This window comes from Oncorhynchus gorbuscha, linkage group LG06, assembly GCF_021184085.1.
Source record: "Oncorhynchus gorbuscha isolate QuinsamMale2020 ecotype Even-year linkage group LG06, OgorEven_v1.0, whole genome shotgun sequence".
NCBI classification, from domain to species: Eukaryota; Metazoa; Chordata; class Actinopteri; order Salmoniformes; family Salmonidae; genus Oncorhynchus; species Oncorhynchus gorbuscha.
In genome coordinates, this window is record NC_060178.1 from 92,275,355 (window position 1) to 92,347,369 (window position 72,015).

The following is a 72,015-nucleotide window of genomic DNA, read 5'->3' on the forward strand; positions in this document are numbered from 1 at the left end:
AGATATAAGAAAGATCAGGAAACATTTTTTACATGTATTTAACCCCTTATTTGTTGGCACTAAACAGTTTAAGCCATGTCTAAGCCAGGGGAGGGGTTCTACAAAGCTATATGGAATTGTGTTAAGAATGTCATACAAAGGATCAATTTGCTATTTGATTTAGAATTTTAAGACCCCTTGAAGTATCTAAAAAATATATTAAAAAAGGATTTGATTCAACATTTTCTTTGGCCTTACTGCTATGAGCCCATACAAACGCATTGAATAACAGATTCACTACATGGGACAACAGATAACCTCCCCCCCAAAAAATCTAAAGAAACATCAGGAAATATTTATGTTTTTATTTTTACGTTTTTTAAAGAAACCATTCTTTTTTTTGGTCACGAAACAGTCTCCATATATACTTCCATTAATTTGTTTGACTGGTACCGGGGGACCTTCAGACGAGTCTTGTGAGCCTGTGTGTATCCTAGAGCAAAGAAACATGTACGTGTTCGTACACGAGTCTCACCTTTACACAGAGGGGTCATATTAGTGTTAAACCCAAACTGTTTGGACGGTACAGACAGAAATCGGCAGATCGGCTGTACCGACATCAGACGAGTCCCAATACTCTTGTAGGGGTCGTAAGAGCTTACCTAACCATTACGCTTACCTACCCATGTTCAACTTCAAGGAGTATGAACGTCCCAAGGATTCCGGATAGCACCGATCCAAAAGTTACATGCAGCCAGGCACAAATAATAGATAGCTGATGTAGTTGATTTAAGATGAGCGAGGAGTCTACGGGCTTAATCCAAAATGTGAATGCCATGCTTGTTTAATGATTTAATATGAATTGCATCATTCAAGTCACGAGTGTGTCCCGAAGATGATGGGTTTATTGATCCCCTTGCCACTGTCTGGAAGTCACCCTCGTCAGCAACAAGGGGATGTTGTAGACATTTTAGAACTAGGCGGAGCTTCCGGCTTTACGTTTGGTATTCACTGTACGTAACTAGCTACACTGACTAATCTCAAGAGTCAGTTAATTATTGACAAAATAGGATCAACATCAAGCCATAAGAATACGAACGTTAACCTTTGAGGGACAGGTGAAGCCATGGCTGAAGCCGAGGATATTTTTCTTAGAGCTAAACAGCGGACCTTCACTGGACTGACCGAAGGTAGCTAATGTTAGTTAGTTGGCTAGCTATAGTTAGTTAACTGTACAGGCTGGCTAACATCCATCCGTTTTACAATTTTGTATTCCTGACTGGTTAATATAAAGGATACATAGTTACGAATATGCACGCTAAATGAACCCATCGAGTAACCTAACGAGCTAGCTATCTGTGCTACACGTGAACGACTTTCCCGAGACGTGTCATGTTGTTTACAAAAGTTGCTGTTTAGCCTTTTGCCATTTACTCTGCGTTTCCGAGATGAGTTCCAGAACAATACTTCTCATTTGTTTGAATCTGCTCAGCTATAAACTAGCCTTTTCACCAATTCACAGTCAGTAATACTTTCAACTCATGAAATATAGCTAGCTCTTGATTCTCAAGATTGATTTACAAATGCCTAACAGTAACGTTAGCTGTAAATGTGAGTTGCATTATTGCCGTTTACCTTATCATAACCCCAAAACAGGTCTCTGCCCAAATGCAATGGCCTATGACACGTGTTATGTTGTATGGAAGACTATGTAAACACGTGATGAATACCTCCCGTCTTTTTTATGTATTTTATAGGCCTATTTTCGGATTGGCTGGTGATAGCAAGTCAGTCACTGTCTACTGTAGACCTTTGACCAGTGAACCGACTAGGCTGAATGGCTCAATTTCTGCCCAAGCTTACAGACTGAGGAATTTAATTGTTTAACAACTAATCAGATTCACAGACAGTCTCTTCCTCTCACAGCCTAGCCCATTCATAGACACTAATAGCCCTTGATCATGACACTCAGTTCCATACATTACACATAAGTCATTGTGTAATGACTCCAACACCATCGTTAAGTTTGCTGATGACACAACAGTGGTAGGCCTGATCACAGACAATGAAGAGACAGACTATAGGGAGGAGGTCAGAGACCTGACCATCTGGTGCAAGGACAACAACCTCTCCCTCAACGTGATCAAGACAAAGGAGATGATTGTAGACTGCAGGAAAAGGAGAACTGAGCACGCGCCTATTCTCAGCGACGGGGTTGTAGTGGAGCAGGTTGAGAGCTTGAAGTTCCTTGGCGTCCACATTCCCAACAAACTAATATGGTCCAAGCACACCAAGACTGTCGTGATGAGGGCACGACAAAACCTATTCCCCCTCAGGAGGCTGAAATGATTTGGCATGGGTCCTCAGATCCTCAGAAGGTTCTACAGCTGCACCATCGAGAGCTTCCTGACGGGTTTCATCACTGCCTGGTATGGCAACTGGTTGGCCTCTGACCGCAAGGCACTACAGAGGGTAGTGAGTACGGCTCAGTATATCACCGGGGCCTAGCTACCTGCCATCCAGGACCTATATACCAGGCGGTGTCAGAGGAACGCACAGCAAGCAGTACCGGAGCACCAAGTCTAGGTCCAAGAGGCTTCTAAACAGCTTCTACCACCAAGCCATAAGACTCGTGAACATCGAATCAAATGGCTCCCCAGATTATTTGCATTTGCTCCCCCCCTTTTATGCTGCTGCTACTCTCTGCTGTTATCTATGCATAGTCACTTTAATAACTACCTACATGTATACAATTTGGTTTTGATGTGGATGAAGGCGTCTTCTGTACAGGGGTGTTTTGTTAAGAGCCCAGATACGCAGTCTGAACATTAACGTGTCTCTTGCTGTATGGTTTTGGAAGCAAAAGGACCTTATCTTTCAAATCAGAGAGAAATAATAATTAAGAAAAGGTTAAATTGACACACACCATGATAAAGTTAGGGTTAGTGTTCCCACACTGCCATGTCTCCATGTTACAGCACTTGTTTACGGAAGACAGACAGATGGAAGACCTGCACTAATTCGCTATCTAGCGTGCTCGCACACGTGTGTAAGCGTAACTGGGCGGAAAGTGTAGTTCTTGGCTCGAGGCACACAGCCATATGGATCTGTGCAAACCTGCTACAGTAAGTGTAACTTTTTAACTTGAAAGATTCTTTCTCGCTGATATGAGTTACGTTCTTTAAACTGTATTTCAAGTGATGATTGACGTTTTCTAAATGTTAAAACATAGCTTCGGGATTGTAGTTCACATGGTCTCCCCCGGTAAGCAGCGTTTATAGCTGAGCATCCTTGGGATGAGGCAGAGAGCAACTCGCAATTCTCATCTCTCAACAAACTTTTTTTGATTTTCAGCACCACAAACGGATGGTGAAATGCCTTTTTCTCTTCAAATGAGAATTCAACAAAAGTTCCATATTTCATTTTAAACTAATTTTTTAAAGGCCCTCCACTCTAATCGTGAATTATGATTAGTATTGTTTGAATGCACCGTCTGTCAGATGAGAAATCCCTTAGATTTATGTTTGAAGTGAAGCTCGCTCAGCGCAGCCACACAAAGCTGGGTGTACTTATCGGCTTTCATGGGAGCTTTGGCTACTCTTTTTCAATTCTTTTTTTATTTTTATAGTTCACACAGCAGCGACTCCTGAGACAATCACACTACTGTAAAGCTTGTGTTAACAAAGATACCAGGCTTTTTCTCAGAGAGAGTCAAAGCTAGGCTGGTGTAAAAGCCTTACAAATAATATGTGTCTCATGAGTCGGTAAAAAAGGGGGGGGGGGGGGCTTAACCTTTTTAAAATGTCTAGTTATGGGAGGAAACAGTTTGCGTGCAACCTAGTTAGAATATACATGTTTCTAATTGGTGGTGGAGAGATCAGTGAACTAAGACTAATATTCTCACGGTATGGTATGGATTATTATTTGACCCTGTTGGTCATCTATGAATGTTTGTTCTTCAAGATGTTCAATCTGGCCTTAATGGCCATGTACTCTAATAATCTCCACTCGGCACAGGACAGAAGAGGCCTGGCCACCCCTCAGGGCCTGGTTCCTCTCTAGGTTTCTTCCTAAATTCCTGCCTTTCTAGGGAGTTGTTCCTAGCCACCGTGCTTCTACGTCTGCATTGCTTGCAGTTTGGGGTTTTAGGATGGGTTTCTGTATAAGCAATTTGGGACATCTCCTGATGTAAAACAGGCTTTATAAATATATTTGACTGATTGATTGGTATAGAAGACTGATGCAAGTTATATTGCAGAATAAGCCTTAGCAGCATAAGTATTTTTCTGAATTGTAGAAGTTCAAGCCCCAGTCAGGAAAGTTTTCAACCTATGTAATGTACCAAAGCAGCATCCTGTCTTCAGTGATGATGATATGAACATAACCTTAGACTGAAAATTGAGGTTAAAATGTGTTTGTATTTTCTTTACCTTTGATCCTTCCAAATAGCCTGCTACTTCCCATGTCATGATTGTGCATTTATAGCCATAAAGTAAGGCGTCTAATTTGCGTTGTGTTTAATACATCTGATGTTAATGTTAACCATAGGAGCAGGGAATGTTCCCCATTTATTTTCTAAATTAAGATGCAAAGTAAAGGCTCTTGCACTGTTGTTCCCAGTACTGGGATTCTGAGGCTTTCATTTGCCGCACAAGCTTCTCTGGAGGAGAGAATTAACATAAACTCAAAAAATGCATGAAGAGCATGTTAAACATTGAAGATCCTGATGAACAAGGAAGTCCTGCTGTGTGTGTGTGTGTGTGTGTGTGTGTGTGTGTGTGTGTGTGTGTGTGTGTGTGTGTGTGTGTGTGTGAGAGAGAGAGTATATTGTAATGTGTGTATAAAGCATATAGCTACTTTTTGAGCTGCTGGAACAAAGTGAGTGAAGCAGAACAGAGGAGAGAGAGCATTTGTTTGTCTTTCCTCTTAACACATCGTATGGATAGTGGATGGCTGTTTCTGCTGGCCATTTGCATGCAACAAGGGCAATCTGTTAAACATGATGTCAGATCTCTCCCTTCATGCTACTCACTGGCACATCAAGTAGTGCCTTGTATTTTTTAATGAATATGAGAGTGATTATTGTAGGTTTACGACACCGGTTACGCAATGTCCGGATTATGTTCAGCACTTTGCAATGCACGCATCAACATCCATAATTCTGTTAATATATTGAAACTTTTTCTTTGCTGAAGGGAAACAGGACTGACAACAACCATTACATCAGTGCATGCTTTTTCTCCAGACCCAATACCAACACCAGATTCAACTAGTCAAGGGCTTGATGATTAGAACAAAATCGTGCATCCAATTTACATTTACATTTAAGTCATTTATCCGCTCTTATCCACAGCGACTTACAAATTCCCAGGGTCAATTTGTAAGAATACTGCTTTTAGGACTAACTTCAGCATGACTTTCATAAATAGAGACACCCGTTGCAATAAAGTATAGTGCATTCGGAAAGTATTCAGATCCCTTCACTTTTTTTCACATTTGTGTGTAGATTGATGAGGAAAAAAACGATTGAATCCATTTTAGAATAAGGCTGTAACATAATATTTGGAAAAAGTGAAGGGTTCTGAATACTTTCCACTGTATATTGATTCTATATTCTCTCTCATGTCCCTGGCATGACTCTCTCCCCTGAACTCCTCCTACCTTCTCAGATGAACAGAAGGAATGGAGAGGCCCGTTCTGCTTCATCCAGGCTGCAGACCCCCAGCTGGGTCTGATGAAGGCCTGGAGGGAGGGGGACTGTGACGGGGGAGGGGACGAGTGGACCGATGAGGTCCAGCTGACCCAGCAGGCTGTGGAGGCCGTCAACAAGCTGAGCCCCAGGCCCAAGTTCATGGTGCTGTGTGGGGACCTGGTTCATGCCATGCCAAGTAAGACAATGTTCAAAAGAAACACACCTGAGCCTTAACAGGTGTAAACATAAGGATATTACCTGTATTCGTATGGTAGACATACCATAGTGTAGGTTTTTTCAGAAGGGGTGCAACTCTCGCTCTCTTGAAGACGGAAGGGACGTAGCCAGCGGTCAGGGATGAGTTGATGAGCGAGGTGAGGTAAGGGAGAAGGTCTCCGGAAATGGTCTGGAGAAGAGAGGAGGGGATAGGGTCAAGCGGGCAGGTTGTTGGGCGGCCGGCCGTCACAAGACGCGAGATTTCATCTGGAGAGAGAATCCATCTCGTTCCATCTTCTCCAACTGCCAGCCACTGGGCTTCCTCTCACTACCATATTTTGTATAAATGCTTCACATTTATACATCCGGTGAAATATGTCTCTTTGTTCTATCTGTGCTATAGTTTTGCTACGGCACATTTCATTGCAGCCGTTTGACCAGAAGAGTTCAATGTCAAGCAGCGATGTAAATGCACTGTAATTGACATTCTGATAGATCAGTGTGAAGGTCTCTGATATTCCATGAGTCTATAAAGGGAGTGGAATATGACTGTTATATAATGATACATTGATTCTCCTGATTTAATTTATGCACTCTTGAGAACATTAGAGGGTTTGGAATCGTTACAGAATGTTCTATGAGATGCAGAAGAATGAGCCGTCTCTTGATACCGGCGGACTTTGTAAACTCCCGCTACTGTCTCTGTGCAATGTTTTATCAAAAATCTATGAATGAAGTGTTTGCCTCTAAGCCATTTTTCACACAATGGTAGATCTAGGGAAATTAATGAGTTTTATCTACTCAAATAGATCTGAGGCTGGCTTAGCACAGCAGAGGTTTGTCAGGCCTTAAGGAAAACTTACCTCCCATTTGTCAGTGTAAGAAAAAAGTCCTAAAACCCCATCCTTTCCTGTGTGGTTTTAAAGAGGAGGATAAGTGGGAGAGGTATGCCTGAAAGATGTTAGTTGGAAACAGATGCTGGTGTTGAATGCAATTTCAGTGAGGAGCTATAGCTTGGTGAGTGTTTGACAGCCAGCTGACTAATTTGATAACGGTAAGAGGAATCGGCAGGCTAGACCCACTGCAGAGATAATATTGTTGCGCGCTAAAGTGCTGCTTAACAACAGAACTACCTTTTCATTACAATTAAGGGCCGTGGGGGGCCTTGCCTTCCAGGGGTATATCTGTGGAGTCCATGGCTCTGACGTGCATCTACAGGAGACAGCAGGCGTGCCTGTCTGTCCAGCTATGCTGAATACAGTGCATTTGGAAAGTATTCAGACCCCTTGACTTTTTCCACATTTTGTTACGTTACAGCCTTATTCTAAAATTAATTAAATATTTTTTCCCCCTCAATCTACACACATTACCCAAATAGGGTTGCACATTTTGGGGAATTTTCAGAGGTGGAAACTTTCCGTGGCAATTAACAGAAATATATGCAAATGAATATTAATACAATTTAAATGTATACAGTGTATACAGACCAAGTATTAGATAACCTGCAAAATTGGCAGTGTTTCTTACTTACAAAGCATGTAGAGGTCTTATTTTTATCATAGGTAGACTTCAACTGTGAGAGACGAATCTAAAACAAAAATCCAGAAAATCACATTCTATGATTTTAAGTAATTCATTTGCATTTTATTGCATGACATAAGTATTTGATACATAAGAAAAGCAGAACTTAATATTTGGTACAGAAACCTTTTGCAATTTCAGAGATCATATGTTTCCTGTAGTTCTTGACCAGGTTTGCACACACTGCAGCAGGGATTTTGGCCCACTCCTCCATACAGACCTTCTCCAGATCCTTCAGGTTTCGAGGCTGTCGCTGGGCAATACAGACTTTCAGCTCCCTCCAAAGATTTTCTATTGGGTTTAGGTCTGGAGACTGGTTAGGCCACTCCAGGCCCTTGAGATGCTTCTTACGGAGCCACTCCTTAGTTGCCCTGGCTGTGTGTTTTGGGTTGTTGTCATGCTGGAAGACCCAGCCACGACCCATCATCAATGCTCTTACTGAGGGAAGGAGGTTGTTGGCCAAGATCTTGCAATACATGGCCCCATCTATCCTCCCCTCAATACGGTGCAGTCGTCCTGTCCCCTTTGCAGAAAAGCATCCCCAAAGAATGATGTTTCCACCTCCATGCTTCACGGTTGGGATGGTGTACTTGGGGTTGCACTCATCCTTCTTCCTCCAAACACAGCGAGTGGAGTTCAGACCAAAAAGCTCTATTTTTTTGTCTCATCAGACCACATGACCTTCTCCCATTCCTCCTCTGGATCATCCAGATGGTCATTGGCAAACTTCAGACGGACCTGGACATGCGCTGGCTTGAGCAGGGGGACCTTGCGTGCGCTGCAGGATTTTAATCAATGACGGCGTAGTGTGTTACTAATGGTTCTTTGAGACTGTGGTCCCAGCTCTCTTCAGGTCATTGACCAGGTCCTGCCGTGTAGTTCTGGGCTGATCCCTCACCTTCCTCATGATCATTGATGCCCCACGAGGTGAGATCTTGTATGGAGCCCCAGACCGAGGGTGATTGACAGTCATCTTGAACTTCTTCCATTTTCTAATAATTGAGCCAACAGTTGTTGCCTTCTCACCAAGCTGCTTGCCTATTGTCCTGTAGCCCATCCCAGCCTTGTGCAGGTCTACAATTTGATCCCTGATGTCCTTACACAGCTCTCTGGTCTTGTCCATTGTGGAGAGGTTGGAGTCTGTTTGATTGAGTGTGTGGACAGGTGTCTTTTATACAGGTAATGAGTTCAAGCAGGTGCAGTTAATACAGGTAATGAGTGAAGAACAGGAGGGCTTCTTAAAGAAAAACTAACAGGTCTGTGAGTGCCGGAATTTTTACTGGTTGGTAGGTGATCAAATACTTATGTCAATGCAATAAAATGCAAATTAATTACTTAAAATCATACAATATTATTTTCTGGATTTTTGTTTTAGATTCCGTCTCTCACAGTTGAAGTGTACCTATGATAAAAAATTACAGACCTCAACACTGCCGATTTTACAGGTTATCAAATACTTGTTCTCCCCACTCTGTTTTTTTCATTGGATATATTTACCATATATGGAGACAGAAATATAAACCTTTTACCTTATCATAAGTAGACATAATTGCAAGTGATTAAATCCTTCCAATAGAAAAAAACACAAAAACAATTTAGTTACGAATTGAACTTTATTTAAATGAGTTGTCTCTTCACATGGGATCATTTCACTGAACAAAAAAAAGAAATATTGAATGATCCCCAATGATCCATCGCATCTCCCATTAACGTTTTCAACATACGTATGTTATGTTTTTGATAAAAGTTCTTCATTTTCCTTGAGTACTGCGTGACCCTAGTGTGGCAACACATGTATTCTACATTATTTCAATGGGTCGTTCTCCATTCTAATTGTTTTATACTGTCAATTCAACTTAAACCTAAAATAACTTCCTGCATTTCCTGCACTCATTTGAGATCATTTCCACACTGCCACGATATGGGGGGAAAAAACTAGACCTTATTTTTAACCAAATGTTGCAATTGCAATTTAGATCAAAACACTTGGGTGAACTTTTGGAATCACGGAAATAGAATGTTTATTATAATTCTACAGTTAGAATAGAAATAATAGTGGGCACTTTAAATACGGTGTTGTTTTACATGACAAAGAATGAAAATGCCATGAACGAGTTATTGTGACAGGGTAGGAATCAAAGTGATGTTCAGTGTTTCCTAGGGGACCCTATAATCTTTGGCTACATTACAATCTTTAGTCATGTAGCCAACATATTCATGCTTTGCTTATTCCTCTTTGATTTAGAAGATACTGTTGCACAAACAACATGCTGATTTAGGCCTCCACCAGCACTGGTATCAGGCTGTATTAGCTAGCTACGTTTGCTCTGACTCAGTACTTTGATTTAGTTAGCCAGTTAACTAGCGATTAGCATTAGTGGCTAACCCGATTTATCTTAACTTGCTAAGAAAATACAAACTAGCTGTTTGCAGATGTAAGAAACACAAACTGATATTGTAATTATAGAGTGCTTGTGGATATATATTAAGATCAAATTGGAAACAACATTGTTGCATGTGCTGCATTGACCATGCAGACTGAACGAAAGTGTCTTGTGGTCAAGCAAGAACATATGCGCTCCTTGAGTGACGGGGTGGGACTAGGTCTGTGCGTGAAGTGGCACGGAGAGGGATGAATCAAGTAGCGGAGTAAACTATACAAATGGACGTTACACACGGAGTATCACATTTAACAAAACAAACATTCAAATACCTTTTAAAGAAGGTAAAGTAAAAAACCCAAACCGGTCCGTGCATCAATACCGGTATATAGTAAAATATAGGTATACCAACCAGCCCTACATTCTCTCCCTCAATCCGTGCAATGGCTACTGCTATAGGTTTCAGGCTGCTTACCACTCTCTCCCAAAATACATCATCCAGGAGGATCCTCTTGATGGGGCTGTCCATATCGGCAGACTGTGATATGGCCATTTCTTGGAGAAACTCCTTCCCCTCCAGGAGACCGTCAAACATGATGACAACACCATCCCAACGGGTGTTGCTGGGCAGCTTCAATGTGGTGCTTTTATTCTTCTCACTTTGCTTGGTGAGGTAGATTGCTGGTATAACTTGATGACCTTTCACATACCTAACCATTTCCTTGGCTCTCTCGTAGAGTGTATCCATTGTTTTCAGTGTCATGATGTCCTTGAGGAGCAGATTCAATGCATGAGCAGCACAGCCAATGGGTGTGGTGTGAGGGTAGGACTCCTCCACTTTAGATCAAGCAGCCTTCATGTTTGCAGCATTCTCTGTCACCAGTGCAAATACCTTCTGTGGTCCAAGGTCATTAATGACTACCGTCATCTCATCTGTAATGTAGAGACCGTTGTGTCTCTTGTCCCTTGTGCCAGTGCTCTTGTAGAATACTGGTTGAGGGGTGGAGATGATGTAGTTCATTTTTCTTTGCCCACGAACATTCGACCACCCATCAGAGATGATTGCAATACAGTCTGCTTTCGCTATGATTTGCTTGACCTTCACTTGAACTCTGTTGGACTCTGCATCCAGCAAATGAGTAGATAAAGCATGTCTGGTTGGAGGGGTGTATGCTGGGTGAAGAACATTCAGAAATCTCTTCCAGTATACATTGCCTGTGAGCATCAGAGGTGAACTAGTTGCATCCACAGCTTGAGCAAGACACTCATCAGCATTTCTCTGACTACGTTCCTCCATTGAGTAAAAAAAAAACTTCTGATTCCAGGAGGACCATGAGCTGTCGCTATCGAAAGGGTGTTTGATTAATCATTTTAACCTCAAATATAAGTATAGGGACTTTTGTCAGAGGTTGCTTGTTTTGAGCCCTGAGAGAACTTTATGCACTTGGCCAGATGATTCTGCATCTTTGTTGCATTTTTCCCATATGATTTGGCACAGTATTTGCAAATGTACACAGCTTTTCCTTCTACATTAGCTGTAATGAAATGTATCCACACATCAGATAGTGCCCGTGTCATTTTCCTGTAATAATTAGAAGAAAAAATAATACCATTCCATGTACAGATAAATTGTTAAGCAGTTAGATTAAACAACTCCTTTGTAAGAAAAAGGTTTTAAAATATAACATGTATGGAAACAGGTGAATTAACACTGCAGTTAGCAACCTCAAGCAAGCTAAAACCCATATGGTAGCAAAAACAAACTAGCAGAGATTGTTAACAAGTTAGAAATAATTTAAACACACTTTTCTGAAGGCTACTATTTACTAGTTAACAAAAAAATAATGTATGTCATGTAAAAATATATTCACCCCACCCAGTATTGTAATCAAAACTTACCAGAAAGCATGTAGTCCTTGGCTCAGACAGTGTAGTAGTGTGGGCTCAATAGCATCTCATTAGTGTGCAATATCTTGAGAATCAGTTGTACATGTGATGGAAAAATGCACTGTGCATGCAGAGGGTTGCAATTCCATTGAATTGGGGGTAGTTTTTTTATTTTATTTTTATTTCACCTTTATTTAACCAGGTAGGCTAGTTGAGAACAGGTTCTCATTTGCAACTGCGACCTGGCCAAGATAAAGCATAGCAGTGTGAACAGACAACACAGAGTTACACATGGAGTAAACAATTAACAAGTCAATAACACAGAGAAAAAAAGGAGAGTCTATATACAATGTGTGCAAAAGGCATGAGGAGGTAGGCAAATAATTACAATATTGCAGATTAACACTGGAGTGATAAATGATCAGATGATCATGTACACGAATGAAAGTACATGAATGAAAGGCGGCCAAATGTCATGTACATGAATGAAAGGAAGGCCAAATTCATGTACATGAATGAAAGGCTGCCAAATGAGGCGTTGGCTTTAGGGATGATCAGTGAGATACACCTGCTGGAGCGCGTGCTACGGATGGGTGTTGCCATCGTGACCAGTGAGCTGAGATAAGGCGGAGCTTTGCCTAGCATGGCCTTGTAGATGACCTGAAGCCAGTGGGTCTGGCGACGAATATGTAGCGAGGGCCAGCCGACTAGAGCATACAAGTCGCAGTGGTGGGTAGTATAAGGTGCTTTAGTGACAAAACGGATGGCACTGTGATAAACTGCATCCAGTTTGCTGAGTAGAGTGTTGGAAGAAATTTTGTAGATGACGTCGCCGAAGTCGAGGATCGGTAGGATAGTCAGTTTTACTAGGGTAAGCTTGGCAGCGTGAGTGAAGGAGGCTTTGTTGCGGAATAGAAAGCCGATTCTTGATTTGATTTTCGATTGGAGATGTTTGATATGGGTCTGGAAGGAGAGTTTGCAGTCTAGCCAGACACCTAGGTACTTATAGGTGTCCACATATTCAAGGTCGGAGCCATCCAGTGTGGTGATGCTAGTCGGGCATGCGGGTGCAGGCAGCGATCGGTTGAAAAGCATGCATTTGGTTTTACTAGCGTTTAAGAGCAGTTGGAGGCCACGGAAGGAGTGTTGTATGGCATTGAAGCTCGATTGGAGGTTAGATAGCACAGTGTCCAATGACGGGCCGAAAGTGTATACAATGGTGTCGTCTGCGTAGAGGTGGATCAGGGAATCGCCCGCAGCAAGAGCAACATCATTGATATATACAGAGAAAAGAGTCGGCCCGAGAATTGAACCCTGTGGCACCCCCATAGAGACTGCCAGAGGACCGGACAACATGCCCTCCGATTTGACACACTGAACTCTGTCTGCAAAGTAATTGGTGAACCAGGCAAGGCAGTCATCCGAAAAACCTAGGCTACTGAGTCTGCCGATAAGAATATGGTGATTGACAGAGTCGAAAGCCTTGGCAAGGTCGATGAAGACGGCTGCACAGTACTGTCTTTTATCGATGGCGGTTATGATGTCGTTTAGTACCTTGAGTGTGGCTGAGGTGCACCCGTGACCGGCTCTGAAACCAGATTGCATAGCGGAGAAGGTACGGTGGGATTCGAGATGGTCAGTCATCTGTTTGTTGACTTGGCTTTCGAAGACCTTAGATAGGCATGGCAGGATGGATATAGGTCTGTAACAGTTTGGGTCCAGGGTGTAACCCCCTTTGAAGAGGGGGATGACTGCGGCAGATTTCCAGTCCTTGGGGATCTCAGACGATATGAAAGAGAGGTTGAACAGGCTGGTAAATAGGGGTTGCTACAATGGCGGCGGATAGTTTCAGAAATAGAGGGTCCAGATTGTCAAGCCCAGCTGATTTATACGGGTCCAGGTTTTGCAGCTCTTTCAGAACATCTGCTATCTGGATTTGGGTAAAGGAGAACCTGGAGAGGCTTGGGTGAGGAGCTGCGGGGGGGCCGGGGCTGTTGGCCGAGGTAGGAGTAGCCAGGCGGAAGGCATGGCCAGCCGTTGAGAAATGCTTGTTGAAGTTTTCGATAATCATGGATTTGTCGGTGGTGACCGTGTTCCCTAGCCTCAGTGCAGTGGGCAGCTGGGAGGAGGTGCTCTTGTTCTCCATGGACTTCACAGTGTCCCAGAACTTTTTGGAGTTGGAGCTACAGGATGCAAACTTCTGCCTGAAGAAGCTGGCCTTAGCTTTCCTGACTTCCCTGAACAGTTGCATATCGCGGGGACTGTTCGATGCTATTGCAGTCCGCCACAGGATGTTTTTGTGCTGGTCGAGGGCAGTCAGGTCTGGAGTGAACCAAGGGCTGTATCTGTTCTTAGTTCTACATTTTTTGAACGGAGCATGCTTATCTAAAATGGTGAGGAAGTTACTCTTAAAGAATGACCAGGCATCCTCAACTGACGGGATGAGGTCAATGTCCTTCCAGGATACCCGGGCCAGGTCGATTAGAAAGGCCTGCTCACAGAAGTGTTTTAGAGAGCGTTTGACAGTGATGAGGGGTGGTCGTTTGACTGCGGCACCGTAGCGGATACAGGCAATGAGGCAGTGGTCGCTGAGATCCTGGTTGAAGACAGCGGAGGTGTATTTGGAGGGCCAGTTGGTCAGGATGACGTCTATGAAGGTGCCCTTGCTTACAGAGTTAGGGTTGTACCTGGTGGGTTCTTTGATGATTTGTGTGAGATTGAGGGCATCTAGCTTAGATTGTAGGACTGCCGGGGTGTTAAGCATATCCCAGTTTAGGTCACCTAGCAGAACAAACTCTGAAGCTAGATGGGGGGCAATCAATTCACAAATGGTGTCCAGGGCACAGCTGGGAGCTGAGGGGGGTCGGTAGCAGGCGGCAACAGTGAGAGACTTATTTCTGGAGAGAGTAATTTTCAGAATTAGTAGTTCGAACTGTTTGGGTATGGACCTGGAAAGTATGACATTACTTTGCAGGCTATCTGTCATGTTTTGTCTTATATTGTCTTGTCATTTTGCTTTTCCTTCTGTTCGTTTTCCCCCTGCTGGTCTTTTTAAGTTCGTTCCCTTTTTTCTCTCTCCCTCCCTCTCTCTCTTCTCTCTATCGTTCCGTTCCTGCTCCCAGCTGTTCCTATTCCCCTAATCAATCATTTAGTCTTCCACACCTGTTCCCTATCTTTTCCCCTGATTAGAGTCCCTATTTCTCCCCTTGTTTTCCGTTTCTGTCCTGTCGGATCCTTGTATATTGTTCACCGTGCTGTGTCTTTGTATCGCCCTGTCGTGTCGTGTTTCCCTCAGATGCTGCGTGGTGAGCAGGTGTCTGAGTCTGCTACGGTCAAGTGCCTTCCTGAGGCAACCTACAGTTTATGATCGAGTCTCCAGTCTGTTCTCGTCATTACGAGTGGAATTGTTTTTTTATGCTTTATTTACCGCTCCGATTTGTCTAGGAGTATTGCATATTTCTTAAAGACTCTGTTTTCGCCAAGTCGCTTTTGGGTCCTCATTCACCTGCATAACAGAAGGATCCGACCAAAGAATGGACCCAGCGACTACAGACGCTCGTAACACTGCCGTCGAGATCCAAGGAGCCATGCTCGGCAGACACGAGCAGGAATTGTCTGCTGCTCGTCATGCCGTGGAGAACCTGGCCGCTCAGGTTTCCGACCTCTCTGGACAGTTCCAGAGTCTTCGTCTCGTGCCACCTGTTACTTCCTGGTCTGCCGAGCCTCCGGAACCTAGGGTTAATAACCCACCTTGTTACTCCGGGCAGTCCACGGAGTGCCGCTCCTTTCTCACCCAGTGTGATATTGTGTTCTCTCTCCAACCCAACACATACTCTAGAGAGAGAGCTCGGGTTGCTTACGTCTTATCACTCCTTACTGGCCGGGCTCGAGAGTGGGGCACAGCTATCTGGGAGGCAAGGGCTGATTGTTCTAACAATTACCAGAACTTTAAAGAGGAGATGATTCGGGTTTTTGACCGTTCAGTTTTTGGTAGGGAGGCTTCTAGGGCCCTGGCTTCCCTATGCCAAGGTGATCGATCCATAACGGATTACTCTATAGAGTTTCGCACTCTTGCTGCCTCTAGTGACTGGAACGAGCCGGCGCTGCTCGCTCGTTTTCTGGAGGGACTCCACGCTGTGGTTAAAGATGAGATTCTCTCCCGGGAGGTTCCTTCCAGTGTGGACTCTTTGATTGCTCTCGCCATCCGCATAGAACGACGGGTAGATCTTCGTCACCAAGCTCGTGGAAGAGAGCTCGCGTCAACGGTGTTTCCCTGCTCCGCATCGCAACCATCTCCCTCCTCTGGCTCAGAGACTGAGCCCATGCAGCTGGGAGGTATTCGCATCTCGACTAAGGAGAGGGAACGGAGGATCACCAACCGCCTGTGCCTCTATTGCGGACTTGCTGGACATTTTGTCAATTCATGTCCAGTAAAGCCAGAGCTCATCAGTAAGCGGAGGGCTACTGGTGAGCGCTACTACTCAGGTCTCTCCATCTAGATCCTGTACTACTATGTCGGTCCATCTACGCTGGACCGGTTCGGGTGCTACATGCAGTGCCTTGATAGACTCTGGGGCTGAGGGTTGTTTCATGGACGAAGCATGGGCTCGGAAACATGACATTCCTTTCAGACAGTTAGACAAGCCTACGCCCATGTTCGCCTTAGATGGTAGTCATCTTCCCAGTATCAGATTTGAGACACTACCTTTAACCCTCACAGTATCTGGTAACCACAGTGAGACTATTTCTTTTTTGATTTTTCGTTCACCTTTTACACCTGTTGTTTTGGGTCATCCCTGGCTAGTATGTCATAATCCTTCTATTAATTGGTCTAGTAATTCTATCCTATCCTGGAACGTTTCTTGTCATGTGAAGTGTTTAATGTCTGCCATCCCTCCCGTTTCTTCTGTCCCCACTTCTCAGGAGGAACCTGGCGATTTGACAGGAGTGCCGGAGGAATATCATGATCTGCGCACGGTCTTCAGTCGGTCCCGAGCCAACTCCCTTCCTCCTCACCGGTCGTATGATTGTAGTATTGATCTCCTTCCGGGGACCACTCCTCCTCGGGGTAGACTATACTCTCTGTCGGCTCCCGAACGTAAGGCTCTCGAGGATTATTTGTCTGTGTCTCTTGACGCCGGTACCATAGTGCCTTCTTCCTCTCCGGCCGGGGCGGGGGTTTTTTTTTGTTAAGAAAAAGGACGGTACTCTGCGCCCCTGCGTGGATTATCGAGGGCTGAATGACATAACGGTTAAGAATCGTTATCCGCTTCCCCTTATGTCATCAGCCTTCGAGATTCTGCAGGGAGCCAGGTGCTTTACTAAGTTGGACCTTCGTAACGCTTACCATCTCGTGCGCATCAGAGAGGGGGACGAGTGGAAAACGGCTTTTAACACTCCGTTAGGGCATTTTGAGTACCGGGTTCTGCCGTTTGGTCTCGCCAATGCGCCAGCTGTTTTTCAGGCATTAGTTAATGATGTTCTGAGAGACATGCTGAACATCTTTGTTTTTGTCTACCTTGACGATATCCTGATTTTTTTCACCGTCACTCGAGATTCATGTTCAGCACGTTCAACGTGTTCTCCAGCGCCTTTTAGAGAATTGTCTCTACGTGAAGGCTGAGAAGTGCTCTTTTCATGTCTCCTCCGTTACTTTTCTCGGTTCCGTTATTTCCGCTGAAGGCATTCAGATGGATTCCGCTAAGGTCCAAGCTGTCAGTGAGTGGCCCGTTCCAAGGTCACGTGTCGAGTTGCAGCGCTTTCTAGGTTTCGCTAATTTCTATCGGCGTTTCATTCGTAATTTCGGTCAAGTTGCTGCCCCTCTCACAGCTCTTACTTCTGTCAAGACGTGTTTTAAGTGGTCCGGTTCCGCCCAGGGAGCTTTTGATCTTCTAAAAGAACGTTTTACGTCCGCTCCTATCCTCGTTACTCCTGACGTCACTAGACAATTCATTGTCGAGGTTGACGCTTCAGAGGTAGGCGTGGGAGCCATTCTATCCCAGCGCTTCCAGACTGACAAAAATGTTCATCCTTGCGCTTATTTTTCTCATCGTCTGTCGCCATCTGAACGCAACTATGATGTGGGTAACCGCGAACTGCTCGCCATCCGCTTAGCCCTAGGCGAATGGCGACAGTGGTTGGAGGGGGCGACCGTTCCTTTTGTCGTTTGGACAGACCATAAGAACCTTGAGTACATCCGTTCTGCCAAACGACTTAATGCTCGTCAAGCTCGTTGGGCGTTGTTTTTCGCTCGTTTCGAGTTTGTGATTTCTTACCGTCCGGGTAGCAAGAACACCAAGCCTGATGCCTTATCCCGTCTTTTTAGTTCTTCTGTGGCTTCTACTGATCCCGAGGGGATTCTTCCTTATGGGCGTGTTGTCGGGTTGACAGTCTGGGTAATTGAAAGACAGGTTAAGCAAGCACTCACGCACACTGCGTCACCGCGCGCTTGTCCTAGTAACCTTCTTTTCGTTCCTGTTTCTACTCGTCTGGCTGGTCTTCAGTGGGCTCACTCTGCCAAGTTAGCTGGTCATCCCGGCGTTCGAGGCACTCTTGCTTCTATTCGCCAGCGCTTTTGGTGGCCGACTCAGGAGCGTGACACGCGCCGTTTCGTGGCTGCTTGTTCGGACTGCGCGCAGACTAAGTCAGGTAACTCTCCTCCTGCCGGTCGTCTCAGACCGCTTCCCATTCCTTCTCGACCATGGTCTCACATCGCCCTAAACTTCATTACCGGTCTGCCTTTGTCTGCGGGGAAGACTGTGATTCTTACGGTTGTCGATAGGTTCTCTAAGGCGGCACATTTCATTCCCCTCGCTAAACTTCCTTCCGCTAAGGAGACGGCACAAATCATCATCGAGAATGTGTTCAGAATTCATGGCCTCCCGTTAGACGCCGTTTCAGACAGAGGCCCGCAATTCACGTCACAGTTTTGGAGGGAGTTCTGTCGTTTGATTGGTGCGTCCGTCAGTCTCTCTTCCGGGTTTCATCCCCAGTCTAACGGTCAAGCAGAGAGGGCCAATCAGACGATTGGTCGCATACTACGCAGCCTTTCAGAAACCCTGCGTCTTGGGCAGAACAGCTCCCCTGGGCAGAGTACGCTCACAACTCGCTTCCTTCGTCTGCTACCGGGTTATCTCCGTTTCAGAGTAGTCTGGGTTACCAGCCTCCTCTGTTCTCATCCCAGCTTGCCGAGTCCAGCGTTCCCTCCGCTCAAGCGTTTGTCCAACGTTGTGAGCACACCTGGAGGAGGGTGAGGTCTGCACTTTGCCGTTACAGGGCACAGACTGTGAGAGCCGCCAATAAACGTAGGATTAAGAGTCCAAGGTATTGTTGCGGCCAGAGAGTGTGGCTTTCCACTCGCAACCTTCCTCTTACGACAGCTTCTCGTAAGTTGACTCCGCGGTTCATTGGTCCGTTCCGTGTCTCCCAGGTCGTCAATCCTGTCGCCGTGCGACTGCTTCTTCCGCGACATCTTCGTCGCGTCCATCCTGTCTCCATGTCTCCTGTGTCAAGCCCTTTCTTCGCACCCCCGTTCGTCTTCCCTCCCCCCCTCCCGTCCTTGTCGAGAGCGCACCTATTTACAAGGTACGTAGGATCATGGACATGCGTTCTCGGGGACGGGGTCACCAATACTTAGTGGATTGGGAGGGTTACGGTCCTGAGGAGAGGAGTTGGGTTCCGTCTCGGGACGTGCTGGACCGTTCACTGATTGATGATTTCCTCCGTTGCCGCCAGGATTCCTCCTCGAGTGCGCCAGGAGGCGCTCGGTGAGTGGGGGGGTACTGTCATGTTTTGTCTTATATTGTCTTGTCATTTTGCTTTTCCTTCTGTTCGTTTTCCCCCTGCTGGTCTTTTTAGGTTCGTTCCCTTTTTTCTCTCTCCCTCTCTCTCTTCTCTCTATCGTTCCGTTCCTGCTCCCAGCTGTTCCTATTCCCCTAATCAATCATTTAGTCTTCCACACCTGTTCCCTATCTTTTCCCCTGATTAGAGTCCCTATTTCTCCCCTTGTTTTCCGTTTCTGTCCTGTCGGATCCTTGTATATTGTTCACCGTGCTGTGTCTTTGTATCGCCCTGTCGTGTCGTGTTTCCCTCAGATGCTGCGTGGTGAGCAGGTGTCTGAGTCTGCTACGGTCAAGTGCCTTCCCGAGGCAACCTACAGTTTATGATCGAGTCTCCAGTCTGTTCTCGTCATTACGAGTGGAATTGTTTTTTATGCTTTATTTACCGCTCCGATTTGTCTAGGAGTATTGCATATTTCCTTTACTGGATTAAAGACTCTGTTTTCGCCAAGTCGCTTTTGGGTCCTCATTCACCTGCATAACACTATCTATGCAGTAGACTGCAACTCCTCCCTCTTTAGCAGTTCTATCTTGACGGAAGATGTTATAGTTGGGTATGGAAATCTCTGAATTTTTGGTGGCCTTCCTGAGCCAGGATTCAGACACGGCAAGGACATCAGGGTTAGCAGAGTGTGCTAAAGCAGTGAGTAAAACAAACTTAGGGCGGAGGCTTCTGATGTTGACATGCATGAAACCAAGGCTTTTTCGATCACAGAAGTCAACAAATGAGGGTGCCTGGGGACATGCAGGGCCAGGGTTTACCTCCACATCACCCGCGGAACAGAGAAGGAGTAGTATGAGGGTGCGGCTAAGGGCTATCAAAACTGGTCGCCTAGAGCGTTGGGGACAGAGAATTAGAGGAGCAGGTTTCTGGGCATGGTAGAATATATTCAGGGCATAATGCGCAGACAGGGGTATGGTGGGGTGCGGGTATGGCGGAGGTAAGCCTAGGCACTGGGTGATGATGAGAGAGGTTTTATCTCTGGACATGCTGGTTGTAATGGGCGAGGTCACCGCATATGTTGGAGGTGGGACAAAGGAGGTATCAGGGGTATGAGGAGTGGGACTAGGGGCTCCATAGTGAACTAAAACAATGATAACTAACCTGAGCAACAGTATACAAGGCATATTGACATTTGAGAGAGACATACAGCGAGGCATACAGTAATCACAGGTGTTGAATTGGGAAAGCTAGCTAAAACAGTGGGTGAGACAACAGCTAATCAGCTAGCATAACAACAGCAGGTAAAATGGCATTGACTAGGCAACGGGGCCGACAGATAAAACAAACAAGCAGAATGGAGTACCGTGATTAATGGGTAGTCCAGCGTGCATCAGCTATGTAGCCAAGTGATCAGAGTCCAGGGGCAGCGGTGGATGGGGCAGGGGGGCTGGGCTGGCCTGGCCTGGCGAGTGTTATCCAGGTTAAGAAAACTAACAATGACTAAGTAGCTTGTAGCTAGCTAGCTGGTAGCTAAATAGCTTGTAGCTAGCTAGCTGGTAGCTAAATAGCTTGTAGCTAGCTGGTTAGCTTCTGGAGGTTCTTGGGTGTGTTCTGGGCTAAACAAGCTAAACAAGCTAGCAGTTAGCATGCCGAGTTAGCAAGCAAGGAGATAGCGAGGGCTAGTGAGTTAGCCTTTGGAGGACGTTGCGATGGGGTGAGTATGTTTATTCCTCTTCATGCGGTGACATCGATAGACCGGTCGTGGATCCGGGTATAGAAGCCCAGGAGTATGCTAGGAGCTCTGGCCGGGCTAGCTTCAAGCTACGTGGGTGGAAACGCTAGTCAGGAGTAATCAACCAGGGTTGCTGTTTAGCTCGATAGCTAGTTGTGAAGATCCAGCTGAATGTTCCGTTTGTGGTGGGAATCCGGGGGTAAAAAATAAATAGGTCTGTTATGCTCTGGTTAGTGTCGCGTTGTTCGAACTGACGAGAGCTTTCCAAGCTAAAGGTTAGCTGATTACCGCTAGCATAGCTGGCTAGCTTCAGTTGAAGGGTTCCGGTTTCGGTTTCGAAGTAAATATAACTACTTTAGGAAAAGTAGCTACATTGGCGGGTTGCAGAAGAGTATTCGGAAGCTTAGGTTTAGCAAAATGTTTTTAAAGATATACGAAGAAAAAAATATCTAAAATATCTAAAACGAAAAAGAGACGATATTTACAGAGAGACGCTACGACAGGATGAGTTACTGCTACGCCATCTTGGATGTCAGATTAACCAAAATGTGCCACAATACCTAGAATTGCCTTGTGTATCCCACAAAAAAAACTAATGACAAAGCAATTTTTTATATATACAGTGCCTTGCGAAAGTATTCGGCCCCCTTGAACTTTGCGACCTTTTGCCACATTTCAGGCTTCAAACATAAAGATATAAAACTGTATTTTTTTGTGAAGAATCAACAACAAGTGGGACACAATCATGAAGTGGAACAACATTTATTGGATATTTCAAACTTTTTTAACAAATCAAAAACTGAAAAATTGGGATCTCTGAATGATCCAATGTTGACCTAAATGACTAATGATGCTAAATACAATCCACCTGTGTGTAATCAAGTCTCCGTATAAATGCACCTGCACTGTGATAGTCTCAGAGGTCCGTTAAAAGCGCAGAGAGCATCATGAAGAACAAGGAACACACCAGGCAGGTCCGAGATACTGTTGTGAAGAAGTTTAAAGCCGGATTTGGATACAAAAAGATTTCCCAAGCTTTAAACATCCCAAGGAGCACTGTGCAAGTGATAATATTGAAATGGAAGGAGTAGCAGACCACTGCAAATCTACCAAGACCTGGCCGTCCCTCTAAACTATCAGCTCATACAAGGAGAATGCTGATCAGAGATGCCGCCAAGAGGCCCATGATCACTCTGGATGAACTGCAGAGATCTACAGCTGAGGTGGGAGACTCTGTCCATAGGACAACAATCAGTCGTATATTGCACAAATCTGCCCTTTATGGAAGAGTGGCAAGAAGAAAGCCATTTCTTCAAGATATCCATAAGTGTTGTTTAAAGTTTGCCACAAGCCACCTGGGAGACACACCAAACATGTGGAAGAAGGTGCTCTGGTCAGATGAAACCAAAATTGAACTTTTTGGCAACAATGTAAAACGTTATGTTTGGCGTAAAAGCAACACAGCTCATCACCCTGAACACACCATCCCCACTGTCAAACATCGTGGTGGCAGCATCGTGGTTGGGCCTGCTTTTCTTCAGCAGGGACAGGGAAGATGGTTAAAATTGATGGGAAGATGGATGGAGCCAAATACAGGACCATTCTGGAAGAGAACCTGATGGAGTCTGCAAAAGACCTGAGACTGGGACGGAGATTTGTCTTCCAACAACACAATGATCCAAAACATAAAGCTAAATCTACAATGGAATGGTTCAAAAATAAACATATCCAGGTGTTAGAATGGCCAAGTCAAAGTCCAGACCTGAATCCAATCGAGAATCTGTGGAAAGAACTGAAAACTGCTGTTCACAAATGCTCCCCATCCAACCTCACTGAGCTCGAGCTGTTTTGCAAGGAGGAATGGGAAAAAAATGTCAGTCTCTCGATGTGCAAAACTGATAGAGACATACCCCAAGCGACTTACAGCTGTAATCGCAGCAAATGTGGCGCTACAAAGTATTAACTTAAGGGGGCTGAATAATTTTGCACGCCCAATTTTTCAGTTTTTGATTTGTTAAAAAAGTTTGATATATCCAATAAATGTCGTTCCACTTCATGATTGTGTCCCACTTGTTGTTGATTCTTCACAAAAAAGAGTTTTATATCTTTGTTTGAAGCCTGAAATGTGGCAAAAGGTCGCAAAGTTCAAGGGGGCCGAATACTTTCGCAAGGCACTGTATATAAAACAGATCACAATTTATATATTTTTTATTTCACCTTTATTTAACCAGGTAGGCCAGTTGAGAACACGTTCTCATTTACAACTGCAAACTGTTCAGACCCTTATTGAGTACTTTGTTGAAGCACCTTTGGCACACCTGTATTTGGGGAGATTTTGTAGATCCTCACAAGCTCTGTCAGGTTGGACGGGGAGCGTTGCTGCACAGCTATTCAGGTCTCTCCAGAGACGTTAGATCGGGTTCAACTCTGGGCTCTGGCTGGGCCACTCAAGGACATTCAGAGACTTTCCCCGAAGCCACTCCTGCGTTGTCTTGGCTGTGTGCTTAGGCTCGTTGTCCTGTTGGAAGGTGAACCTTCGCCCCAGTCTGGAGTTCTGTACTTGGCTCTCAGTCCCTGCTGCTGAAAAACATCCCCACAGCATGATGCTGTCACCACCTCCCTGACCAAGGAAAAGTCTTTGTGGTTCAAAACTTCTTCCATTTTAAGAATTATGGAGGCCACTGTGGGGGACCTTCAATGCTGCAGATTCTTTTTTGGTACCCTTCCCCAGATCTGTGCCTCAACACAATCCTGTCTCAGAGTCCTACAGACAATTCCTTCGACCTCATGACTTGGTTTTTGCTCTGACGTGCACTGTCAACTGTGGGACCTTATATAGACAGGTGTGTGCCTTTCCAAATCATGTCCAATCAATTGAATTTACCATAGGATGACTCCAAGTTGTAGAAACATCTCAAGGATGTTCAATGGAAACAGGTTGCACCTGAGCTCAATTTCTAATCTCATAGCAAAGGGTATGAATACTTATGTAAATAAGGTTTTTCTGTGTATTTTTAATACATTTGAAAAAAATTCTACCAACCTGTTTTCGCTTTGTCATTATTGTGTGTGTGTGTGTGTGTGTGTGTGTAGATTGAGGGAATTTAATACATTTTTGAATAATGCTTTAACGTAACAAAATGTGAAGGGGTCTGAAGGGTTAACTGCCTGTTCAGGGGCAGAAAGACATATGTACCTTGTCAGCTGTGGGATTTGAACTTGCAACCTTTCGGTTACTAGTCCAATGCTCTAACCACTAGGCTATGCCTAGTTATAATGAACATGATTTTACTATGGCTATATAAAAGGTATAATTTGTATTGTATTTTGCACAATGCACATTTAGCTTAATGACGAGGACCAAATCCTACCTCTGCTTACATAACACATGTTGTGCCAAACTGAAACAGCAGGGGTGTCCTCAGCCCACTCCCTATCTCATTTCGTCCATGCTTAGTAATAATGACTACGAATTTGGCTTGTGCGTTCTGCTCATGAACACCATAATGGACACATTTCTACATTAAAATGCATTCCACACCTGCACAATCCTTAGTGCCCAGTGTCTCTTCTCAGTTTAATCCGGGCACGATTCCCTCTCATTCCGCCTAGTCCCTCCCTCCCTTATCAGTTGCATTTATAGGTCACTGCGAGATCAGCGGTCCTTACCAAACACACAGTGATAGTCTAACCGCAGGGTTTGGGAACATTTTAAATGGCCTGCCGTCTCTCCTCGTTACCGTCAAGCAGCCTGAGCAGGTTGTGTGTGCCAGACGCATTACACACCACGTCTGTCAGATGCACAGTCGTTTCCACAGTGCCCACTGCCAGGGGGGTATCACCAGGCAACGCTGCCTAACTGACATTTGATTTACACCTAAACTGTTTGTTTATTTACAAAGAGTATAAAACTGTTGCTGGCCAGAGGATTGTCAACAAACAGGGCTGTCAGGGACAGACAAGATATTGGCCCCAACTGTGTTTTGGCTGGTGTCTCTTTGTTTTTCTTGTGGTAAACATCTCCTATCTCAACTTGTTTGGATCCTTCTCTCTATTGTGTGAAAACACATATCTTATTTCTCTCCAAATGAATTTGTCCAAGATAATGACTTAAAATTGTGCTGTGTAAAAAGGGTGGGCCGGTATTCGATGGGTAGGCATCGCAGTGTGCAGACTATTTGTTGACACCTCCATCATCATGGAAGGAGAGAGGTTACATTATACATTGAACATTCTCTACTTGTATCATTCAACGCTGTACATTATCACTGTAGTGATCAGGATAACACAGGGCCTTGAAGGACTCGGCAACTGACGGTTTGATCGACCATCACCTTCGTTAACCACCTGTTGTGAACCACAAGGCTCCATGCTGGGCCCAATTAAAATGCCCATCCCTGACCACAATCCACAAAAAGCAGCTGTCAGAGGGAACATATTCCCACGGAACACTGTCACCATCCCAGCCGTGCTGCTGTTATTGACAGATCTCTCTGTGATCCCATCCCACTGACGAGGACTTACCCTTCACAGAGACTCATAGAGACCAAGGAGCCATGAAACGTTCAGAGGAGAGATGATTAGAGCAACGTGATGGACCTAACACACTCCTAATGAGCACTACAAAGGATTCCAGGGACGTCCTCAGGGGTTTGTTTGTGGGCGAGGAGAGCCAACAAACAGGGGAAGGTGAGAGTGAGATTATGCTGAGTTTCCATTGAGGATTTACCACAGTGTTTTACCCAAAAGGCTCAGACTTTTTTGTTTCCATCTACGCAGGCCGGTACCCATGCCGCACTGGGCCATGGCTCTGGCGGACCTGCTCTAACTTGGAGCCAAGGCCCTGGGTAGTTTTCGGCTGGCATCTACACATAACAATGGCTAATTGCACACATTAACACCTTGCCACAAAGCCTTGAATGATGCAGAGGTTGTTGATTCTGCCCAATGGAAGCACAATAACACTAGAGCCTACATTAACATAAAACACTGGTGACACACTGGGATGGGGGTATGTCTTAGTGGAAAAACACCAACTCCCCCTCCACCCATCTGAACGCCCCCTAATTTCTGTTGAAGGCAGTTAGTGGGACTCTGGGTGGAATTGAGCAGCAGCAGAACACAATTTGGAGAGGAGAGAGATTGGAGAAATCAGGCTCTGTGAGAAGGCATAGTGCGTGTGTGAGTGTAGTATACTCTGTGTGAGTGTGTTTTGCTGATGGGGACTTCCAATAGGAAAGCTTCTAATGGGTTAAGTGAGGGGTTGGGGACAGGAGAGAGGAGACCCTGTAGGGGAGATGTTTCAGAACCACCACCAGAAAGGAGAGTTAGCCTATATACAGTCTGATATGGATGCATAGCCTATATACAGTCTGATATGGATGCATAGCCTATATACAGTCTGATATGGATGCATAGCCTATATACAGTCTGATATGGATGCATAGCCTATATACAGTCTGATATGGATGCATAGCCTATATACAGTCTGATATGGATGCATAGCCTATATACAGTCTGATATGGATGCATAGCCTATATACAGTCTGGATGCATAGCCTATATACAGTCTGAATATGGATGCATAGCCTATATACAGTCTGATTTGATATGGATGCATAGCTAGACTGAAGCTAGAGAACCATTCCGTCTCCTAAATGCTTGAGTCAAGGATGCGGTATACAGCTGACACCCCCCCCCTCACATGGGAATGTGTTTATCCAAACCTGTCAAAATCCTCTTTCTCAGCTATGTTCTGAACCCTGCTCAGTCTAGCTCAGCCCATTCGCTGTCTAACTAAAGTGACCTTACCAATATAATAAATCATAACTTTAAGGTCAGAGATTGTAGCAGGCTAGGTGAATGAAAGTCAGCATTGCAGTGAGACGTGGTTATAGGTTACAGTTTAACTGCAGTCAGTGTTTTAATGGGAATGTGTCTACAGAAATCACAGATAGCCATGTTTCATTCATCTCAGTTTATGTGTCCCAAATCCATATTGATGAGGTATAACGGTAGCAGGGCAGGGGCTGGAGCGTGGCTATGGCTGGAGATGGGGCTGGAGCGTGGCTATGGCTGGAGATGGGGCTGGAGCGTGGCTATGGCTGGAGATGGGGCTGGCGCAGGGCTGTGCTGGAGCATGGTTGAGACTGGTGATTCATGGAAGTGTCATAGCAGCTAATTGCTGTATGGTGTAGTGTGGTTGATCTAACAATAGTAGCCTGTGTGGCAGCTCTAACAACAGTAGCCTATGGTTGATCTAACAATAGTAGCCTGTGTGGCAGCTCTAACAACAGTAGCCTATCTGTGTCTGTAGGCGAGGCCTCCTTTTTTTACAATTGTAATATTGTTTTAAAGATTGATTTAAGAGGACTTACGAAAAATGTATTTGCCAGTAGCTAATATTCTAAAAAGTGAAACCCATATGAAAGCCTGAGACCAGACTCTATTTATTGTCCATTTGTTCACAGCAGTAGTCAGTTGACCTCTCTCTTCTATTCCTTTTTACCTGATTGATTTTGTTGCGGTTTACGATTTAATGTTCCTCTGATTTTAAATGATGTTATTGTATTGTAACTATTAGTCCAGATGGCTCTCTGATCGGGTGTATTCTCCCACACTAGTCATCAGAGGATTGCTTGCTCGTCCAGTCCCTTATACAGGACATATGGGCTGATTGGGCTCCCCACCCCACTAGGTTTTTATCTTGTGTTATTTTCTCTCGTTCTTCGTTTTGTCAGAAAAACTTCTATCTCCAAAAGTAGGGCAGTAAAATAATTACTTTAATGAAAAAATAAAAACCTGAAGAAAGGAAGGCATGAAATACTTTGCTATGCATTAATGGGTTTGTTTGATACACATTGTAAATTATAAATGGACCCATTGTACTCTTTCTCATTACTTTATTAAGAGTGGTTACATTTCTCCGTTTTTATTCTGTATCCTCTTTGTGTGGACGGTAATTAATAATGTGAATAGGCAGGGGGTAATAATGTCCATCCAAACTTTAAATGCAAAAAAAACCCTGGGAAGTTCAAACTAAATGTTACCACTGTTCCAGTGATTGTGTCCTCTCCCCCATACAGGCACCCAGTACCGGGAGGGGCAGGAGCGGGACTTGAAGGTGGCTCTGAGGGGCACAGACCCCTCCATCCCTCTGGTGTTTGTCAGTGGTAACCATGACCTGGGTAACACACCCACCCCAGAGACTGTAGCCCAGTTCTGCAACGCCTGGGGAGACGACTACTTCAGCTTCTGGGTGGGTGGCTAGAGTGAGATGAAAACTTACTGTAGATGTGGGTTGTACAAAACTCTTTAAGTTCCTTACATAAACACTGGTCCTTGGAGCTGGATAGGAACAATTGACCTGTAACATGAGGTATGAACAGTAGGAACAGAGTGACACCCCTTTTTATCCAACATGAATTACTACTGTTATTGTATACTCTGTGGGGCCCAAGCTGAAAGCAAAGTGATGACATAATGCTGAGACAACTGTCTCTAGTCAGGTCAGTTGTAATGTGGCTGCTTTAAATGCATTAATGAGAACCATGGCAATGCCTTAATGACATTATCTTAATAACCTTAACCTATACTGTAATCCCAAACGTGCCACTCTGATTTTTAGGTTGGAGGGGTGCTGTGTCTGGTGCTGAACTCCCAGCTGTTCTTTGATGCGTCGGCCTGCCCCGACCTGAGAGACGCCCAGGAAGCCTGGTTAGAGGGCCAGCTGCAGAGGGCCTCTCAGGGGTCCGGGGTCACCCCCAAACATGTCCTGGTGTTCCAGCACATCCCACTGTATTTAAAGACCCCCGACGAGGAGGATGACTACTTTAACCTGCAGACCGCCACGAGGCAGAGCCTCCTAGGCAGGTTCAAACGGGCAGGTAGGTCATTTAACTTGATTTAACCTTTATTCAGGGGCGAATCTAACTTCCACTAGACTTATTTTCACTTCATGCATTGATGTCAATGTTAGACTTAGTGAAAATTACATTTCAGCGAAAGTTAGGATTCACCCCACAACCTTTATTTAGGAAGTGGTCTCCTCTTGTTTTGTGCTTAGTGAACACAGCCCAGATTTAGCTGTGCAACACAGCCCTCACACCAGGGAAAGATGGGATTAGTTTGTCAACAGGTTTACTACAGGATAAGTCACAGTGAGGAGGACCAAGGAGGAACAGCCCCTGAATTTTTTTCCCTCATTTACAGCCTGAATTTAAAATGGATTAAGTTGAGGTTCTGTAACTGGCCTACACACAACACCCCATAATGTCAGTGGAATTATGTTTTTCAATATTTTTTGCAAATAAATTAAAAACAAAAAGCTGAAATGTCTTGAGTCAATAAGTATTCAACCCCTTTGTTATGACAAGCCTAATTATGTTTAGGAGTAATGTGCTTATGTCAAATAAGTTGCATGGACTCACTTTGTGCAATAATAGTGTTTAACGGGATTTTTGAATGACTATCTCATCTCTGTACCCCATACATACAGATAATTGTAGATTTAATCACAAAGAACAGGGAGATTTCGCAATGACTTGCAAAGGGCACATATTGGTAGATTGATTTTTTTTTTTTACCAGACATTCAATATCCCTTTGAGCATGGTGAAGTTATTAATTACACTTTTGGATGGTGTATCAATAAACCCAGTCACTACAAAGGTACTGGTGTTCTTTCTAACTCAGTTGCCTGAGAGGAAGGAAACAGATCAGGGATTTCACCAGGAAGCCAATGGTGACTTTAAAACAGTTACAGAGTTGAATGGCTGTGATAGGAGAAAACTGAGGATGGATCAACATTGTAGTTTCTCCACCATATTAACCCATTTGAGAGTGAAAATAATGAAGCCTGTGAGAATAAAAATATTCAAAAACATGCATCCTGTTCGCAACAAGGCACTTAAGTATTACTGCAAAGCAACTCACTTTTTCTCCTGAATACAACTTCTTATGTTTGGGGCAAATCCAATACAACATATTACTGAGTACCACTCCATATTTTCAAGCATAGTAGTGGCTGCATCATGTTATTGATATGCTTGTTATCGGCAAGGGCTGGGGAGTTTCAGGATAAAAAATAAACGGAATGAAGCACAGTCAAACCTGGTTCAGTCTGGTTTCCACCAGACACTGGAAGATGAATTCCAGAAAACACAACAACTTAAAACACAAGGCCAAATCTACACTGGAGTTGCTTACAAAGAAGACAGTGAATCTTCCTGAGTGGCTGAGTTAGTTTTTATTTTAAATCTACGGCCAGACCTGAAAATGGTTGTATAACAATAGGGCCGGCAGGGTAGCCTAGTGGTTAGAGCGTTGGACTAGTAACCGAAAAGTTGCAAGTTCGAATACCCGAGCTGACAAGGTACAAATCTGTCGTTCTGCCCCTGAACAGGCAGTTAACCCACTGTTCTTAGGCCGTCATTGAAAATAAGAATTTGTTCTTAACTGACTTGCCTAGTTAAATAAAGGTAAAACATTTTTTAAAAACAATGATCAACAACCAATTTGACAGAGCTTGAAGATCTTTGAAAAGAATAATGGGCAAATGTTGCACAATCGAGGTGTGGAAAGTTCTTTGAGATTTACCCAGAAAGACTCAACAGCTGTAATCGCTACCAAAGTTGCTTTTACAAATGATTGAATCGGGGGTGTGAATACTTATGTAAATTAGATTTCTGTATTTCATTTTCAATACATTTGCAAACATTTCTAAAAACATGTTTTCACTTTTTCGTTATGCGGTATTGTGTGTAGATGGGTGAGAAATGTATATTTAATCAATTTTGAATTTAGGCTGTAACAACAAAATATGGAATAAGTCAAGGGGTATGAATACTTTCTGAAGGCACTGTACTTAATTTAATCCATGCTCAAAAGTATACAAAGGTGAAAGTGCATAGTGCTGAAGAAAAAAAGGAGCATACGTTTCATCAGTGCTGTATTAAGCTGAATACGTAAAACTAATTCAAATGACACCTGTATGTCTTACGTGTGTCATTTTAGTTAGTCTGTACAGCACTGATGAAGATGTAAAAGCTGAAACCTATGCTCCTAGTTTTTGGTTTAGCCCTTTTTAGCACTTTCAACTTTTGCATTCTTTTGAGCATGGATTGAATTAAGAATATTTTAGAATCTGCCTCCTTGTTTTTTCCCCTTCTCATAGCTTGAGTGTGAGTGTGTTTTTAACTCTACAGATATGTTTACTCTCAGGCACAGACCACCATTCATTCTAGCCTAAACGCAAACTCTCAAAATGGATTTCAGCACTTCTATTTTATGATTTCAGGATCTGCTGGTTTTTAAAACCAAAATGTCAAGCTCATATGAAAGGAAGATCAAGTTCAACTCATCCACACTAATATTTCCCCTGCTGTTATGCTAGTACAGCTATAGACTAGGGCATGGGAGTGTTAAGTATCGCACTCATACCCTTGTAGTAAAGTAATATAACACACATAGCCAATGTTCTCTTAGTGATGCAAGCTATGTTGTCTAATATACTGTAATATAATGGGCGGTGTCAGAGGAAAGCCCATAAAATTGTGCCCCCCCCCATTTGTTTTGTATGCTTGTTGTATTCGGCGCATGTGACAGTTTGATTTGGTAATGTACAAGGTTACCACATTGTCTACTGTAATTTTTATTTATTTTTAATTTGACCTTTATTTAACCAGGCAAGTCAGTTAAGAACACATTCTTATTTTCAATGACGGCCTAGGAAGAGTGGGTTAACTGCCTGCTCAGGGGCAGAAAGACAGGTTTGTACCTTGTCAGCTCGGGGATTTGAACTCGCAACCTACTAGTCCACTAGGCTACCCTGCCGCCCTAACCACGAGGCTACCATTTGTGTACTCTACTGTAATGTACGAGTCTACCATTTGTGTACTCTACTGTAATGTACGAGGCTGCCATTTGTCTACTCTACTGTAATGTATGATGCTACAATTTTCTCTACTGTAATGTACGAGGCTACCATATTGTCTACTGTAATGTACGAGGCTACCATTGTCTACTCTACTGTAATGTATGATGCTACAATTTTCTCTACTGTAATGTACGAGGCTACCTTATTGTCTACTGTAATGTACGAGGCTACCATTGTCTACTCTACTGTAATGTATGATGCTACAATTTTCTCTAATGTAATGTACGAGGATACTGTATTGTTTACTGTAATGTACAAGGCGACCATTTTGTCTACTCTACTGTAATATACGAGTCTACCATAGTCTACGGTAATGTATGAGGCTACTATTTTGTCTACTCTACTGTGTACGAGGCTACCACAGTCTACTGTAATGTACGAGGCTACAATTGTCTACTGTAATGCACAAGGTTACCATATTGGTCACACTACTGCAATGTACGAGGCTACCATATTGTCCACTCCTCTACTGTAATGTACGAGGCTACCATATTGTCCACTCCTCTACTGTAATGTACGAGGCTACCATATTGTCCACTCTACTGTAATGTACGAGACTACAATTTGTAAGTCGCTCTGGATAAGAGCGTCTGCTAAATGACTTAAATGTAAATGTAAATGTTGTCCACTCTACTGTAATGTACGAGGCTGCCATATTGTCCACTCTACTGTAATGTACGAGGCTGCCATATTGTCTACTGTACATATTTTCTGCAGAGGGAGCTCATCTAATCTGAGACGCTTGTCTGTTTTGTCCAGCAAGCTATTATCAGCATCCTCTCTCTCTCTGTTAGCAGGAGAAGTGCTGCTATTCCTATCATTCGTAATCACCAGGGTCAGATACTGGTTACGGTCTCTCAGCTATTGTTTAGTGTTTTACTTGTTTTGTTCTATTTGCATCATACAGCAGTAGGCAGACTGGCTGCAGCGTATTTTGGTACGAAGACTCCAAAAGAAATATTGCGTTTTAGAGACACCTTTGTTCCTGTTTATTGGAAAACTGGAGATGTGTATATGAAGTGTTTTTCACTGCAGGGCATGATGCTGGCGTCTGGTAAAAAATATCTCAACCGACCGAAACACATTTCAAAATAGAGTGCCTTTTAGAAAATATTCACACCCCTTGACTTGTTCCACATGTTGCGTTAGTCTGAATTTAAAATGTATTCAATTTAGATTTTTTTGTGACTGTTCTACACAAAATGCTGTGTAAATGTCAGTGTAATTTTCTTTTTACAAATGAATTAGAAATGAAAAGCTGAAATGTCTAGAGTTAAGTATTCAACCCCTTTGTTATGGCAAGGCTAAATAAGTTCAGGAGAAAAAAATGTGCTTAGCAAGTCAAATAAGATGTTGCATGGACTCACTCTGTGTGCAATAATAGTGTTTAACATGATTTTTGTGGCAACCCGGGGGCCAGCAGGGAGCTACAAAGCCAGGAGCAGGACTTCTGTCAGCTCCAGAGGGCTAGATAGTTTCCAAGGTGAGTCAGCACCATGGACAGCATTATAGGCACCCACTGGGGCTGGTGATTTGACACCAATACTACCCAGTCCAGGTGATGCAACCAATTGGCACCTGGAAATAGTCCCACCTGTCCCTCGTTACTCCAAATGGGTATAAGTAGAGGTGCAGTCACTCGGGCACGTCGGCAGACAGGAAGTGGGTACGCCTAGACCTCAGAAGAACTGGAGAAGAGGACCCATTCCCGGGCAGCATGCCCCGGACTCATTGCTCTCTCTTGTTCATTAACACAGGTGGTCTGAGAAGCTGCCACACAGTGACCCACCCACTACCTGAGAGGCCTTTCAGTTGTATTTCTCCACGTTCCTCCAAACCTTTTATTAAAGATCAACTTTTGTTTGAGCGCCGCAAAATGGTCTCCGGCTGTCTTATTTTGTGAGTTTCACCTCTGACTCCCCTGGGCTGCCACAATACCTCATCTCTGTACCCCACACATACAATTATCTGTAAGGTGCCTCAGTCAAGCAGTGATATGAGAAAACAGAGGATGGATCAACATTAGTTATTCCACAATACTAACCTAATTGACTGAGGGAATAGGAAGCCTTTCCAGAATACAAATATTCCAAAACTTGCGTCATGTTTGAAACAAGGCACTAAAGTAATACTGTGAAAAATGTGGCAAAGCAATTAGCCAACTAATACAAAGTGTAATGTTTGGGACAAATCCAATACAACACATTACTGAGTACCACTCTACATATTTTCAAGCATAGTGGCGGCTGCATCATGTTATGTGTATGGTTGTCATCGGAATGGACTGAGGAGTTGTTCAAGATACAAAAGAAACTAAATGGAGCTAAGCACAGGCAAAATCCTAGAGACAAATCTGGTTCAGTCTGCTCTCCAAAAGACACAGGGGGACAAATTCACCTTTAAGTAGGACAATAACCTAAAACAAGGTCAAATCTACACCGGAGTTGCTTATCAAGAAGACATTGAATGTTCCTGAGTGGCCTAGTTACAGTTTTTACTTAGCTAGACAGTCCTTTTTATGCTATGATCAAGCTCTGTGTCAAGTTGTTTGTTGAAGAATTTTAGATTGCAAATATTGTACAATCCAGGTGTGCAGAGCTCTTTTATTATCCCCAGGGATTTGATTAGGAGATAAGACTTTAACCCCCTTGTTTTAAGCCTGAGAGGAGTGAGGAGGTGTAAAAGCCTTGGGAACAGAGATGGAGGTTGGTGATAATGTGTAGTGTAGCACCAGGATGTCAGAGCCCAGGGGATGGGAACCAAAGTGAAGGTGTTGAATGTCCTCTGGGGAATGTGTAACTGTTTAAAAAATGTTTTATTGAATATCCGAAACATACAATATACTTGCAGTGAAGCCGCTTAACAACTACATCATACCAGTCATCCAACAGACTCCCATTCAGAGAGACACACCGAAGCATCCAGGGTCAAAGCCCTGCTCAACAACTACACCCTACCAGTCATCCAACAGACTCCCATTCAGAGAGCGACACACCGAAGCATCCAGGGTCAAGCCCTGCTCAACAACTACACCCTACCAGTCATCCAACATTCTCCCATTCAGAAAGCGACACACCGAAGCATCCAGGGTCAAGCCCTGCTCAAGGGCATGTTGACAGATCTCCCACCAGGCCAAAAAAACATGAATCCGAACCCTCAAAGTCCCCCCCCCCCCCTCCCCACAGTTCCCCAATAGCTATCCCTCAACCATTCGAGACCCCTCCAACAGTCCCCGTCTGTCCGCCCCCCTCAAGAAGAAAATTTGAAAAAATACAATTCCATTCCCCACTCCCACTCCACATCCCAACCCTCAGCTTCCCTCAGCCCATCCCATCTATATCTCTGCTGGCCCCCCACTTCGGGTTTCTACGCAACACATATCTTTCAACTATGCTGTAATGTTTAACGTACATTTTCAATCAATCTAATCAAATAGGATCCACAGATTGCGAGTTGAATATAAATAATCTTACTAAGAGTATTAGTGTATTAATAATTGACTGACCAGGTCTCTCCAGATCTCCTAACAGTACTATTACTAGGGTCAATTTTAGATCAATGCTATGCTATGCCTTTTCAGCCATTCCTGAACCTTAGACCAGAAACAGGCTACCTGAGGGCAATACCAAAATAAATTGTCTATTGATTCTGTATTCTCACAACAAAATCTACAGAGCTTCGATGATTGTATGCCCCGAATATTCAACATTTTGTTGGTGGCAAGAATTCTGTATTATAATTTTAGCTGAAAAGCACGAAGTCTTGAATCTTGAGTTTTATATATCAACTCATACACCCTGTACCATTGAATCGGTACATCAAAAATCTCTTCCCAACTATTTTGCAATCTGTATGTGTAACTTGTTGCACGCCCATATACCCTCACTGTTTAATTTAGGTAAAGGAGGTTTCTGTGTGTTTATGGACCAGGGAAGATGAAGGTTGTCTCTACAGTATTGTTTCGGACTCTGAAGTCATTTCTATTGAAAGGGCATTTATAGATGCATGAGCATTGTTGTTCCTCGTGCTCTCAGAATGGGGACACTTAAAGGGATAATGGCAGATTCTGGCATGTAGGCCCTTCTACTTCCACAGAGTCCGAGGAACTCATGGATACCATTGATATGTCTCTGCGTGCAGTGTGTAGGAAGTTAGGGGTAGTTTCACAAGCCAATGCTAATTAGCCTTAGCGCAATGACAAAGTCTACAGGTATGGTAGCGTTGCTCGCAGTATCCCTTTAACTGTGTATAATATGATGTAAGCTTTTAGTTGTATCCATGTTTCTTTTGTATTGTCAAGCATGTGAATTGACAATGCGAATACTACTACGACCAAGACGAATCATGTGTTTTTCCATTCATGTCTGATGATTTAGTATTCATGATTGATATATTGCCCCTTCAGATATATTAACTGGTTTTTAATTTCTCTCTGGCGCTCTATTGATGTTACTGAGAGTGGAGAACGTACATATCTGGTTTCCCAGGCAGGTGGAAATCTTTTTCCACCTGCCTGAAATCTTTTTCACCAGCATTTCGTGGATGTTACTGATATCAAATCAAAGTTGATTTTTTGCATACACAGTTTTGCAGATGTAATTGCAGGTGCAGCGAAAGGCTTGTGTTTCTAGCTCCAACAGTGCAGCAATACCTAGCAACACAATAACACAATTTTTAAAAAGGACAAGAAATTAAGACATAACAGAATAAGCGATTTAAAGAGTAGAAATCAGAAATCATCTAGGAATCAGTATCGGGATAAAAGACCAGAAAACAGCAGGACTGAAGCTGTGCACCTCTGATCTACCCCCACACCACAGTAACACACAGCACGGTAGTAGTATGTGTAGGGTGAGGACATTGGAACGGGATCCTGAGATAGAGGCCATGTTCCAAATGGCACCCTATTCCCTATATACAGAAATACATTTCATCATGAAATGGTAAAAGGCACTGCTCTATATAGGGATTAGGGTGCCAGTTGGGATGCAATATGAGAGATATGATGGATCTTTCAGGCACAGGCCATAGATGAAAATCCACATGCTAGCTACTTAAATTTTCTATTTCCCTCGGTCATGCTAATTATCTACAGCTAGACACGCTTTCATGATGAATTATTTCTAGTCCAATACTCTGACACTCGCCCTCTACCACACACACAAAGGGTACAACTGCACACACATTCACACGCACACCGCAGTCTTACAGATGTGTCAATGACAGCTCTGTTGGGAGTGAACAGTGTGAGAGTGGGAGGCTAAGGGAGAGTCTAGAGAGAGAACCTTCACCCCATTCTGAGGTCCTGAGTGCTCTGGAGCAGGTCTGAACAGGTTGGATCACTTATTTATCCAATCCTTTTAATGGCGTGGTCAGGAAGAACTCCTGAGGGCAACAGACTACGTTAGGACATTAGAGCTAGTGACTGATACCACTCGTGAGTGCAGACAGAGTGTGTAGATGTTTCTCATCTCATTTGTCCATTTGGACTCCCAGCAGGCCTGACTCTAGCTGGAGATATGAATGAGCCAGTAACACTGGCTGTTAAGTGATCACTACCAATTCATCCTGAAGCTTCACCACGCTATCAAGAGGAGCAGAGTAGCTCAATTGGTGAAGAACAAAAATGCTAAGTGACATGGCTTGTTTTATGTTGTTTGTGTTTGTTTTATAAATCATTCTCATTTGGTTTCATGAGCTTTTTTCATGACTAACACTGATGTATTCAAATTAATTCAGGATGATTTCATCATAACATTAATAGCTTTTACTTTTCATTCTGGGGTATGTAGAGTTCTCAACCCGTGTTATCAAAAATGATAGGATGATTGTGTAAGGTGTGATAGCCGAACCCACAGATTGTGACACCCTCCTCACCCTTCAAGCATTAGGCAGGTTAGGCACAGTTCCTGTCCTGCTGTGACCCCTGCAGATAGACATGCACTGGATAGAGGTCCTTCGGTTCCGTAACAACAAAGAGTCAAACAATACATGTATTTAAATCAGAACATTCTGAACTGCTCTGTCTCACTCTCCTGAATAAACCCCGAGGTAGGACATCAAAATGGGAGCGGGAGAAAGAGAGATGTATGGCTGATTTAGACTGGGCTGGCTGATTGCCAGCTGTAATTAGTAGCTTTACTGCTCTCTCTCTCCTCTCTCTCTCTCTCTCTACCTCTCTACCTCTCTACCTCTATCTCTCTCTACCTCTACTGTGATGGTCCTCAGAGGAAACCTACTCATTTAAAAAGTAAATTTTCTTTCGTCTTGTTGGTTCACTTCCTCTTATTTTTCCTCCTGATAATTCTGTTTTTTCCCTCTCTGATGCTTACGTCATTGTTGCTGTGGTTTGTATTTTCTTAATCTTTTAAGGGACCGAGCTCCCTGCCATCCAGGACCTCAGAAGGGCGTCAATCGGTGTGAAAGGAAGGCCCAGAAAATCATTAGACTACAAACCCACCCAAGCTGTTCTCTCTGCTTCCGCACAGCAAGCGGTTCATCAAGTCTGACACCAACAGGCTCCTGAACAGCTTCATTTCCCCATGCCATAAGACTGTTAAATAGCTAACTAAATGGCTACACGGACCAAGTTGACCCTTGTATTTTATTCTTATTTTTGCACTGTCTCTATGTACACTCACAGGGTCCTACACACACTCACTCCATCATTTGCTCTCACACACACACCGGAAAGTATTCCAACTCCTTGACTTTTTCCACATTGTGTTATGTTAGCCTTATTCTAAAATTGATTAAATTGTTTTTCCCCCTCTCATCAATCTACACACATTAACCCATAATGACATCAAACATGATTTGGAAAGGCACACACCTGTCTTTTAAGGTACCACAGTTGACAGTGCATGTCAGAGCAACAATCAAGCCATGAGGTTGAAGAAATTGTCCGTCGAGCTCCGAGACAGGATTATGTCACGGCACAGATCTGGGGAAGGGTACCAAAACATTTCTTCAGCATTGAAGGTCCTCAAGAACACAGTGGACTCCATCATTATTAAATGGAAGAAATATGGAACCACCAAGACCCTTCCTAGAGCTGGCCTGCCGGCCAAACTAAGCAACCAGTGGCGAAGAGCCTTGGTCAGGAAGATGATCAAGAACCCAATGGTCACTCTGACAGAGCTCCAGAGTTCCTCTGTGGAGATGGGAAAACCTTCCAGAAGGACAACCATCTCTGCAGCACTCCACCAATCAGGCCTTTATGGTAGAGTGACCAGAAGGAAGCCACACCTCAGTAAAAGGCACATGGCAGCCTGCCTGGAGTTTGCCAAAAGGCACCTAAAGACTCTCAGACCATGAGAAACAAGATTCTCTGGTCTGAAGAAACCAAGATTGAACTCTTTTGGCCTGAATGCCAAGCGTTATGTCTGGAAGAAACCTGGCACCATCCCTACGGAGAAGCATGGTGGTGGCAGCATCATGTTGTTTTTCAGCGGTAGGGACTGTGAGACTAGTCTGGATTGAGGGAATGATGAACGGAGCAAAGTAAAGAGAGATCCTTGATGAAAACCTGCTCCTGAGCAAGGTTCACCTTCCAACAGGACAACGAGCCTAAGCACACGTTCAAGACAACGCAGGAGTGGCTTCTGGGAAAGTGCATGTACTTGAGTGGCCCAGCCAGAGCCCAGACTTGAACCCGATCGAACATCTCTGGAGAAACCTGAAAATAGTTGTGCAGCGACGCTCCCCATCCAACCTGACAGAGCTTGAGAGGATCTGCAGAGAAGAATGGGAGAAACTCCCCAAATACAGGTGTGCCAAGCTTGCAGCGTCATCCTGAAGAAGACTCAAGGCTGTAATCACTGCCAAAGGTGCTTAAACAAAGTACTGAGTAAAGGGTCTGAATACTTATGTAAATATAATATTTCAGTTTTATATATATTTGTTTATACATTTGCAAACATTTCTAAAAAACAGTTTTTGCTTTGTCATTATGGGTTATTGTGTGTAGTAGATTGAGGTGGGGGGACAATTTAATCATTTTTATAATAAGGCTGTAAAGTAACACTGTGGAAGAAGTCAAGGGGTCTGAATACTTTTTGAATGCACTGTATTTCCATAAATTTGCACTCATGTAGATTGGATGTTTTTTTTTATTTAACTAGGCAAGTCAGTTAGGAACAAATTCTTATTTACAATGACGGCCTACACCGGCCAACCCCGGACGACGCAGGGCCAATTGTGCACCACCCTATGGGACTCCCAATCATGGCCGGTTGTGATACAGCCTGGATTCGAACTAGAGTGTCTGTAGTGTCGCCTCAAGCACCGAGATTCAGTGTTTTAGGCCACTGTGCCACTTGGATGATGAAACTTACCAGCCAACCAGGGAAGCAATTCAGGAATTTTTGAAAGTCCTTGTCCTGCAAAGAAACAATGATTATAGTTGGAAAAATTTAATTAAATGTGGAACGTGATTACATCACGTGCCTGGCTGCGTACTTTCAAAAGTATTCGGCAATCTTCATTTATCACAATAAATAATTTGACAAAAGAAAAATCAATGGATAAAAATGTTGTGGATCTTTAGGAAATGTCTCCTGTCTGTCGTTTCCATTACATCTGTCGCAATAAACAAAAAATGTGCAACATTGCTTTTGTTGAAAGAACCTGAGTCAATGGAAACCTGCCTATTGACTGCTGAGACGAGTCACTAACTTTGGCATCAGTGTCTGGCCCCGACAGGAAACCTAGGAATTGTGTTTTTATTTACATTACTGCAGTCCGAGATATGTATATAATTAGAACATAATCATGTATCCGCCCTTACAATGGGAGTCGTCCCAAAGGCGGGAAGGCAGGCGACAAGTTTAGGTCTAAATTACGCCATAGAAACTAATAGAGCGTTTTGGGACAGATTTTTGGCGAGAGTGAAACCTCTCACGTTGCTTCTTCCTCTTTGCTGCGTTTCCCTGTCATCGCTCACTTTGTGATCAATAGATCGCTAGAAGATGCATGCCGTTTATTCTAGCGGGAGAGGACTCGACGGACTAACGAATTTAAACTTTTAAATAAATAACATAGTTAGTATGATGTGTAAAATGTATCCACGTGAAAATGAGTCTGTAACCAGCTGGTTGATATGTTGATGAGTGCATTGGCATAACTAAGTAACGCTAGTAGAATAGCCTCTGGGTTTGATAGCAAATTAATTTAGCCTGCAAAAAAATGTTTATCAACTTCCATCTATATTAGATTCATTATTCAATGGTGCACCCATTATGTGTAGAATCTGAATGTTGCTGATCAGGGGGCGAAAAAGGGTTTACTTGAAAAGCAACTCCAGGGTTTTCTTGATGTTATTTTAGTGTTGAGGATTGGATGGATTTCCAGGACATGAGTCGTGTTCATGTGTACTGTGGACAGGAATTTAGTTTCTTCGTTGCCAGCTTTAGCCCGTTTTAATTATATCCTTGGCATGTGTTGTGTATTGAGGAATGGCAGCAAGCGGGTAGTAGTCTAACTACCCCGCTACTGTTAGAAACGAAACATCTTACTTCCTCTGTCTGCCAAAACCTAGAGTGAACTCACAGTGGAACACGCACACACATCCGCAAAAAGATAATTACTTATTTGCACTTCTCATTCAGGGGCTTGCTTGGCCAACCAGTGTGAGTGTGAAATCAGTTCAGTGCCTTCTATTTCTCAGGAGAAACCCGAGCCCTGCAGAAACCGATAGAAATCAATTCAATAATGACAACGATTGTGATGGAAAAGAAATTGAAAAGTAAAAAGCCCCTGAAAAGTTTCTACATTTTTACAAACTATTCAAAAATGAGTTCAGTTTCTCTCAGCTTGCACTCCCTCTCATTCCCATCTCTCTCCCTCTCATTTTCTCTCCTCCTCCCTCCCTCAGGCATTTGTTTTCAGTCTATCTGACAGATATGGCAATGATCTCATTATGCAATTATATTGAGCTAATATGAATGAATATATTGCTGTTGTATGCAGATCAGGGACAGTTTGCCTATGTTACATTTAGGTCTGTATATGCATGTAGACAGGATGCAGACTGGAGCTGTGTAGAAAACAGAACCGGCTTTCTCCAACAAACCCAACAGACACTGACACCATATGGTCACATGTCACTTAAGGTTAATCAATACTAATTGGATTATTAATCGATACCGTCACTTTCTGGGGTTGCTGTTTTTTGGGATGAAACCCCAATATTGTGGCTGGACATAATGGGTCTGATGAGCCAAAAAGCTTTGATAACCCCCTTCTTACTCCTCCTCTTACTCCTCTTCTTACTCCTCCTCTTACTCCTCTTCTTACTCCTCTTCTTACTACTCCTCTTACTCCTCTTACTCCTCTTCTTACTCCTCCTCTTACCCCTCCTCTTACTCCTCTTCTTACTCCTCCTCTTACTCCTCTTCTTACTCCTCCTCTTACTCCTCTTCTACTCCTCCTCTTACTCCTCCTCTTACCCTTCTTACTCCTCTTACTCCTCCTCTCTCGTATTGTGTTGTTGTAAGCCTCCTCCTCACACTCTCTCTCTTGTTCTGTGTTGTGTAGGAGTGAAGGCGGTGTTCTCCGGCCACTACCACCGTAATGCGGGGGGGCTCCACAATGGCCTGGACATGGTGGTGAGCTCCGCTATAGGCTGCCAGCTGGGAGAGGACACCCACGGGGTCAGGGTGGTGGTAGTGACCGCCGACCAGGTCATACATCGCTACCACAGTCTGGAGCAGCTCAGTGGGCGGGGCATGGACGAGGACCTCAGGAAACTACTGCAGGCCTGAGCCAATCAGAGAAGAGGGGACACACAGGAACAGAATACCAGGGCCTGATTCATGACGCATCTCAGGAGAGAAGTGCTGATCAAGGTCACTCTTTTTATTCCTTATGATTTAAAAGGCAAAACGGATCCTACATCAGTACTGCTACTCTGACTCTTAATACAGGCTCAGAACACCAGACGGTGGAGAGGAAGTCTGTCAATCATCTTAAGACCTGTAGCCTACTGTGAATAAGCACCAACCCATTGTATTGGACAAGGTCATCAGTCGCAGAATGTGCTGGATTTACCTTACTCCAGAGAGAGAAAAAAAACAGTTCTACTGTTGTCATAAGTTACTCTTGTCAAGAATATCCTAGTTATGACTATCTCTAAGGTCTACAAAGACACTGTCTGTAACACTCATTGTGCAAACTAATCCAATGAGCATGTCCTGTGTTAGTCATGTCTTTTTTATATCAAGCTTGGGGTGAATAATGTTTGTTTAGTCTAGTTGCAGCAGCACTGAATGTCTTTACTGACAACGGGTACTAGTATGACTCTATAGCCCTGAAACGACTCCCTGTTGCCCTGTATGAATATTTTCAACCCCACTCACCCAATCCTTGACGCAACAAATTGTCATGGCAACAGCAGTTGTCCTCGTTGAACAGGCCTGATGGTGGTGATGGGTGAGCCAACAACAACATGATGACCTCTGCAATGAAAACACTGTAATGGGATAAACAACTCTTCAGTTTACGTCAACATCCTGTCTGTGAATGTGATGTTCCCTACTATGTATTTGATATCTTCTTGACCTCATTGAGAATTTGTTATATTCGATTTGTGAATTGATTTAGTACTTAAGTTGGGGTATGCTCAGGAGGATTCCATTAGTTTAGTTTCTTTAGTCGCACTACAACTAAATGTCATGTTCTGTTTTGTTTTTTAAATGAATAAACATTGATTTAAACTATTGCAATGATTATGTAAGTGATGTTGCTGAATTGTTGATCATCTGTCCATAACAGCTACACAAACTTTTTTGCGCCTTCCTCTCCTCAGTGCACCTACCCATCCCCTCCCAATAGAGGTCTTATACTGTGTGTCTATTGATCAGGCCGGTCTGTGTCCCAGAACCCCTAAACACATAGGGTCCATCCTTGCAAACAAGTTTTTCTGCATCTTAAAATGCGCATTAGCCAATTAAAATTGTCAACATAGTTGCACGTGATACAATCTTTGGTCCACCCACACAGACAGCATCGTGAAGAAGGCGCAGCAGCGCCTCTTCAACCTCAGGAGGCTGAAGAAATTCGGCTTGTCACCAAAAGCACTCACAAACTTCTACAGATGCACAATCGAGAGCATCCTGTCGGGCTGTATCACCGCCTTGTACGGCAACTGCTCCGCCCACAACCGTAAGGCTCTCCAGAGGGTAGTGAGGTCTGCACAACGCATCACCGGGGGCAAACTACCTGCCCTCCAGGACACCTACACCACCCGATGTCACAGGAAGGCCATAAAGATCATCAAGGACAACAACCACCCAAGCCACTGCCTGTTCACCCCGCTATCATCCAGAAGGCAAGGTCAGTACAGGTGCATCAAAGCTGGGACCAAGAGACTGAAAAACAGCTTCTATCTCAAGGCCATCAGACTGTTAAACAGCCACCACTAACATTGAGTGGCTGCTGCCAACACACTGACTCAACTCCAGCCACTGGGAATTGATGTCAAATATATCACTAGCCACTTTAAACAATGCTACCTAATATAATGTTTACATACCCTACATTATTCATCTCATATGTATACGTATATACTGTACTCTATATCATCTACTGCATCTTTATGTAATACATGTATCACTAGCCACTTTAACTATGCCACTTTGTTTACATACTCATCTCATATGTATATACTGTACTCAATACCATCTACTGTATCTTGCCTATGCTTGTCATGTTTTGTCTTATATTGTCTTGTCATTTTGCTTTCCCTTCTGTTCGTTTCCCCCTGCTGGTCTTATTAGGTTCGTTCCCTTTTTTCTCTCTCCCTCCCTCTCTCTCTTCTCTCTATCGTTCCGTTCCTGCTCCCAGCTGTTCCTATTCCCCTACTCAATCATCTAGTCTTTTCACACCTGTTCCTTATCTTGCCCTCTGATTAGAGTCCCTATTTCTCCCCTTGTTTTCCGTTTCTGTCCTGTCGGATCCTTGTATATTGTTCGCCGTGCTGTGTCTTTGTCTCGCCCTGTCGTGTCTTGTTTCCCTCAGATGCTGCGTGTGAGCAGGTGTCTGAGTCTGCTACGGTCGGTGCCTTCCCGAGGCAACCTACAGTTAATGGTCGAGTCTCCAGTCTGTCCTCGTCACTACGAGTGGAATTAAGTTTTTTATGTTTTGTTTTCTGCTCTGATTGTCCAGCAGTATTGCCTATTTCCTTTACTGGAATAAAGACTCTGTTTTCGCCAAGTCGCTTTTGGGTCCTCATTCACCTGCATAACAATGCTGCTCTGTACCATCACTCATTCATACACCTTTATGTACATATTATGTACATATTCTTTATCCCCTTACACTTGTGTCTATAAGGTAGCAGTTTTGGAATTGTTAGTTAAATTACTTGTTGGTTATTACTGCATTGTCGGAACTAGAAGCACAAGCATTTCGCTGCACTCGCATTAACATCTGCTAACCATGTGTATGTGACAAATAAAATTTGATTTGGATTTTTTATTTTTATTTTTTACAACGCTACATGTTAGCTGTTCACATCACATAATCTAGCACATTGATCCCTATGCTAACCTGACAAGGTGGCAGTGATGATTTCCTGTAAAAAATCCCACATCAGCCTATCAAAGACTTGAAGACAAAATTCATAAGGCATGTTTTCGCATATGACAAAATCACACGTTTTTACTTATCAGTTTCACACACATCCACGTACGTTTACACAAAAAGATATGTATATACAACATTTCAATTTGATCATACATTGTAAAAACAAAAAGTCGAAGAGACTTATGATTTTGTCAAACAGCTGTCATGTACATCTAGTACCATTGCTGCTAGGCAGTTGACTGAATCTTCTGGGTACTGTAACCGTGGGTTCGAGGCCCCTTCAAGCTTTTTTGTTAAGGATAAAACTGTTCACTGCTGGTCCTCGATGCTCTATTCAAAAAACGTATATGTGACGGAGTGGATGATTATAATAATTTATATAAAACGTTGTACATGTAAGTGTAACTTACATAAGAAATTACATGGCGTTTTTGGTCTAACAGTAATGTTATACTATGCTATGCTATCATATTCGGTATGTTAGGCCTATGTAGAATACTAATGAATCATTAAGACATTGATTCAGCTTTGATATAAACTTTATTAAATGAGCACCATTCTGAGAAGTGGGGACCCCACTAGGTCTGCAAGAGGATGTTATAAGGTGAATGCACCAATTTGTAAGTCGCTCTGGATAAGAGCGTCTGCTAAATGACTTAAATGTAAATGTAAATGAACTCAAAGAAGCTCCTAATTAAATATATGCAATCTTAATTTACAAGGTTTTGGCTGCACTTCCCTTCGCAACACTACAATCAATATAATTCTACATTTCAGAGGAACAAACGTATCTCACCTGGGTTTCGAACTTTCCGCAAAGGTAGTAAATTATTAGAAGCCTGGCTCGCTACACTGAATATTGGTCCAGTTGTAATTGCATTCTAGTGACTTAGATTAGCGGATGTTGCAGAAGGACTTCTGTTAAAAGGAAAGATTCATCAATTCAGAATGTTATATCTGTAACGGTGTTCTTCGTTTGTAGAAAAAAGTCTGACCGAAATGCAGCGTGGTGGTTACTCATGACTTTAATGAAAAAAGCGACACATGAAATAACTAACAAATACAAAACAACAAACGGAACGTGAAACCTAATTACAGCCTATCTGGTGAAACTACACAGAGACAGGAACAATCACCCACGAAATACACAGTGAAACCCAGGCTACCTAAATATGGTTCCCTATCAGAGACAACAAGAATCACCTGACTCTGATTGAGAACCGCCTCAGGCAGCCAAGCCTATACTAGACACACCCCTAATCAACCACAATCACAATGCCTACAAAAACCCCAATACGACAATACAATAACCCCATGTCGCACCCTGGCCTGAACAAATATATAACGAAAACACAAAATGCAATGACCAAGGCGTGACAATATTGTTTTTGTGCATCTCGGACTGATGTTCTATCTATTCCCGGGGTAATTCCATGTGTATCTGAGCTATTGCCGTTCAAGCAGGCAAAAATACAGTCGGTATGAAGTAAAACCCTTCATAGCGGATGTATTTCTGCCTGTTCTATTACATCCATCAACGACAACATTTTTAATTGGCTGATGCAGCATTTGTTACCAGATATAAATCACTGCCACCTGGTCAGGTTAGAATAGGACTAAATGTGCCAGTTTAGGTAATGGTAACAGCTAACATGCAGTGTTTTATCACGTGCAACTATGTCAACGATTTTAATTGGCTGATGCGTATTTTGAGATGGATCAAATTTAAATTATAAACTGGGTGATTCGAGCCCTGAATGCTGATTGGATGACAGCTGTGAGGCTACATACAGACACCGGTTAGTCAGGCTTACTGAGGTAGTATGTACATGTAGATATGGTTAAAGTGATTATGCATATATTTACATTACATTACATTACATTTAAGTCATTTAGCAGACGCTCTTATCCAGAGCGACTTACAAATTGGTGCATTCACCTTATGACATCCAGTGGAACAGCCACTTTACAATAGTGCATCTACATATTTTAAGGGGGGGGGGTGAGAAGGATTACTTTATCCTATCCTAGGTATTCCTTAAAGAGGTGGGGTTTCAGGTGTCTCCGGAAGGTGGTGATTGACTCCGCTGTCCTGGCGTCGTGAGGGAGTTTGTTCCACCATTGGGGAGCCAGAGCAGCGAACAGTTTTGACTGGGCTGAGCGGGAACTGTACTTCCTCAGTGGTAGGGAGGCGAGCAGGCCAGAGGTGGATGAACGCAGTGCCCTTATTTGGGTGTAGGGCCTGATCAGAGCCTGGAGGTACTGAGGTGCCGTTCCCCTCACAGCTCCGTAGGCAAGCACCATGGTCTTGTAGCGGATGCGAGCTTCAACTGGAAGCCAGTGGAGAGAGCGGAGGAGCGGGGTGACGTGAGAGAACTTGGGAAGGTTGAACACTAGACGGGCTGCGGCGTTCTGGATGAGTTGAAGGGTTTAATGGCACAGGCAGGGAGCCCAGCCAACAGCGAGTTGCAGTAATCCAGACGGGAGATGACAAGTGCCTGGATTAGGACCTGCGCCGCTTCCTGTGTGAGGCAGGGTCGTACTCTGCGGATGTTGTAGAGCATGAACCTACAGGAACGGGCCACCGCCTTGATGTTAGTTGAGAACGACAGGGTGTTGTCCAGGATCACGCCAAGGTTCTTAGCGCTCTGGGAGGAGGACACAATGGAGTTGTCAACCGTGATGGCGAGATCATGGAACGGGCAGTCCTTCCCCGGGAGGAAGAGCAGCTCCGTCTTGCCGAAGTTCAGCTTGAGATGGTGATCCGTCATCCACACTGATATGTCTGCCAGACATGCAGAGATGCGTTCGCCACCTGGTCATCAGAAGGGGGAAAGGAGAAGATTAATTGTGTGTCGTCTGCATAGCAATGATAGGAGAGACCATGTGAGGTTATGACAGAGCCAAGTGACTTGGTGTATAGCGAGAATAGGAGAGGGCCTAGAACAGAGCCCTGGGGGACACCAGTGGTGAGAGCGCATGGTGAGGAGACAGATTCTCGCCACGCCACCTGGTAGGAGCGACCTGTCAGGTAGGACGCAATCCAAGCGTGGGCCACGCCGGAGATGCCCAACTCGGAGAGGGTGGAGAGGAGGATCTGATGGTTCACAGTATCGAAGGCAGCCGATAGGTCTAGAAGGATGAGAGCAGAGGAGAGAGAGTTAGCTTTAGCGGTGCGGAGCGCCTCCGTGATACAGAGAAGAGCAGTCTCAGTTGAATGACTAGTCTTGAAACCTGACTGATTTGGATCAAGAAGGTCATTCTGAGAGAGATAGCGGGAGAGCTGACCAAGGACGGCACGTTCAAGAGTTTTGGAGAGAAAAGAAAGAAGGGATACTGGTCTGTAGTTGTTGACATCGGAGGGATCGAGTGTAGGTTTTTTCAGAAGGGGTGCAACTCTCGCTCTCTTGAAGACGGAAGGGACGTAGCCAGCGGTCAGGGATAAGTTGATGAGCGAGGTGAGGTAAGGGAGAAGGTCTCCGGAAATGGTCTGGAGAAGAGAGGAGGGGATAGGGTCAAGCGGGCAGGTTGTTGGGCGGCCGGCCGTCACAAGACGCGAGATTTCATCTGGAGAGAGAGGGAGAAAGAGGTCAGAGCACAGGGTAGGGCACTGTGAGCAGAACCAGCGGTGTCGTTTGACTTAGCAAACGAGGATCGGATGTCGTCGACCTTCTTTTCAAAATGGTTGACGAAGTCATCTGCAGAGAGGGAGGAGGGGGGAGGGGAGGAGGATTCAGGAGGGAGGAGAAGGTGGCAAAGAGCTTCCTAGGGTTAGAGGCAGATGCTTGGAATTTAGAGTGGTAGAAAGTGGCTTTAGCAGCAGAGACAGAGGAGGAAAATGTAGAGAGGAGGGAGTGAAAGGATGCCAGGTCCGCAGGGAGGGAGTTTTCCTCCATTTCCGCTCGGCTGCCCGGAGCCCTGTTCTGTGAGCTCGCAATGAGTCGTCAAGCCACGGAGCGGGAGGGAGGACCGAGCCGGCCTGGAAGATAGGGGACATAGAGAGTCAAAGGATGCAGAAAGGGAGGAGAGGAGGGTTGAGGAGGCAGAATCAGGAGATAGGTTGGAGAAGGTTTGAGCAGAGGGAAGAGATGATAGGATGGAAGAGGAGAGAGTAGCGGGGAGAGAGAGCGAAGGTTGGGACGGCGCGATACCATCCAGTAGGGGCAGTGTGGGAAGTGTTGGATGAGAGCGAGAGGGAAAAGGATACAAGGTAGTGGTCGGAGACTTGGAGGAGTTGCAATGAGGTTAGTGGAAAAACAGCATCTAGTAAAGATGAGGTCGAGCGTATTGCCTGCCTTGTGAGTAGGGGGGAAGGTGAGAGGGTGAGGTCAAAAGAGGAGAGGAGTGGAAAGAAGGAGGCAGAGAGGAATGAGTCAAAGGTAGACGTGGGGAGGTTAAAGTCGCCCAGAACTGTGAGAGGTGAGCCGTCCTCAGGAAAGGAGCTTATCAAGGCATCAAGCTCATTGATGAACTCTCCGAGGGACCTGGAGGGCGATAAATGATAAGGATGTTAAGCTTGAAAGGGCTGGTAACTGTGACAGCATGAAATTCAAAGGAGGCGATAGACAGATGGGTAAGGGGAGAAAGAGAGAATGACCACTTGGGAGAGATAAGGATCCCGATGCCACCACCCCGCTGACCAGAAGCTCTCGGGGTGTGCGAGAACACGTGGGCGGACGAAGAGAGAGCAGTAGGAGTAGCAGTGTTATCTGTGGTGATCCATGTTTCTGTCAGTGCCAAGAAGTCGAGGGACTGGAGGGAGGCATAGGCTGAGATGAACTCTGCCTTGTTGGCTGCAGATCGGCAGTTCCAGAGGCTACCGGAGACCTGGAACTCCGTGGGTCGTGCGCGCTGGGACCACCAGATTAGGGTGGCAGCGGCCACGCGGTGTGGAGCGTTTGTATGGTCTGTGCAGAGAGGAGAGAACAGGGATAGACAGACACATAGTTGACAGGCTACAGAAGAGGCTACGCTAATGCAAGGAGATTGGAATGACAAGTGGACTACACGTCTCAAATGTTCAGAAAGTTAAGCTTACGTAGCAAGAATCTTATTGACTAAAATGATTAAAATGATACAGTACTGCTGAAGTAGGCTAGCTGGCAGTGGCTGCGTTGTTGACTTTGTAGGCTAGCTGGCAGTGGCTGCGTTGTTGACACTACACTAATCAAGTTGTTCCGTTGAGTGTAATAGTTTCTACAGTGCTGCTATTCGGGGGCTAGCTGGCTAGCTAGCAGTGTTGATTACGTTACGTTAAAAGAACGACAACAATTATCTTTGATACACAGACGGCTATGTAGCTAGCTATGTAGCTAGCTACGATCAAACAAATCAAACCGTTGTGCTGTAATGAAATGAAATATGTGATACTACCTGTGGAGCGAAGCGGAATCGACCGGGTTGTTGAGTGCGGAAGTTCTATTCAGTAGACGTTGGCTAGCTGTTGGCTAGCTAGCAGTGTCTCCTACGTTAAGGACGACAAATAGCTGGCTAGATAACCTCAGTAAATTAAGATAATCACTCTAAGACTACACGCTCTAAACTACACAATTATCTTGGATACGAAGACAGCAAAGACAACTATGTAGCTAGCTAACACTACACTAATCAAGTCGTTCAGTTGAGTGTAATAGTTTCTACAGTGCTGCAATTCGGTAGACGGTGGACGTATGCAAGCTGGCTAGCTGCTGGGCAGATAGCAGTGTAGACTACGTTAGGACGACGAAATACAAGTTGCAATAGAAGTACTGTTTCACTATGTTGTCCTCTTTCTTTTCCTTTTTCTTCTGTCCTTCTTTTGTCCTTATTTTGTCTTCCTTTCTTCTGTTAACTAGATATTTTTTGTTGTTATTCTTTGTAAGCTAGCTAGCTTCTTCCAGGAGAGTCCCTAGCAACTGCTTAGCAACAAGTAAACAATTCTGCTAGCAATTCAGCTAGCTAAGATAACTGTACAATTTTATGAAAAATAGTTAATAGTTAATAGTTAAAAATAGTTAATTTTTCAAAAGCCTGTCTTTTTGGTTTGTTCCTTGTTTTGTCTTCTATTGAGTCTTGCAGTTTTCTCTTGATTTTTTTGATGTACTTCACTCTAAAAAAACATTTAAATCTCAATATATACAGGAGCTCATTTTTCAGCAGCTGCTCAATTTAGATCTCTAATATGATGAACAGAGAGTAGCAGCAGCGTAAAAGAGGGGTTGGCGGGACACAATGCAGATAGCCCGGTTAGCCAATGTGCGGGAGCACTGGTTGGTCGGCCCAATTGAGGTAGTATATACTTGAATGTATAGTTAAAGTGACTATGCATATATGATATACAGAGAGTAGCAGCAGTGTAAGAAGAGTGGTTGGGGGGGAGCACACAATGCAAATCGTCCGGCTAGCCATTTGATCACCTGTTTAAGAGTCTTATGGCTTCGGGGTAAAACTGTTGAGAAGCCTTTTTTGTCCTAGATTTGGCACTCCGGTATCGCTTGCCATGCGGTAGTAGAGAGAGCAGTCTACGACTGGGGTGGCTGGGGTCTGACAATTTTTAGGGCTTTCCTCTGACACCGCCTGGTGTAGAGGTCCTAGATGGTAGGTGTAGGCTTTGTCGTGCCCGACTGTCCTGGTGTGTTTGGAACATTCTAGTTTGTTGTTGATGTGGACACCAAGGAACTTGAAGCTCTCAACCTGCTCCACTACAGCCCCGTCGATGAGAATGGGGTCATGCTCGGTCCTCCTTGTCCTTAAGTCCACAATCATTTCCTTCGTCTTGGTTACGTTGAGGGATAGGTTGTTTTCTGGCACCACCCAGCCAGGTCTCTGACCTTCTCCCTATAGGCTTTCTCGTCGTTGTCGGTGATCAGGCCTACCACTGTTGTGTCATCTGCAAACTTAATGATGGTGTTGGAGTCGTGCCTCGCCATGCAGTCGTGGGTGACAGGGAGTACAGGAGAGGACTGAGCATGCATCCCTGGGGAGCTCCAGTGTTGAGGATCAGTGTGGCAGATGTGTTGCTACCTACCCTCACCACCTGAGGGCGGCCCATCAGGAAGTCCAGGATCCAGTTGCAGAGGGAGGTGTTCAGTCCCAGGATCCTTAGCTTAGTGATGAGCTTTGAGGGCACTATGGTATTGAACGCTGAGCTGTAGTCCATGAATAGCATTCTCACACAAGTGTTCCTTTTGTCCAGGTAGGAAAGGGCAGTGTGGAGTGCAATCGAGATTGTGTCATCTGTGGATCTATTGGGGCGGTATGCAAATTGGAGTGAGTCTAGGGTTTCTGGGATAATGGTGCTGATGTGAGCCATTACCAACCTTTCAAAGCACTTCATGGCTACAGACGTGAGTGCTTTGGGTCTGTAGTCATTTAGGCAGGTTGCCTTTGTGTTCTTGGGCACAGGGACTATGGTGGTCAGCTTGAAACATGTTGGTATTACAGACTCAATCTGGGACATGTTGAAAATGTCAGCGAAGACACCTGCCAGTTGGTCAGCACATGCTCGGAGCACACGTCCTGGTAATCCGCCTGGCCCCGCAACTTGATGTATATTGACCTGTTTTTAAGGTCTTACTCACATTGGCTACGGAGAGTATGAACACACAGTCGTCCGGAACAGCTGATGCTCTCATGCATGCCTCAGTGTTGCTTGCCTCGAAGCGAGCATAGAAGTGATTCAGCTCGTCTGGTAGGTTCGTGTCACTGGGCAGCTCACGGCTGTGCTTCCCTTTGTAGTCTGTAATAGTTTGCAAGCCTTGCCGCATAAGACAAGCATCAAAGCTGTTGTAGTATGATTCAATCTTAGACCTATATAGATGCTTCCCGCACCTTGAAAGCGGCAGCTCAAGCCTTTAGCTCAGTGTGAATGTTACCTATAATCCATGGCTTCTGGTTGGGGTTTGTACGTATTGTCACTGTGGGGATGACGTCCTCGATGCACTTATTGATAAAGCCAGTAACTGATGAGGTGTACTCCTCAATCCCATCAGAAGAAATCCGGAAACATGTTCCAGTCTGTGATATCAAAACAGTCCTCTAGTTTAGCATCTGCTTCATCTGATCACTTTTTTATAGACCGAGTCACTGGTACTTCCTGCTTTAATTTTTGCTTGTAAGCGGGAATCAGGAAGATAGAGTTGTGGTCGGATTTACCAAATGGAGGGCGAGGGAGAGCTTTGAACGCGTCTCTGTGTGTGGAGTACAGATGATCTAGAATTTTCTTCCCTCTGGTTGCACATTTAACCTGTTGATAGAAATTTGGTAGAACTGATTTAAGTTTTCCTGCATTAAAGTCTCCGGCCACTAGGAGCGCCACCTCTGGGTGAGTGTTTTCCTGTTAGCTTATTTCCTTATACAGCTGTCTGAGTGCGATCTTAGTGCCAGCATCTGTCTGTGGTGGTAAATAAACAGCCACGAAAAGTATAGCTGAAAACTCTCTAGGCAAGTAGTGTGTCCTGCAATTTATCACAATATACAATACTTCAGGCAAGCAAATCTAGAGACTTCCTTCGATTTCGTGCACCAGTTGTTGTTTACAAATATGCACAGACCTCCCCCCCTCGTCTTACTGGAGTGTGCTGTTCTATCTTGCCGGTGCAGCGTATATCCCACTAGCTGAATATCCATGTCGTCATTCAACCACGATTCATTGAAACATAGGATATTATAGTTTTTGATGTCCCGTTGGTAGGATATTCGTGATCGTAATCTCATCTAATTTATTGTCCAATGATAGCACGTTGGCGAGTAGTATTGATGGTAACAGCAGCTTTCCCACTCTCCTTCTCCGGGTCCTGACCAGACATCCGGCTCTTTGTCCTCCGTACCTGCGACGCTTCCTCTTGCAAATAACAGGGATGTCAGCCTGTGGGGTGTTTGGAGAATATCTTGTGTGTCCTTCTCGTTAAAGAAAAATATTTGTCTAATCCGAGGTGAGTGATCGCTGTCCTGATATACAGAAGCTCTTTGTCTAATCCGAGGTGAGTGATCGCTGTCCTGATATACAGAAGCTCTTTGTCTAATCCGAGGTGAGTGATCGCTGTCCTGATATCCAGAAGCTCTTTGTCTAATCCGAGGTGAGTGATCGCTGTCCTGATATACAGAAGCTCTTTGTCTAATCCGAGGTGAGTGATCGCTGTCCTGATATACAGAAGCTCTTTGTCTAATCCGAGGTGAGTGATCGCTGTCCTGATATCCAGAAGCTCTTTGTCTAAGAGGTGAGTGAGCTGTCCTGATATACAGAAGATCTTTGTCTAATCCGAGGTGAGTGATCACTGTCCTGATATACAGAAGCTCTTTGTCTAATCCGAGGTGAGTGATCACTGTCCTGATATACAGAAGCTCTTTGTCTAATCCGAGGTGAGTGATCACTGTCCTGATATACAGAAGCTCTTTGTCTAATCCGAGGTGAGTGATCGCTGTCCTGATATACAGAAGCTCTTTGTCTAATCCGAGGTGAGTGATCACTGTCCTGATATACAGAAGCTCTTTGTCTAATCCGAGGTGAGTGATCACTGTCCTGATATACAGAAGCTCTTTGTCTAATCCGAGTGGTGATAGCTCTTTGATCACTGTCCTGATATACAGAAGCTCTTTGTCTAATCCGAGGTGAGTGATCACTGTCCTGATATACAGAAGCTCTTTGTCTAGTCTGAGGTGAGTGATCACTGTCCTGATATACAGAAGCTCTTTGTCTAGTCTGAGGTGAGTGATCACTGTCCTGATATCCAGAAGCTCTTTGTCTAATCCGAGGTGAGTGATCACTGTCCTGATATACAGAAGCTCTTTGTCTAATCCGAGGTGAGTGATCACTGTCCTGATATCAGAAGCTCTTTGTCTAATCCTGATCACTGTCCTGATATACAGAAGCTCTTTGTCTAGTCTGAGGTGAGTGATCACTGTGAGCTCTTTGATCTGAGGTGAGTGACTGTCCTGATATACAGAAGCTCTTTGTCTAATCCGAGGTGAGTGAGTCCTGATATCAGAAGCTCTTTGTCCGAGGTGAGTGATCGCTGTCCTGATATACAGAAGCTCTTTGTCTAATCCGAGGTGAGTGATCACTGTCCTGATATACAGAAGCTCTTTGTCTAATCCGAGGTGAGTGATCGCTGTCCTGATATCAGAAGCTCTTTGTCTAATCCTGAGTGATCGCTGTCCTGATATACAGAAGCTCTTTGTCTAATCCGAGGTGAGTGATCACTGTCCTGATATACAGAAGCTCTTTGTCTAATCCGAGGTGAGTGATCGCTGTCCTGATATACAGAAGCTCTTTGTCTAATCCGAGGTGAGTGATCGCTGTCCTGATATACAGAAGCTCTTTGTCTAATCCGAGGTGAGTGATCGCTGTCCTGATATCCAGAAGCTCTTTGTCTAATCCGAGGTGAGTGATCACTGTCCTGATATACAGAAGCTCTTTGTCTAATCCGAGGTGAGTGATCACTGTCCTGATATACAGAAGCTCTTTGTCTAATCCGAGGTGAGTGATCTGACTGTCTTTGTCTAATATGATCGCTGTCCTGAAGCTCTTTGTCTAATCCGAGGTGAGTGATCACTGTCCTGATATACAGAAGCTCTTTGTCTAATCCGAGGTGAGTGATCGCTGTCCTGATATACAGAAGCTCTTTGTCTAATCCGAGGTGAGTGATCACTGTCCTGATATACAGAAGCTCTTTGTCTAATCCGAGGTGAGTGATCACTGTCCTGATATACAGAAGCTCTTTGTCTAATCCGAGGTGAGTGATCACTGTCCTGATATACAGAAGCTCTTTGTCTAATCCGAGGTGAGTGATCACTGTCCTGATATACAGAAGCTCTTTGTCTAATCCGAGGTGAGTGATCACTGTCCTGATATACAGAAGCTCTTTGTCTAATCCGAGGTGAGTGATCACTGTCCTGATATACAGAAGCTCTTTGTCTAATCCGAGGTGAGTGATCACTGTCCTGATATCCAGAAGCTCTTTGTCTAATCCGAGGTGAGTGATCACTGTCCTGATATACAGAAGCTCTTTGTCTAATCCGAGGTGAGTGATCACTGTCCTGATATCCAGAAGCTCTTTGTCTAATCCGAGGTGAGTGAGTGTCCTGATATCAGGTGAGTGATCGCTGTCCTGATATACAGAAGCTCTTTGTCTAATCCGAGGTGAGTGATCGCTGTCCTGATATACAGAAGCTCTTTGTCTAATCCGAGGTGAGTGATCACTGTCCTGATATACAGAAGCTCTTTGTCTAATCCGAGGTGAGTGATCGCTGTCCTGATATACAGAAGCTCTTTGTCTAATCCGAGGTGAGTGATCGCTGTCCTGATATACAGAAGCTCTTTGTCTAATCCGAGGTGAGTGATCACTGTCCTGATATACAGAAGCTCTTTGTCTAATCCGAGGTGAGTGAGCTCTTTGTCGCTGTCCTGATATACAGAAGCTCTTTGTCTAATCCGAGGTGAGTGATCACTGTCCTGATATCCAGAAGCTCTTTGTCTAATCCGAGGTGAGTGATCACTGTCCTGATATAATCCGAGGTGAGTGAGACAGCTCTTTGTCTAATCCGAGGTGAGTGATCACTGTCCTGATATACAGAAGCTCTTTGTCTAATCCGAGGTGAGTGATCACTGTCCTGATATACAGAAGCTCTTTGTCTAATCCGAGGTGAGTGATCACTGTCCTGATATACAGAAGCTCTTTGTCTAATCGAGGTGAGTGATCACTGTCCTGATATACAGAAGCTCTTTGTCTAATCCGAGGTGAGTGATCACTGTCCTGATATACAGAAGCTCTTTGTCTAATCCGAGGTGAGTGATCACTGTCCTGATATACAGAAGCTCTTTGTCTAATCCGAGGTGAGTGATCACTGTCCTGATATACAGAAGCTCTTTGTCTAATCCGAGGTGAGTGATCACTGTCCTGATATCCAGAAGCTCTTTGTCTAATCCGAGGTGAGTGATCGCTGTCCTGATATACAGAAGCTCTTTGTCTAATCCGAGGTGAGTGATCGCTGTCCTGATATACAGAAGCTTCTTTGTCTAATCGAGGTGAGTGATCACTGTCCTGATATACAGAAGCTCTTTGTCTAATCCGAGGTGAGTGATCACTGTCCTGATATACAGAAGCTCTTTGTCTAATCCGAGGTGAGTGATCGCTGTCCTGATATACAGAAGCTCTTTGTCTAATCCGAGGTGAGTGATCGCTGTCCTGATATACAGAAGCTCTTTGTCTAATCGAGGTGATGATCACTGTCCTGATATACAGAAGCTCTTTGTCTAATCCGAGGTGAGTGATCACTGTCCTGATATACAGAAGCTCTTTGTCTAATCCGAGGTGAGTGATCACTGTCCTGATATCAGAAGCTCTTTGTGTGATCGCTGTCCTGATATACAGAAGCTCTTTGTCTAATCCGAGGTGAGTGATCACTGTCCTGATATAATCCGAGGTGAGTGATCACTGTCCTGATATACAGAAGCTCTTTGTCTAATCTTTGAGGTGAGTGATCACTGTCCTGATATACAGAAGCTCTTTGTCTAATCCGAGGTGAGTGATCACTGTCCTGATATACAGAAGCTCTTTGTCTAATCCGAGGTGAGTGATCACTGTCCTGATATACATCGCTGTCCTGATATACAAGCTCTTTGTCTAATCCGAGGTGAGTGATCACTGTCCTGATATACAGAAGCTCTTTGTCTAATCCGAGGTGAGTGATCACTGTCCTGATATACAGAAGCTCTTTGTCTAATCCGAGGTGAGTGATCGCTGTCCTGATATACAGAAGCTCTTTGTCTAATCCGAGGTGAGTGATCGCTGTCCTGATATACAGAAGCTCTTTGTCTAATCCGAGGTGAGTGATCGCTGTCCTGATATACAGAAGCTCTTTGTCTAATCGAGGTGAGTGATCGCTGTCCTGATATACAGAAGCTCTTTGTCTAATCCGAGTCCTGATATGAGCTCTTTGTGATCACTGTCCTGATATACAGAAGCTCTTTGTCTCCGAGGTGAGTGATCACTGTCCTGATATACAGAAGCTCTTTGTCTAATCCGAGGTGAGTGATCACTGTCCTGATATCCAGAAGCTCTTTGTCTAATCCGAGGTGAGTGATCACTGTCCTGATATACAGAAGCTCTTTGTCTAATCCGAGGTGAGTGATCACTGTCCTGATATACAGAAGCTCTTTGTCTAATCCGAGGTGAGTGATCACTGTCCTGATATACAGAAGCTCTTTGTCTAATCCGAGGTGAGTGATCACTGTCCTGATATACAGAAGCTCTTTGTCTAATCCGAGGTGAGTGATCACTGTCCTGATATACAGAAGCTCTTTGTCTAATCCGAGGTGAGTGATCGCTGTCCTGATATACAGAAGCTCTTTGTCTAATCCGAGGTGAGTGATCGCTGTCCTGATATACAGAAGCTCTTTGTCTAATCCGAGGTGAGTGATCGCTGTCCTGATATACAGAAGCTCTTTGTCTAATCCGAGGTGAGTGATCACTGTCCTGATATACAGAAGCTCTTTGTCTAGTCTGAGGTGAGTGATCACTGTCCTGATATACAGAAGCTCTTTGTCTAATCCGAGGTGAGTGATCACTGTCCTGATATACAGAAGCTCTTTGTCTAATCCGAGGTGAGTGATCACTGTCCTGATATACAGAAGCTCTTTGTCTAATCCAGAAGTGTGAGTGATCACTGTCCTGATATACAGAAGCTCTTTGTCTAATCCGAGGTGAGTGATCACTGTCCTGATATACAGAAGCTCTTTGTCTAATCCGAGGTGAGTGATCGCTGTCCTGATATACAGAAGCTCTTTGTCTAATCCGAGGTGAGTGATCACTGTCCTGATATCCAGAAGCTCTTTGTCTAATCCGAGGTGAGTGATCGCTGTCCTGAGCTCTTTGTCTAATCCGAGGTGAGTGATCGCTGTCCTGATATACAGAAGCTCTTTGTCTAATCCGAGGTGAGTCCTGATATCGAGGTGAGTGATCGCTGTCCTGATATACAGAAGCTCTTTGTCTAATCCGAGGTGAGTGATCGCTGTCCTGATATACAGAAGCTCTTTGTCTAATCCGAGGTGAGTGATCACTGTCCTGATATACAGAAGCTCTTTGTCTAATCCGAGGTGAGTGATCGCTGTCCTGATATACAGAAGCTCTTTGTCTAAGTCTGAGGTGAGTGATCACTGTCCTGATATACAGAAGCTCTTTGTCTAATCTGAGGTGGTGATCACTGTCCTGATATCAGAAGCTCTTTGTCTAATCTGAGTGATACTGTCCTGATATCCAGAAGCTCTTTGTCTAATCCGAGGTGAGTGATCACTGTCCTGATATACAGAAGCTCTTTGTCTAATCCGAGGTGAGTGATCACTGTCCTGATATACAGAAGCTCTTTGTCTAATCCGAGGTGAGTGATCACTGTCCTGATATACAGAAGCTCTTTGTCTAATCCGAGGTGAGTGATCACTGTCCTGATATACAGAAGCTCTTTGTCTAATCCGAGGTGAGTGATCACTGTCCTGATATACAGAAGCTCTTTGTCTAATCCGAGGTGAGTGATCACTGTCCTGATATACAGAAGCTCTTTGTCTAATCCGAGGTGAGTGATCGCTGTCCTGATATACAGAAGCTCTTTGTCTAATCCGAGGTGAGTGATCACTGTCCTGATATACAGAAGCTCTTTGTCTAATCCGAGGTGAGTGATCACTGTCCTGATATACAGAAGCTCTTTGTCTAATCCGAGGTGAGTGATCACTGTCCTGATATACAGAAGCTCTTTGTTGTCGAGGTGAGTGATCACTGTCCTGATATACAGAAGCTCTTTGTCCGAGGTGAGTGATCGCTGTCCTGATATACAGAAGCTCTTTGTCTAATCCGATCGCTGTCCTGTGAAGCTCTTTGATCGAGGTGGTGATCGCTGTCCTGATATCGCTGTCCTGATATCCAGAAGCTCTTTGTCTAATCGGTGAGTGATCACTGTCTGATATGCTCTTTGTCTAATCCGAGGTGAGTGATCACTGTCCTGATATACAGAAGATCTTTGTCTAATCCGAGGTGAGTGATCACTGTCCTGATATACAGAAGCTCTTTGTCTAATCCGATATACAGAAGCTCTTTGATCCGAGGTGAGTGATCACTGTCCTGATATACAGAAGCTCTTTGTCTAATCCGAGGTGAGTGATCACTGTCCTGATATACAGAAGCTCTTTGTCTAATCCGAGGTGAGTGATCGCTGTCCTGATATACATCGCTGTCCTATATGCAAAGCTCTTTGTCTAATCCGAGGTGAGTGATCGCTGTCACTGTCCTGATATACAGAAGCTCTTTGTCTAATCCGAGGTGAGTGATCGCTGTCCTGATATACAGAAGCTCTTTGTCTAATCCGAGGTGAGTGATCGCTGTCCTGATATACAGAAGCTCTTTGTCTAATCCGAGGTGAGTGATCACTGTCCTGATATACAGAAGCTCTTTGTCTAATCCGAGGTGAGTGATCACTTCCTGATATACAGAAGCTCTTTGTCTGATCACTGTCCTTATACAGAAGCTCTTTGTCTAATCAGGTGAGTGATCACTGTCCTGATATACAGAAGCTCTTTGTCTAAAAGGTGAGTGATCACTGTCCTGATATACAGAAGCTCTTTGTCTAATCCGAGGTGAGTGATCGCTGTCCTGATATACAGAAGCTCTTTGTCTAATCCGAGGTGAGTGATCGCTGTCCTGATATACAGAAGCTCTTTGTCTAATCCGAGGTGAGTGATCGCTGTCCTGATATACAGAAGCTCTTTGTCTAATCCGAGGTGAGTGATCGCTGTCCTGATATACAGAAGCTCTTTGTCTAATGAGGTGAGTGATCACTGTCCTGATATACAGAAGCTCTTTGTCTAATCCGAGGTGAGTGGCTGTCCTGATATACAGAAGCTCTTTGTCTAATCCGAGGTGAGTGAGTGATACACTTTGTGATATACAGAAGCTCTTTGTCTAGTCGATGATTGTGTCCTGATATACAGAAGCTCTTTGTACGAGGTGAGTGATCACTGTCCTGATATCCAGAAGCTCTTTGTCTAATAGGTGAGTGATCACTGTCCTGATATACAGAAGCTCTTTGTCTAATCCGAGGTGAGTGATCGCTGTCCTGATATACAGAACTCTTTGTCTAATCGAGGTGAGTGATCGCTGTCCTGATATACAGAAGCTCTTTGTCTAATCCGAGGTGAGTGATCGCTGTCCTGATATACAGAAGCTCTTTGTCTAATCCGAGGTGAGTGATCGCTGTCCTGATATACAGAAGCTCTTTGTCTAATCCGAGGTGAGTGATCGCTGTCCTGATATACAGAAGCTCTTTGTCTAATTGATCGCTGTCCTATATCCAGAAGCTCTTTGTCTAATCGAGGTGAGTGATCGCTGTCCTGATATACAGAAGCTCTTTGTCTAATCCGAGGTGAGTGATCGCTGTCCTGATATACAGAAGCTCTTTGTCTAATCCGAGGTGAGTGATCGCTGTCTGATCTAATCCGAGGTGAGTGATCACTGTCCTGATATCCAGAAGCTCTTTGTCTAATCCGAGGTGAGTGATCGCTGTCCTGATATACAGAAGCTCTTTGTCTAATCCGAGGTGAGTGATCACTGTCCTGATATACAGAAGCTCTTTGTCTAATCCGAGGTGAGTGATCGCTGTCCTGATATACAGAAGCTCTTTGTCTAATCCGAGGTGAGTGATCGCTGTCCTGATATACAGAAGCTCTTTGTCTAATCCGAGGTGAGTGATCGCTGTCCTGATATACAGAAGCTCTTTGTCGAGGTGAGTGATCGCTGTCCTGATATACAGAAGCTCTTTGTCTAATCCGAGGTGAGTGATCGCTGTCCTGATATACAGAAGCTCTTTGTCTAATCCGAGGTGAGTGATCGCTGTCCTGATATACAGAAGCTCTTTGTCTAATCCGAGGTGAGTGATCGCTGTCCTGATATACAGAAGCTCTTTGTCTAATCCGAGGTGAGTGATCGCTGTCCTGATATACAGAAGCTCTTTGTCTAATCCGAGGTGAGTGATCGCTGTCCTGATATACAGAAGATCTTTGTCTAATCCGAGGTGAGTGATCACTGTCCTGATATACAGAAGCTCTTTGTCTAATCCGAGGTGAGTGATCACTGTCCTGATATACAGAAGCTCTTTGTCTAATCCGAGGTGAGTGATCACTGTCCTGATATACAGAAGATCTTTGTCTAATCGAGGTGAGTGATCACTGTCCTGATATACAGAAGCTCTTTGTCTAATCCGAGGTGAGTGATCACTGTCCTGATATACAGAAGCTCTTTGTCTAATCCGAGGTGAGTGATCGCTGTCCTGATATACAGAAGCTCTTTGTCTAATCCGAGGTGAGTGATCACTGTCCTGATATACAGAAGCTCTTTGTCTAATCCGAGGTGAGTGATGATATACAGAAGCTCTTTGTCTAATCCGAGGTGAGTTTGTCTATATCCAGAAGTTTGTCTAATCGAGTGATCACTGTCCTGATATGCAGAAGCTCTTTGTCTAATCCGAGGTGAGTGATCGCTGTCCTGATATACAGAAGCTCTTTGTCTAATCCGAGGTGAGTGATCGCTGTCCTGATATACAGAAGCTCTTTGTCTAATCCGAGGTGAGTGATCGTCCTGATATACAGAAGCTCTTTGTCTAATCCGAGGTGAGTGATCGCTGTCCTGATATACAGAAGCTCTTTGTCTAATCCGAGGTGAGTGATCGCTGTCCTGATATACAGAAGCTCTTTGTCTAATCCGAGGTGAGTGATCGCTGTCCTGATATACAGAAGCTCTTTGTCTAATCCGAGGTGAGTGATCGCTGTCTGATATACAGAAGCTCTTTGTCTAATCCGAGGTGGTGATCGCTGTCCTAAGGAACATTTGTCATCCGAGGTGAGTGATCACTGTCCTGAATACAGAAGCTCTTTGTCTAACTGAGTTGGTGATCCTGATATACAGAAGATGGTATCGAGTACAGTATATCCTGATATACAGAAGCTCTTTTGTCTAATCCGAAGTGATAACAGAAGCTCTTGGCATAATCCGAGGTGAGTGATCGCTGTCCTGATACATTTGTTAATCCGAGGTGAGTGATCACTGTCCTGATATACAGAAGCTCTTTGTCTAATACGAGGTGAGTGATCATCGTCCTGATATCCAGAAGCTCTTTGTCTAATCCGAGGTGAGTAACATTATATAAGGTAGCATTGTTTAATCCAGAAGTGGCTAGTGTCTAATCCGATGATGATCGCTGTCCTGATATACAGAAGCTTTTGTCTCAATTCCCGAGGTGAGTGATCGCTGTCCTGATATACAGAAGCTCTTTTTGTCTAATCCGAGGTGAGTGATCGCTGTCCTGATATACAGAAGCTCTTTGTCTAATCCGAGGTGAGTGATCGCTGTCCTGATATACAGAAGCTCTTTGTCTAATCCGAGGTGGAGTGATCGCTGTCCTGATATACAGAAGCTCTTTGTCTAATCCGAGGTGAGTGATCGCTGTCCTGATATAGCTCTTTGTCTAATCTGAGGTGGTGATCGCTGTCTGATATACAGAAGCTCTCTAATCCGAGGTGAGTGATCGCTGTCCTGATATACAGAAGCTCTTTGTCTAATCCGAGGTGAGTGATCTGTCCTGATATCCAGAAGCTCTTTGTCCTGATATACAGAAGAGCTCTTTGTCTAATCTGAGGTGAGATCGCTGTCCTGATATACAGAAGATCTTTGAATGATCGCTGTCCTTAGAAGATCTTTGTCTAATCCGAGGTGAGTGACGCTGTCCTGATATACAGAAGATCTTTGTCTAATCCGAGGTGAGTGATCACTGTCCTGATATACAGAAGATCTTTGTCTAATCCGAGGTGAGTGATCACTGTCCTGATACTACAGAGTGATCTTTGTCTAATCCGAGGTGAGTGATCGCTGTCTCTTTTGGATATACAGTCCTGATACAGAAGCTCTTTGTCTAATCGAGTAGTGACTGTCCTGATATACAGAAGCTCTTTGTCTAATCCGAGGTGAGTGATCGCTGTCCCTGATATACAGAAGATCTTTGTCTAATCCGAGGTGAGTGATCTGCTGTCCTGATATACAGAAGATCTTTGTCTAATCCGAGTGAGTGATCACTGTCCTGATATCCAGAAGCTCTTTGTCTAGTCTGAGGTGAGTGATCGCTGTCCTGATATCCAGAAGCTCTTTGTCTAGTCCGAGGTGAGTGATCGCTGTCCTGATATACAGAAGCTCTTTGTCTAATCCGAGGTGAGTGATCACTGTCCTGATATCCAGAAGCTCTTTGTCTAGTCCGAGGTGAGTGATCGCTGTCCTGATATCCAGAAGCTCTTTGTCTAGTCTGAGGTGAGTGATCGCTGTCCTGATATACAGAAGCTCTTTGTCTAATCCGAGGTGAGTGATCGCTGTCCTGATATACAGAAGCTCTTTGTCTAATCCGAGGTGAGTGATCGCTGTCCTGATATCCAGAAGCTCTTTGTCTAATCCGAGGTGAGTGATCGCTGTCCTGATATCCAGAAGCTCTTTGTCTAATCCGAGGTGAGTGATCACTGTCCTGATATCCAGAAGCTCTTTGTCTAGTCTGAGGTGAGTGATCGCTGTCCTGATATCCAGAAGCTCTTTGTCTAATCTGAGGTGAGTGATCGCTGTCCTGATATCCAGAAGCTCTTTGTCTAATCCGAGGTGAGTGATCGCTGTCCTGATATCCAGAAGCTCTTTGTCTAATCCGAGGTGAGTGATCGCTGTCCTGATATCCAGAAGCTCTTTGTCTAATCTGAGGTGAGTGATCGCTGTCCTGATATCCAGAAGCTCTTTGTCTAATCTGAGGTGAGTGATCGCTGTCCTGATATACAGAAGCTCTTTGTCTAATCCGAGGTGAGTGATCGCTGTCCTGATATACAGAAGCTCTTTGTCTAATCCGAGGTGAGTGATCACTGTCCTGATATACAGAAGCTCTTTGTCTAATCCGAGGTGAGTGATCACTGTCCTGATATACAGAAGCTCTTTGTCTAATCCGAGGTGAGTGATCGCTGTCCTGATATCCAGAAGCTCTTTGTCTAGTCTGAGGTGAGTGATCGCTGTCCTGATATCCAGAAGCTCTTTGTCTAGTCTGAGGTGAGTGATCGCTGTCCTGATATCCAGAAGCTCTTTGTCTAGTCTGAGGTGAGTGATCGCTGTCCTGATATCCAGAAGCTCTTTGTCTAGTCTGAGGTGAGTGATCACTGTCCTGATATCCAGAAGCTCTTTGTCTAGTCTGAGGTGAGTGATCGCTGTCCTGATATCCAGAAGCTCTTTGTCTAGTCCGAGGTGAGTGATCGCTGTCCTGATATACAGAAGCTCTTTGTCTAATCCGAGGTGAGTGATCGCTGTCCTGATATACAGAAGCTCTTTGTCTAATCCGAGGTGAGTGATCACTGTCCTGATATCCAGAAGCTCTTTGTCTAATCTGAGGTGAGTGATCGCTGTCCTGATATACAGAAGCTCTTTGTCTAATCCGAGGTGAGTGATCGCTGTCCTGATATACAGAAGCTCTTTGTCTAATCCGAGGTGAGTGATCGCTGTCCTGATATACAGAAGCTCTTTGTCTAATCCGAGGTGAGTGATTACTGTCCTGATATCCAGAAGATCTTTGTCTAATCCGAGGTGAGTGATCACTGTCCTGATATACAGAAGCTCTTTGTCTAATCCGAGGTGAGTGATCACTGTCCTGATATCCAGAAGCTCTTTGTCTAGTCCGAGGTGAGTGATCGCTGTCCTGATATCCAGAAGCTCTTTGTCTAGTCTGAGGTGAGTGATCGCTGTCCTGATATCCAGTAGCTCTTTGTCTAGTCTGAGGTGAGTGATCGCTGTCCTGATATACAGAAGTTCTTTGTCTAGTCTGAGGTGAGTATTCGCTGTCCTGATATCCAGAAGCTCTTTTTGTCTAATCCGAGATGAGTGATCGCTGTCCTGATATCCAGAAGCTCTTTGTCTAGTCTGAGGTGAGTGATCACTGTCCTGATATCCAGAAGCTCTTTGTCTAGTCTGAGGTGAGTGATCGCTGTCCTGATATCCAGAACCTCTTGTCTAGTCTGAGGTGAGTGATCACAACCTGATATCCAGAAGCTCTTTGTCTAGTCTGAGGTGAGGATCGCTGTCCTGATATCCAGTAGCTCTTTGTCTAGTCTGGGGTGAGTGATCGCTGTCCTGATATACAGAAGTTCTTTGTCTAATCTGAGGTGAGTGATCACTGTCCTGGATATCCAGAAGCTCTTTGTCTAGTCTGAGGTGAGTGATCGCTGTCCTGATATCCAGAAGCTCTTTTGTCTAGTCTGGAGAGTGATCGCTGTCCTGATATACAGAAGCTCTTTGTCTAATCCGAGGTGAGTGATCATTGTCCTGATATCCAGAAGCTCTTTGTCTAGTCTGAAGGTGAGTGATCGCTGTCCTGGATATCCCAGAAGCTCTTTGTCTAGTCTGGGGTGAGTGGACGCTGTCCTGATATACAGAAGCTCTTTGTCTAGTCTGAGGTGAGTATTCGCTGTCCTGATATCCAGAAGCTCTTTGTCTAATCCAAGATGAGTGATCGCTGTCCTGATATCCAGTAGCTCTTTTTGTCTAGTCTGAGGTGAGTGATCACTGTCCTGATATCCAGAAGCTCTTTGTCTAGTCTGGAGGTGAGTGATCGCTGTCCTGATATCCAGAAGCTCTTTGTCTAGTCTGAGGTGGTGATCGCTGTCCTGATACAGAAGCTCTTTGTCTAATCCGAGGGTGAGTGATCACTGTCCTGATATCCAGAAGCTCTTTGTCTAGTCTGAGGGTGAGTGATTGCTGTCCTGATATACAGAAGATCTTTGTCTAATCCGAGGTGAGTGATCACTGTCCTGATATACAGAAGCTCTTTGTCTAATCCAAGGTGAGTGATCTCTGTCTTGATATACAGAAGCTCTTTGTCTAATCCGAGGTGAGTGATCACTGTCCTGATATATAGAAGCTCTTTGTCTAATCCGAGGTGAGTGATCGCTGTCCTGATATACAGATGCTCTTTGTCTAATCCGAGGTGAGTGATCGCTGTCCTGATATACAGAAGCTCTTTGTCTAATCCGAGGTGAGTGATCGCTGTCCTGATATGCAGAAGCTCTTTGTCTAATCCCGAGGTGAGTATTCACTGTCCTGATATACAGAAGCTCTTTGTCAATCCGAGTGAGTGATCACTGTCCTGATATACAGAAGCTCTTTGTCTAATCCGAGGTGAGTGATCGCTGTCCTGATATCCAGAAGCTCTTTGTCAATCCGAGGTGAGTGATCACTGTCTGATATACAGAAGCTCTTTGTCTAATCCGAGGTGAGTGATCACTTTCCTGATATACAGAAGCTCTTTGTCACAATCCGAGGTGAGTGATCACTGTCCTGATATACAGAAGCTCTTTGTCTAATCCGAGGTGAGTGATCACTTTCCTGATACAGAAGTCTTTGTCTAATCCGAGGTGAGTGATCACTGTCCTGATATACAGAAGTGCTCTTAATCCGAGGTGAGTGATCACTGTCCTGATATCCAGAAGCTCTTTGTCTAGTCTGGAGGTGAGTGATCGCTGTCCTGATATCCAGAACCTCTTGTCTATTCGAGGTAGAGTGATTCGCTGTCCTGATATGCGTAGCTCTTTGTCCGGTGAGTGATCACTGTCCTGATATCCAGAAGCTCTTTGTCTAGTCTGAGGTGAGTGATCGCTGTCCTGATATCCAGAAGCTCTTTGTCTAGTCTAGGTAGTGATCGCTGTCCTGATATACAGAAGCTCTTTGTCTAGTCTGAGGTGAGTGATCGCTGTCCTGACAGAAGCTCTTTGTCTAACTGAGAGACTGTGCTGTCCTGGGATATCCAGAAGCTCTTTGTCTAATCCGAGGTGAGTGATCGCTGTCCTGATATCCAGAAGCTCTTTGTCTAGTCTGAGGTGAGTGATCACTGTCCTGATATCCAGAAGCTCTTTGTCTAGTCTGAGGTGAGTGATCGCTGTCCTGATATCCAGAAGCTCTTTGTCTAGTCTGAGGTGAGTGATCGCTGTCCTGATATACAGAAGCTCTTTGTCTAATCCGAGGTGAGTGATCGCTGTCCTGATATCCAGAAGCTCTTTGTCTAATCCGAGGTGAGTGATCACTGTCCTGATATCCAGAAGCTCTTTGTCTAATCCGAGGTGAGTGATCGCTGTCCTGATATCCAGAAGCTCTTTGTCTAATCCGAGGTGAGTGATCGCTGTCCTGATATACAGAAGCTCTTTGTCTAATCCGAGGTGAGTGATCGCTGTCCTGATATACAGAAGCTCTTTGTCTAATCCGAGGTGAGTGATCGCTGTCCTGATATACAGAAGCTCTTTGTCTAATCCGAGGTGAGTGATCACTGTCCTGATATACAGAAGCTCTTTGTCTAATCCGAGGTGAGTGATCGCTGTCCTGATATCCAGAAGCTCTTTGTCTAATCCGAGGTGAGTGATCGCTGTCCTGATATCCAGAAGCTCTTTGTCTAGTCCGAGGTGAGTGATCGCTGTCCTGATATCCAGAAGCTCTTTGTCTAATCCGAGGTGAGTGATCGCTGTCCTGATATCCAGAAGCTCTTTGTCTAATCTGAGGTGAGTGATCACTGTCCTGATATCCAGAAGCTCTTTGTCTAATCCGAGGTGAGTGATCGCTGTCCTGATATCCAGAAGCTCTTTGTCTAATCCGAGGTGAGTGATCGCTGTCCTGATATACAGAAGCTCTTTGTCTAATCCGAGGTGAGTGATCGCTGTCCTGATATACAGAAGCTCTTTGTCTAATCCGAGGTGAGTGATCACTGTCCTGATATCCAGAAGCTCTTTGTCTAATCCGAGGTGAGTGATCGCTGTCCTGATATACAGAAGCTCTTTGTCTAATCTGAGGTGAGTGATCGCTGTCCTGATATACAGAAGCTCTTTGTCTAATCCGAGGTGAGTGATCGCTGTCCTGATATACAGAAGCTCTTTGTCTAATCCGAGGTGAGTGATCACTGTCCTGATATACAGAAGCTCTTTGTCTAATCCGAGGTGAGTGATCACTGTCCTGATATACAGAAGCTCTTTGTCTAATCCGAGGTGAGTGATCACTGTCCTGATATCCAGAAGCTCTTTGTCTAGTCTGAGGTGAGTGATCGCTGTCCTGATATCCAGAAGCTCTTTGTCTAATCCGAGGTGAGTGATCGCTGTCCTGATATCCAGAAGCTCTTTGTCTAATCCGAGGTGAGTGATCGCTGTCCTGATATCCAGAAGCTCTTTGTCTAATCCGAGGTGAGTGATCGCTGTCCTGATATACAGAAGCTCTTTGTCTAATCCGAGGTGAGTGATCACTGTCCTGATATCCAGAAGCTCTTTGTCTAGTCTGAGGTGAGTGATCGCTGTCCTGATATCCAGAAGCTCTTTGTCTAATCCGAGGTGAGTGATCGCTGTCCTGATATACAGAAGCTCTTTGTCTAATCCGAGGTGAGTGATCACTGTCCTGATATCCAGAAGCTCTTTGTCTAGTCTGAGGTGAGTGATCGCTGTCCTGATATCCAGAAGCTCTTTGTCTAATCCGAGGTGAGTGATCGCTGTCCTGATATACAGAAGCTCTTTGTCTAGTCTGAGGTGAGTGATTCGCTGTCCTGATATCCAGAAGCTCTTTGTCTAATCCGAGGTGAGTGATCGCTGTCCTGATATCCAGAAGCTCTTTGTCTAATCCGAGGTGAGTGATCACTGTCCTGATATCCAGAAGCTCTTTGTCTAATCCGAGGTGAGTGATCACTGTCCTGATATACAGAAGCTCTTTGTCTAATCCGAGGTGAGTGATCACTGTCCTGATATACAGAAGCTCTTTGTCTAGTCTGAGGTGAGTGATCACTGTCCTGATATACAGAAGCTCTTTGTCTAATCCGAGGTGAGTGATCACTGTCCTGATATCCAGAAGCTCTTTGTCTAATCCGAGGTGAGTGATCACTGTCCTGATATACAGAAGCTCTTTGTCTAATCCGAGGTGAGTGATCACTGTCCTGATATACAGAAGCTCTTTGTCTAATCCGAGGTGAGTGATCACTGTCCTGATATACAGAAGCTCTTTGTCTAATCCGAGGTGAGTGATCGCTGTCCTGATATACAGAAGCTCTTTGTCTAATCCGAGGTGAGTGATCGCTGTCCTGATATACAGAAGCTCTTTGTCTAATCCGAGGTGAGTGATCGCTGTCCTGATATACAGAAGCTCTTTGTCTAATCCGAGGTGAGTGATCACTGTCCTGATATACAGAAGCTCTTTGTCTAATCCGAGGTGAGTGATCACTGTCCTGATATCCAGAAGCTCTTTGTCTAATCCGAGGTGAGTGATCACTGTCCTGATATCCAGAAGCTCTTTGTCTAATCCGAGGTGAGTGATCACTGTCCTGATATACAGAAGCTCTTTGTCTAATCCGAGGTGAGTGATCGCTGTCCTGATATCCAGAAGCTCTTTGTCTAATCCGAGGTGAGTGATCACTGTCCTGATATACAGAAGCTCTTTGTCTAATCCGAGGTGAGTGATCACTGTCCTGATATACAGAAGCTCTTTGTCTAATCCGAGGTGAGTGATCACTGTCCTGATATACAGAAGCTCTTTGTCTAATCCGAGGTGAGTGATCACTGTCCTGATATCCAGAAGCTCTTTGTCTAGTCCGAGGTGAGTGATCGCTGTCCTGATATACAGAAGCTCTTTGTCTAATCCGAGGTGAGTGAATCGCTGTCCTGATATACAGAAGCTCTTTGTCTAATCCGAGGTGAGTGATCACTGTCCTGATATACAGAAGCTCTTTGTCTAATCCGAGGTGAGTGATCGCTGTCCTGATATCCAGAAGCTCTTTGTCTAATCCGAGGTGAGTGATCGCTGTCCTGATATCCAGAAGCTCTTTGTCTAATCCGAGGTGAGTGATCGTTGTCCTGATATCCAGAAGCTCTTTGTCTAATCCGAGGTGAGTGATCGCTGTCCTGATATCCAGAAGCTCTTTGTCTAATCCGAGGTGAGTGATCGTTGTCCTGATATCCAGAAGCTCTTTGTCTAATCCGAGGTGAGTGATCGCTGTCCTGATATCTAGAAGCTCTTTGTCTAATCCGAGGTGAGTGACCGTTGTCCTGATATCCAGAAGCTCTTTGTCTAATCTGAGGTGAGTGATCGCTGTCCTGATATCCAGAAGCTCTTTGTCTAATCTGAGGTGAGTGATCATTGTCCTGATATCCAGAAGCTCTTTGTCTAATCCGAGGTGAGTGATCGCTGTCCTGATATACAGAAGCTCTT

The 72,015-nt window shown here is 44.4% G+C and overlaps 1 protein-coding gene across 4 annotated transcripts; it reads left to right on the forward strand.

Moving 5' to 3' along the window:
- The first annotated feature begins 950 nt into the window (after window positions 1–950).
- LOC124038544 (serine/threonine-protein phosphatase CPPED1-like) lies at window positions 951–43,904 on the forward strand. 4 transcript variants are annotated; one of them, XM_046354557.1, is made up of 5 exons: window positions 951–1,169; window positions 5,649–5,867; window positions 28,336–28,508; window positions 28,878–29,136; window positions 38,558–38,862. In XM_046354557.1, the coding sequence occupies exons 1-5, from the start codon at window positions 1,106–1,108 to the stop codon at window positions 38,692–38,694; spliced, it is 852 nt and encodes a 283-aa protein (XP_046210513.1). In that variant the 5' UTR covers window positions 951–1,105; the 3' UTR covers window positions 38,695–38,862. The 4 variants fall into 4 exon arrangements, with proteins under 4 accessions (XP_046210513.1, XP_046210512.1, XP_046210511.1 ...); XM_046354556.1 differs by lacking the exon at window positions 38,558–38,862 and adding an exon at window positions 33,943–34,103; XM_046354555.1 differs by lacking the exon at window positions 38,558–38,862 and adding an exon at window positions 42,722–43,904 and having other exon boundaries at window positions 962–1,169.
- The last annotated feature ends 28,111 nt before the right edge of the window (window positions 43,905–72,015 follow it).

Bases quoted from the DNA above. Each gene is read 5' to 3' on its own strand.
- LOC124038544 (XM_046354555.1), top strand. From the start codon at position 1,106: ATGGCTGAAGCCGAGGATATTTTTCTTAGAGCTAAACAGCGGACCTTC. The intron at 1,170-5,648 runs GTAGCTAATGTT...CTACCTTCTCAG, and splicing joins CTTCACTGGACTGACCGAAG to ATGAACAGAAGGAATGGAGA. The intron at 29,137-42,721 runs GTAGGTCATTTA...TGTGTTGTGTAG, and splicing joins AGGCAGGTTCAAACGGGCAG to GAGTGAAGGCGGTGTTCTCC.